Source organism: Anarrhichthys ocellatus, unplaced genomic scaffold (assembly GCF_004355925.1).
Source record: "Anarrhichthys ocellatus isolate YVR2014 unplaced genomic scaffold, GSC_Weel_1.0 scaffold57, whole genome shotgun sequence".
NCBI classification, from domain to species: domain Eukaryota; kingdom Metazoa; phylum Chordata; class Actinopteri; order Perciformes; family Anarhichadidae; genus Anarrhichthys; species Anarrhichthys ocellatus.
This window is the reverse complement of record NW_022280087.1, coordinates 2,258,308-2,329,738: the sequence shown is the minus strand read 5'-3', so window position 1 is coordinate 2,329,738 and position 71,431 is coordinate 2,258,308. Positions and strand designations below refer to the sequence as shown.

Here is a 71,431-nt window from a genome sequence, read left to right as displayed (position 1 = left end):
TCTGCATTTGGGAGGATGAAGCAGCTGTTGTTGGAGTGATTAGTGAGCAGCGTGTCCAGCAGCGTTATCAAACCTATGGAGCAGACGTCAGAAGTCACTGTTAGTGGCTTTGAGGAGGACGGACACAAAGCGGAGGACTTTCTTTTCTTATTAATGCTTGTTTTGTTCTGCACAACTAATGTGAAGTCTGCAGATAACATGTAAAGGGACAAAAGCAGTAATTGCTCTCCAGTAGGACAGAGACTTTAGTCACCAGCAGAGCTACGAGTGAGAACAGACAACAACGGAACCAAGGAAACGAGTGAGAGACGTGTGTTGACCACATTTATGGACCCATAATCTAGCAAACCTTTTTGTGTAAGTGTTGATTTTAAAGTAAATTTGATATGTGAGAGAGAGAGATAGAGCAAGACCCACAGCACTGTAACTAAGTCTGAAAAATAAAACTTCTAAAACTCTCCATGAAATGTGTCTATTTGAGTTCATAGAGGAAGATTTTAGAGAAGATCTTAAGTATCAAGCACGACCTTTCATTATTAAAGACTACTTTATTACTCTGTCGTATTTTTTAAACTTAGCCACCAATCTACTTCCTGTTTAGACCGGCACCATCATACCCAGTTTACGTGAATAGTCACGTGATGTTTGTTTTCAGGCGTTTTAGTCTAGACGGAGATCATTTCTAAAACGATCCTGATGCGCCGTGTGGACTGAGATCGCTTTTGTTTGTTAAAACTCTGTTTTAAAACTAAAACGTATTAATGTGGATGTAGCCCCAGGGAGCCGCAACAGAGGGGTTGAAGAGCCGCATGCGGCTCCGGAGCCGCAGGTTGCCGACCCCTGGGCTAGGAGGAGACCTTGCAGCAGACCCATAACACAAGGGATACATATAACCATCTAATATGGGAACACCTCTGTATCCCCATAGACAGGCTTATAGGGTACGTCTGATGGGAAGAAGGATGTCTGGGATACCTTGCTTTAGGTCAAACATGTAGACCTATTTGAAATTGGTTTGAGTGACAGAAAGCATTATAACTTAAATGTTAAAAAGGATCCCTATCCCAACTCGTCAAATAGCCACGCTTGGTCAGCCCCCCTCCGCGTCTGATACAGACGCACAGAGGTTTTTGCATCTGTATGAGACACACTGGGCTTTAAAGTAACTTCACTGTTAATCCATTCTCCTCATTATTAGACAGTCATTGCAACTGACTTATTATAAACAGTGAGAAAGTCCACTTAGGAGGTGATGAGGGGAGGTTGGATGGGTGAAACAAACACAAATCTGTCACCCAGGAGATGGTTGTTTGACCTGTGTGAACCTAAGTCAATATGGATTTATTCAACCTTACTTTTGGTAAGTAACGTCCATACTTTACCAACCCTAATTCGGTAACATGCACAGTCATGTTATACGTATTTTAACCCAAGCCACGACCTTTTCCGAAACCTAACCAAGTACTTTTGGTGTGGAAGTAAACATAAAAACTAAATAAGCCTATGTTGGAAGGTTATTTTAAAAAGAGATTGTGTGCATGTAATGAGCGGAAACTCTTTGTTTCCTGTGAACACAGAATTTATTTTAAAAAGACACTATTCTCATTGAATTCATAAGAGCAGATGATGACATATACTTGAATTCTTCAGTAAGATGGTTTGGAATTTCAAGCGTCCTCATATTGACCTGTGATCTGCATATGTTATCTGCATAATGGCATTGGATCACAGGCATTTGCACCTGTTATCAATAAACATTCTTATGTTGAGTCCTGATAACTGAAGGGCTCACTCTAAGTTAATGAGAACACGATTCTTAGTTTTAGGTGACACACTATGGAAAACATAGTTACTAATATTACATTTCAGCCAATAGATCCCCCTAAATGTTACTTTTAAGGTATAAGTTAAGTCACATTGCTTGTGAACACATCATTCAAAATGTGCTCCTCCTCTCCAGCTGAGAGCGAGCGAGCAAGCGAGAGAGAGATTTTTTCAAATATCTTTATTTCTAAATCAATTTCGTTTACAGAGTTTTACTGTTTATCAAAACAACCTTAATTCATGCAAAAAAAAAACAACCAAAAACCAACAAAAACTAAAGAAAAATTTAAGAAAAAACACAAATCATAAGTTGAGAACCAGAGCATTGTCTCTGACTGAACACAGAACGTCGTTCAGAGCCCAAATGTTCACAAAGAGTTCAGTTTTCTTTGTCAGTCTGTGGAAACCAAACTCCACCCTGAGCCGAGCAGCCAGCAGTCCGGTCAGCATCAAGCTCACGTCCTCTGACCCTACACCCTTCACACGGTTTTTCCTTGTTTTCCAAATTGCTAGTTTGGCCAGTCCTGAAAGGAAATTCATTAGTGTATGGACAGATTTGTTTTTAGCAGAGTAGTTTGGATCATAGATAAAAAGACAGAAAGAAAGGTGTTCTCCTAAGCCCTGAAACCATGCCTTCAGGCGGCTGAAGAGTCTCACCAGTCTGGAGCACTCAACGAAACAGATGGTGGATGGTTTTTGTCTGCGAGCAAAAAGGACAGCTGTCCCCTGAGCCAGGATCGAGGTGCACCAGATACCTGTTTGTAGCTATGGCCCCATGTACAATCCTCCACTGGAGGTCTCCTGTCCGTTTGTCTACAGGGGGTTTGTACAGGGACTGCCAACAGCCCCTTGGGGAGGATCCCCTGCCAAAAAACTCGGTCCACCTCGACACCCTCACTCCTGCCAGAGAGCGCAAGTTAGAGACCTTCACACTGACCTGATATGCTGCTTTCCTCCCCAGAGTCTCAAAGTCCCCCAACTGGGGTGTCTTTAGAGACAGCAGGATGTCCTCCTCATCCTCCCTCTGTCCCACAGCAGGACAGACAGCCAGGGGTGGGAAGACATATTCACATTCATTGTCCCATTGGTCAGATATTGTACGGTCTCCAACAAACGCTCTGAGGACTGCTGGCAGGGAAGCACAGACCTCCTCCACCAGCCTGAGCAGCAGCCTGCTGGACCGGATGTTGATCAGCTCCGCAAGTTGAGGGATGGAGGTCTTCATCAGATGACCCAGCTTCACACAGCCGGCCTCTCTCAGTCTGGATCTCAGGCTGACGGACGTCAGGACCTGGGATGTGATGTAGCTGCTTCCAAAAAGCAGCTCCTCAAAGAGCCACATCCCTGGTGTCAACACAGCTCTCCGATGGACTGTAAAAACCTGCCACGCCTGTAAGACGGACTGATAGAACGGTGTCAGACCAGTTAAATCCACTGACTGGGGCTGGAGCAGGAACAGGTGTTTGACATAACCCAAGCGTCCGGCCCTCCTCAGCAGCACACAGGCAGTATCAGTCCATGGCAGGCCGAAGCTGTACAGCAGTCTCTGAGCTGTCTGCAGTCTGAAGGCTGTGATTCGTGATGAGATGTCCACCAGGCCCTGCCCTCCCTCCTGGACCGGCAGGTACAGCACCGCAGATCTCAGCCAGTGAAGCCCTGACCAGAAGAAGTCCACAACTGCCCTCTGGATGTCTTTAATCAGGCCCTGTGGTGGAGGTAGGACTACCAGTCTGTGCCAAAGGGTCGAGGCAACCAAGTTATTGACAATTAGGACCCTCCCCCTGTAAGAGAGCTGAGGTAGCAGCCATTTCCATTTAGACAATCTGGTACACACTCTCTCCATAGCACCCTCCCAGTTCTGTCTTTGAAACTCTTCTGTTCCCAAAAAAACACCCAAAACCTTCAAGCCCTGCCTTCCCCATCTGATGCTTCCTGGTAGCTTTGGTATTTCTTTGTCTGCCCACTGCCCAACCTGCAAAGCTTCACTTTTTTCCCAGTTTACCTTTGCTGAAGATGCCCTCTCAAACAAATCTAAACTGTTACCTAGGAACTGGATATCCCTCTGGTCTTTGACAAACACATAAATATCATCAGCATATGCTGACACCACCAGCGAGGGCCGTTGAGGCAGCCCAGGTGACGTTAGTCCTGATAGACGGGACCTCAACCTATTCAGAAGAGGCTCAATGGCAATGGAATATAGCTGTCCAGAGATAGGACATCCCTGTCTGATGCCTCTCTGGACCTGAACTGGACAGCTCAACGCACCCCCCACCTTCACCAGACAAGTAGCCTCCTTGTACATCAAACCCAACAGTGACACAAAACCTTCCCCAAAACCAAAAGCTCTTAAAGTGGAAAAAAAGAAAACTATGATCAACCCTATCAAAAGCCTTCTCCTGGTCTAATGATATAACCCCAACATCAATATTATACAGTTTACAAAGATCCAACAAGTCCCTTATGAGAAAAATGTTATCCATGATGGATCTGTCCGGTACGCAGTAAGACTGGTCTCTGTGAATTATAGACTCCAGAAAGTTCTTAAGCCGGTTGGCGAGCCCCTTGGAAAAAAGTTTATAGTCTGTGCATAACAACGCCACCGGTCTCCAATTCTTGAGTAAGGACAAATCTCCTTTTTTGGGTAACAGTGATAGTACTGCATGCCGACATGTCATCGGTAACAGGCCTGCCTGTGAACACTCCTGCAGCACCTGCCACAGGTCGGCTCCCAAACACTTCCAGAAGTGTTTATAGAAGTCCGCAGGCAGTCCGTCCAGTCCAGGAGCTCTCCCAGGAGCCATCTGACCCACAGCAGTGGTCAGCTCCTCCAGGGAGATGTTGGCGTCCAGGACAGCTCTGTCCTCGGGGCCCAGCTGAGGAAGGTCCTGAAGCAGCTCGTCAACACTCTCTCTGTGATTGTCCTCCTTCCTGAAGAGGGCGCTGTAGAAGCTTACGGCATGTTGTCTCATTTCAATCGGGTCAGTCGTCATCTTACCATCAGGGAGGCGGAGACGCACCATTTGTTTGGTTCGAGAGACGGACTTTTCTAGATTGAAGAAGTAGGAGGTAGGAGCATCCATGTCCCTAACACTGGTGAACCTTGACCTGACCAAAGCTCCTTTAGCTCGTTCCTGTAGAAAGGAACCTAGTTGCTGCTTCTTCTGTTGAAGCCTGTGAGTGTCTGTGCTGGTGTGAGTGAATAGACTGTGCTCTAAATCTCTGATTTCATTTTCTAGATCCTCAATGACCCTTTTGACTTTTACTGTGGAGTGACTTGTATATTGTTGAACAAACACATGTACAGTTGTGTGAAAAAGTGTATCTTATTTTTTTGCATGTTTGTCACACTTAAATGTTTCAGATCATCAAACAAATTTAAATATTAGACAAAGATAACACAAGTAAACACAAAATGCAGTTTTTAAATGAAGGTTTTTATTATTAAGGGGGAAAAAAAATCCAAACCTACATGGCCCTGTGTGAAAAAGTGATTGCCCCCCCCTGTTAAAACATAAATTTCTCTCCAGATTCCCCAGAAATTCTCAAACTTTTCACAGAAATCACTGTCCTGAAGCAACTTAATATTAAAGTGCCAGTAAGAGCTGCATTTGGTGGTTGGTGAGGTGTGAACATCTAAAGTGATGAGGTGATGGTCGGTGAAGCCTACTGGGTAAATGTGGCTATTCAATAACCAGTTACTAAAACTATGAGATAGGTAAACCCTGTCCAGCCTGGCTGCCCTAATGTTCCCATCCAACACCTTCACCCATGTGTACTGTCTAGCCCGGGGATGTTTCACCCTCCATACATCCACCACACTTGACTCTGCAATCACCTGTGATAAGATGGCAGATGACTGTGAATGAGGTTCCTCTCCTGTTCTATCCAATAAGGAGTTTATGGTATGACCTGGCCCTCTGGAGGGGCTGGTGTGTGTGACTGAGCTTGTCTGGCCGCGTTGAGCATCATGACGTCATCGACGTAGCGCCTGCTGCTGCACGGGGATCCCGGAAGTGCTCTGGTGGCTCGGCGATTGAAGGAGGTGTGGTGCTGAGCGTCCGTGAGTAGTTCGAAATGTTTTGCTTTTCTGTCAGACTGGTGGAAATGGATATTGTGCTGGGTGAGTGCGTTCTTCAGTCGAGCGACTGTCCACTCGGAAATGCTGGATGTATGGGGGGCATCGGAACTATATCATTTACCATTTAGTATTGGCAGGTCTAAGCGTCCCTCTGCTGGAATGCACTGACATCTAATTCACCTCTTCACTTTGTTTTCTGTGTTATGATTGAAAATGTATGTCATTAATTCAGTTATTAAAGACAAAAAGCTAAATTATTGTTCAGTCAACATGTTTGTCTTTTAATTATACGTCAATAGTAGGCACTGACTAAAGGCCTCAAGTTGACTCTTGCTGACCATCCTCAAGTAACAGACTAGTAATGTTGTGTTGTTCAAAGACTGTATGGTAGAGGAGGCAAGTATGCTGTGCCCTGTCAACAAAGGTCATTTCAAAAATACAATTTAAGTGGATTGTTTTAAGTAAGCTGTAAAACGTCTTTTGCAACAGAAAGTTGAACTCTGGCCCCTTTCCCACCTCCACTCAGCTGACTGATCATACACAAAGAGGGTGTGAATGTCAGATCGTGACATCTAAAACAAAAATGTGGGCTATGAATAATACAATTATCAATTATTTATGCCATGAGCTAATGGCATCCAACATGGTAGCCATGTTGATGTCATGAGATGAATAGTGAAGAGTCTTTGGCAATTGGACTTTATTGTGAAGTAGTATATCAAAAGGGGTACTGAGGCTGTGGTTAGATCAGTAATATTCCCCTCAAAAAGAGAAGAAATTATTTTATATAAAAATATAAAATAAATACCTTAACTACTGCAGGTGTGGATTTCTAAGACGGAAGAGAAAATTAGTCATGGGGATCGGTGGTTAGAATTAAAACATGTTATGGTGTGCTTGCATGCGCTGAAGTTAGACCAGAGCAAAGAATGGAATCATGTCAGTCAAGAGAAAAGATAGTGGGGTCACATAGGACTGGAGCAAAGAGGGGGGTCACGTTAGACTGGAGAAATGTGAGGGGTCATATTAGACCAGAAGCAGAGATTGGAACATTTAATTAGCATTAAAGGAACCGCACTAAGCTGGTATAAGTCCTATTTATCAGATCAATCACAGATTGTATGTGTAAACGATAAATCCTCCATACACACACAGTCACAGAGTTCCACAAGGTTCTGTGCCTGGACTTATTCACCTAATATATTATTCCTTTAGGCAGTATCATAACAAAACACTCTAAGCTTTCACTGTTATACAGATGATACCCAATCATATCCATCTTGCAAGCCAGACGAAACCAACCACTTCTCTAAACTCCAAGCATAATACTCCTGTATAAACTTTTCTGCACTGGCTCCCTGTAAAATCCAGAATATAATTTAAAATCCTTTTCCTGACCTAAAATGCCCTAAATGGTCAGGCCCTATTATATCTTAAAGAGCTCATAGTATCCTATTACCCCACAAGAACACTGCTCCCAGAATGCAGGGTTACTTGTAGTTCCAAGAGTCTCCAAAAGTAGAACGGGAACCAGAGCCTTTAGCTACAAAGTTCCTCTCCTGTGGAACCAGCTTCCAGTTTCAGTCCGAGGGGCAGACACACTAACCACATCTAAGAGTAGGCTTGTGATTTTCCTCTTTCATAACTCTTGTAGTTAGGGCTGGCTGAGGTTTGCCTTGGACTAGCCCCTAGATAAGCTGCTATAGGCCCAGAGGGGACTTCCTATTACTGTAACGGGTGTGGTAAGGACCCAGGAGCAGTACGACAGACACACTGGATAGTTGGAATCAAAGCTTAATTTCCCTCTGAACACACAACAGGTAACAGTCTTTGATAAGCACAGATGGATAATCCCACATGGTGGAACGACAAGCCATTAAGGGAGAAGGCAGACACAATCCCGAGGAAACAGCGGTAGGATCTCGTGCTCGGGGACAGAAGACTGAGTGAATTACCGGGGCAGAGGCAAGGCGGATAAGTCCAAAACAGGCAGGGTCGATAACGGGAAATCAGTTGGAGGGTATTCGCTGGAAGGTCTGGCATGAATGCGAAGGACGATCTGGCAGTGTGTGTGTGTGAGACTGGGGTCTAAATAGTGAGTGCAGCAGAGTGAGCAGGTGAGAGTGATGAACTGATGAGGTGGGTGTGACGAGCAGGTGCACTGAATGAGATGATTAGGTGAGCGAGAGATAGAAAAACAGGATAGTAGTGGCAGAGCTGTGACAATTATACACTGAACTCCTCTCTCCTCCTCTCCCTCCCCATCTGTATGCATAAATGTCTCTATAAACTAAATTGTATAACTTAGTTTGGGAAGGACCACAGCCCAAACACATCTCATTTCCTCCACACAAAGTATTTAAGCACCCATTCACTTCCCCTTTGACTCAGTTTCCACGTGACGTGTGACAGATGAGCAAAAACTCTGAAACCTCATACAACTGACCAGGAGCTCTTTCTCTCAACCCTTCTGATAACGACCTGTTTGAAGAAGACCAGCCAACTCCTGAAGTCCCGGAGATCTTTTCTTCTCCCACCATCTTTCGTTGCCAGAAAGCTCGGCTGCGTTCATCCATCCAAGTTCCCCATGGCTCTCGGCATCCATCCTCAGACAACTCTGAAGTCTTCGGTCCCTCACCTTCCATCAGGCTCAGGGGAGATCCCGACTTCGGCGTCCGAGGGATATCATCCCTCCCCGTCGGTGCTCTCCCACCCGCTTGAGATCCAGCTGCTCAAACGACGGGCAAAACCACCCCGACCCTCTTTCACCAGCTGACGCTCTGACTCTTCCCCCTCCCTCTAGCCCTAGCTTCTGCCTTAAAGAACCACCAAGACCGCCAGTTCGTTAGCTTCCTCATACAAGGTTTTACACACGGCTTGCACCCAGGTTTGCAGGTTACCAGATTCCTTCTCCACATGTCAAAATGTGTAATCAGCCTTCTCCGAACCAAACACAGTTGATAAACTCCTGGCTCAGGAAGGAAATATTCAGGGAAAAAGAGTCTCATCATTGACCTCTCATCCCAATACGGCTCCACCGTCCCAAGCATCAATAGCCTAATTCACTACTCCTTGCAGTACACTACAATTGATCACGCCACATCCACCTTGCAGGTCAAGGAGCCTGGTTGTCTAAGGCAGACATCACCAGTGCTTCCCATCCACCCTAACTACTGGCACCTTTTTGGTATCCTTTGGAAGAGTACAAATTACTTTGCCATGCATCTGACCTTCGGGTCCAAGAGCAGCCCACAAATTTTCAGTCGCTTATCCAAAGCACTGACAAACGTCCATAGACTCTCATAAATCATCCATCTCTTAGATAACTTCCTCATTGTCACGCCACCTTTCTCACCTCCTCATTCTGTGTTCCTCTTTCCGCAGGAAAGACTGTAGGTCCCAGCACATCCTTGGAATTCCTCGGCATCACCCTTGACTCCGTCTCACTCCAAGCATTCCTAAATTAAAGGTCAATATCAAACCTCCCATTTTTAAGTAAAATAATTGAAAAATCGGTTTTCCAACAGCTGAACAACTTCTTGGCCGTAAATAACTGCTTTGATGTCTTCCAGTCAGGCTTTCGACAGCACCACAGTACTGAAACTGCTCTTGTTAAGGTTTTCAACGACATCCACTTAAACACAGACAATGGCAGAATTTCACTCTTAGTATTACTAGATCTCAGTGCTGCATTCGACACGGTCGACCATGCCATACTCCTAGAAAGACTAAAAATCTGGGTGGGACTTTCTGACACAGCACTTAACTGGTTTGAATCCTACTTGAAGGACAGAGAATACTTTGTGTCTGTAGCTAATTACACATCAGAGCTGACTAAAATGGCATGTGGTGTTCCCCAAGGTTCAATACTGGGGCCTCTTCTGTTCAACATCTACATGCTTCCACTAACTCAGATTATGGAAAACAACAGTGTGTTATCATAATTATGCAGACGACACACAAATCTACATAACTTATGGATTGCATTTACCAATTTGTCACAGTCAGCTCTATCTTTCTAGTGGGAGTTGAAAGACTTTTCCTGTGCCGCTCAGCACAGCTCGACTCTTTTTATCAGAGCCGTGGTGGCCTTCCCTTGCCTTTTCCATGACAGCCTTACTAAACACCTGCTCCTCTTCAGTAGTAAAGACAGTCTTACCACGCACCTGCCTCTTCAGTAGTTTTTTCTACAAGATAATTTGATCCTTACTAAGGCAAACAGGCTGTATGTTAACCCATTCAGACACTATATTCACAGTAGTTCTCATTATGCATATGTCATATATGTGAGTTTCAAACATTTAGATATATTTAAACAAATAGATATAATCAATGGTGCTATTATGATAAACCAAACTTCAACAAGGGGATGGGCAGAAAGAATGAAACAATGTTACAGTTTGGACAAGCACCTTGAAACTAGTTAAATAGAAGCCTGACGCAAAATCGCGATTTGGGTGGTACAAATAGCCTGCTAAATTTGGGTAAGAAGACATTTCTGATGTATACGTTGAACATATGATATGTAAGGACGTTTCATCTGCTGACTTTTTGAACTGCACCGGTTTCTTGCCGTGAGAGATCCAGGTGAGTTCGTTGGATGTTGAAGCTACTGTAGCGTGAGCGGGTCCTGCCCAACGGAAAGAAGGGCAGGATCGCACCTAACACGGTGGTAACTCCATCAGTAGTCCGACTTTAGGGGATTAGTGTCCCTCTTATGAGTCGGGAGTGTACCTTTGGCCTTTTATCTCACCCCGTAGCTGAATCGTTAGGATTTCGGAATTATTGTCTTTCTGAGAGTCTTGTATGGCTACGTCCTAGGCGCTCTCCGTAGGATGTAACCCTAACACCCAGTATGAGTAGTTACGTAGAACATCTGTACCTTACTACTGCCTATTTTAGTTTTCTCACCATTTTTGACTAACACTGCCAAGTCTTCACCCAGGGAACTTACCTTAAGCTCCTCTGGTAGTCTGTTGTCACGTATCGCACGTTTCAGTTTGAGTCCCAGTCACTTACAAATGGTAAGGCTGTGTTTTTATTAAGGTTTTATCAAAACAGTTACATAAAACAATTTCAACTCAAGGAAAGTCTATGTGGTGCAAAATATATCAGTCACTGTAAGCTGTCTTCTGATAGCAGAAATGTCTCACAGGGTCTTCTATAAAAGAAGGGCATTCCAGTCTCTAAACTGGGAAAAAGCAGCTCTCCTTCTGAGGGTCTTCCAGTCACCCCTAAGGGTGAAGACTCCAGTCACCCCAAAGGGTGAAGACTCCAGTCACCCCTAGGGTGAAGACTCTAGTCACCCCTAAGGGTGGAGACTCCAGTCACCCCTAAGGGTGAAGCCTCTCTTCTCTCAGTTTTGCAGCTACTTTTTATACTGGTCTGAGGCTTGTACCTCCCTCAGGTTCATGCGTCACTCACACATGAGTCATCCTGTTTCTGGATCAACAACAGGATGTTTAACCGGTTTGATCTTGTTTGAACAGGATGGCTCCTCCGCGAATCGCCACCTTAACGTGGTGGAGGAGTTTGAGTGGCTCAGTGATCCTGGGAGCTATGTTGTCCAGGGCATTAGCCCCTGGTAGGGTCTCCCAAGGCAAACAGGTTTCAGGGGAGAGCCCAGACTAAGAGCGGTTAAAATTACCCTTATGATAAGTAGCCCACAGACTTCAGCCACCTCGCCCGGACCAGGGAAACCGGGGCACCCTCCCGGAGCCAGACCCAGGAGGGGAGCTCGTAGGCGAGCGTCTGGTGGCCGGGCCTTCGCCCATGGGGCCCGGTCGGGCTCAGCCCGAAGAAACACCATGGAGCAGCCACCCTGTGGACCCACCACCTGCAGGGACAAGCATCGGGGTCGGGTGCAATGCAGAGCAGACGGCGGGTCAGGCGGGAGGCCTGGGCATGCCGATCGCCGGCAGCATAGACTAGCTCTAGAAACGTGGAACCTCACCTTGCTAGCGGGAAAAGAGCCAGAGCTGGTGCAGGGGGTGGAGCGATACCAGCTACATATAGTTGGACTCACCTCCACACACAGCGTTGGCTTTGGAACCAAGCTCCTGGAGAGGGGTTGGACTTTGTCCTTTTCCGGAGTTGCCCAGGGTGAGAGGCGCCGGGCGGGAGTTGGGATACTCACGAGCCCACGGCTGAGCACCGCTGTGTTGGAGTTCTCCCCGGAGAACGAGAGGGTCGCCTCCATGCGCCTACGGGCTGCGGGGAGCAAGGCTCTGACTGTGGTTTGTGCTTATGCACCAAACAGCAGTTTGGAGTATCCGGCCTTCTTGGAGTCGGTGGGAGGGGTCCTGGAAAGGGCGCCGCCTACCAACTCCATAGTTCTCCTGGGGGACTTCAACACTCACGTGAGCAATGACGGAGAAACCTGGCGGGGGGTGATTGGGAGGAACGGCTTGCCCGATCTGAACCCGAATGGTGTTTCGTTATTGGACTTCTGTGCTTGCCACGGTTTGGCCATAACGAACACCATGTTCGAACATAAGGTGGCTCATAAGTGTACCTGGTATCAGAACACCTTAGGCTAGAGATCAATGATCGACTTTGGAATCGTATCATTTGATTTGCGGCCGTATGTCTTGGACACTCGGGTGAAGAGAGGAGCAGAGCTGTCAACTGATCACCACCTTGTGGTGAGTTGGATCAGATGGCAGGGGAAACGGTTTGAAAGACCCGGCAAGCCCAAACGTGTAGTGAGGGTGAACTGGGAACATCTGGCGGAGGACCCTGTCCGGGAGGTCTTTAACTCCCACCTCCGGAAGAATTTCTCACTCATCCCGAGGGAGGTTGGGGACATGGAATCCGAATGGACCATGTTCAAAGCCTCTATTGTGGACGCGGCCGCTAGGAGCTGTGGCCGGAAGGTCATCGGTGCCTGTCGTGGCGGCAACTCGAGAACCCGGTGGTGGACACCGGAGGTGTGGGAAGCCGTCAAGCTGAAGAAGGAGACCTTCAAGGCCTGGTTGGCCCAGGGGCCTCCTGAAGCAGCTGACAGGTACCGGCAGGCCAGAAGGGCTGCAGCTGCGGTGGTCGCGAATGCTAAAACTCGGGCATGGGAGGAGTTCGGGGAGGCCATGGAGAAGGACTTTCGGTTGGCCTCAAGGAGGTTCTGGCAAACCATCCGACGGCTCAGGAAGGGAAAGCAGGGCTTACCCCAGGCTGTTCTCAGCAGGGGGGGGAACTGCTAACCCGGATGGGGGACATCATTGGGCGGTGGAAAGAGCACTTTGAGGAACTCCTAAACCCGACCAACATGTCCTCTGCAGAGGAGGCAGTGCCTGAGGACCTAGGGGGAGGCTCACCCATATCCCTGGCAGAGGTCGCTGAGGTAGTTAAAAAGCTCCTTGGTGGCAAGGCGCCGGGGGTGGATGAGATCCGCCCTGAGATGCTGAAAGTGCTGGACATAGTTGGGCTGTCCTGGCTGACACACCTCTTCAATGTCGCATGGGTGTTGGGATCAGTGCCCATGGACTGGCAGCCCAGGGTGGTGGTTCCCATCTTCAAAAAGGGGGACGGGAGAGTGTGCTTGAATTACCGGGGTATCACACTACTCAGCCTCCCGGGGAAGGCTTATGCCAGGGTGCTGGAAAGGAGGCTCCGACCGCTTGTCGAACCTCAGATTCAAGAGGAGCAGTGCGGATTCCGTCCCGGCCGTGGAACAGTGGACCAGCTCTTTACCCTCGCAAGACTACTGGAGGGGTTCTGGGAGTTTGCCCAACCAGTCTACATGTGCTTTGTGGACTTGGAGAAGGCTTTCGACCGGGTCCCTCAGGGGTTCTTGTGGTGGGTGCTGCGGGAGTATGGGGTGCCGGACCCGTTACAACGGGCCATCCGGTCTCTGTACGACTGCAGTAGGAGCTGTGTCCGCATTCTCGGCAATAAGTCAGATACGTTCCCGGTGGGTGTTGGCCTCCGCCAGGGCTGCCCTTTGTCTCCGGTCCTGTTCGTGACTTTCACGGACAGGATATCTAGGCGCAGCCTGGGGGTGGAGAACGTCAGGTGCGGGGGAGGGAGGGAGCTTGGAGTCGAGCCGCTACTCCTTTGCATCGAAAGGAGTTAGCTGAGGTGGTTCAGGCATCTAATTGCCTCCTGGACACCTCCCACTGGAGGTTTTCCAGGCATGTCCAACTGGGAAGAGACCCCGGGGAACATCCAGAACACGCTGGAGAGATTACATCTCCCAGCTGGCCTGGGAACGCCTCGGGATCCCCCAGAATGAGCTGGAACATGTTGTCGGTAAGAGGGAGTTCTGGGTCAGCCTACTTGGCCTGCTGCCACCACGACCCGATCCCGGATAAGCGGAGGAAAATGGATGGATGGATGGATGAACAGGATGAATTTTATAAGGCTTGAGTGACATTCTTACATAAAAAGTCTAAAAAGTTATAAAAAGTGTAAACAAGTTATATGTGGTAATGGTTATACTTTTGTGCTTTCATATTTTTCTACAATCTCTTAACACTACCCAAACTTTGGTTTGGTTGTAACCTGCACAGGTAACCTGAGTAGCCTTATCACGGGAACGAGTGAAGAAGTTTCTCCTCTTGCTAAGGAATCGGTCATCGGCTTACTACAAGGAGACTGGAATAAAAAGGTAATGTGGTCATTTGCAACACCGTTCATACTGAAAAGAAAACTAACAGTAGCAGAGAGAACAGTTTTAGAATTTGACAGCAACATTGTGATTGGCTTAGGGAGATCATGGCTGAAGCTGGTTGGTTAACGTAAAAGTGAATGCTCATAATCAGCTGATAGGATAGAAGCTAAAGAGAGAGGGAGACAGAGAGATCATCTAAAGCACGACAGTTGAGCAGGTGAGAAGCTTAAAATAATAATAATAATAATAATACTTTCAATTTATATAGCGCTTTTCTAAGTACCCAAAGACGCTTTACATAGGGCAGAGACAAACAGAACAAACAAACAAACAAAAAAAAAAAGAAAAACAGAGGAGCAAACAAAACAAACAAACAGAACATTTTGGTAAAAAAGAAAACTGGAGAAGCTATGCGGAATGGGTCATGTAGTGGAGGGTAGGGTGCATGGGTTAGCAGGTGAAGGCGAGTTTAAAGAGGTGGGTTTTGAGGGCTTGTTTGAATGATGATAGGGAGGGAGCCTCATGGATGTGGATGGGGAGGGCGTTCCAGAGGGGAGGTGCAGCAGCTGAGAAGGCCCTGTCACCCTAGGTCTGGTCCTTGGTCCTGATGGTCTTCAGAGTGTTTCCACCGGCGGACCTGAGGCAACGGGTTGGGGCGTGGAGGAGGTCTGAAAGGTAGGGAAGGGCCAGGTTGTTTAGGGCTTTGTAGGTGGTGAGCAATATTTTAAAGTTTATTCTGTATTTGACCGGGAACCAGTGGTGGTTGTGAAGGACCAGGGTGATGTGTACATAGCGGCGGGTGGAAGTGAGCAGTCGAGCGGCAGAGTTCTGAACATATTGGAGTTTATAGAGGATGCTGTTGCAATAGTCGAGTCTGGAGGTTATGAGAGCATGGATGAGAATTTCGGTGGTGGCAGAGGACAGGGAGGGTTGGAGGCGTGCAATGTTCCTGAGGTGAAAGAAGGCAGTCTTGGTGATGTGGTTGGCATGGGGTAGGAAAGAGAGGGTGGGGTCGAGGATGATACCGAGGTTGCGGACCTGGGTGGAGGGGGTGACGATGGAGCCACCAATGTTGAGAGAGAAGGGCTGGGCTGAGCGGGTGAGGGAGTTAGTGCCGATGATGAGTATTTCAGATTTATTGCAGTTGAGTTTGAGAAAGTTCTGTTGCATCCATGATTTTATATCAGTGAGACAGGTGGTGAGAGTAGAGTGGGTGACTGAGGTGATGGTCTTGGAGGAGAAGTAGAGTTGGGTGTCGTCAGCGTAGCAGTGGAAATCGAGACCATGACGACGGATGATTTGTCCAAGGGGAAGGATGTAAATGATGAAGAGGAGGGGACCAAGCACGGAACCTTGGGGGACACCGTGGGTGACTGGGGAGGTAAAGGATTTACAGTTGTTTATTGCAATGAATTGATGTCGGTCGGAGAGATAAGAGGTGAACCAGGAGAGGGCAGTGCCAGTTATGCCAAGGGAGTACTGGAGATGTGAGAGGAGGATGGAGTGATTGATAGTGTCGAAGGCAGCGCTGAGGTCAAGGAGGATGAGGATGGTGAGGAAGCCAGAGTCAGCAGAGAGAAGTATGTCATTTGTGATTTTCAGTAGGGCGGTTTCTGTGCTGTGTTTTGAACGGAAGCCGGATTGGAAGGGTTCGTAGAGATTATGGAGATTTAGGTGGGTCTTGAGTTGTGACGCAACAGCTCTCTCAAGGACTTTGGACAGGTAGGGGAGGTTGGAGATGGGCCGGTAGTTGTTGGGGATGTCGGGGTCAAGACCAGGTTTTTTCAGCACGGGGGTGACAGCAGCGGTCTTGAGTGTGGGGGGTATGAGACCAGAGGACAGTGAGGAGTTGATGATGTTGGTGATGAGAGGGGATGAAGGATGAGAGTGAGTGGCTTGGAAGTAGGGGAGAGTCATGTTGAGGGCTGGGGGGGGAGGGGGCTGCCAGCTGGTTATGCATTGCGATGATTTTGTTGTTGAAGAAGGATAGAAATGAGTTGCATTTGCTGGTGGTAAAGGAGGTGGATATGGTGTCCATGGGCTTGAGGAGTTTGTTGATGGTGGAGAAAAGCGTTTTGGGGTTGTTGGAGCCAGATTGGATGATGGAGGAGTAGTGAGAGGAGCGAGCTGTGTTGAGGGCATCTTTATATTGTTGTTGGTGGAGTTTGAAGGCATCAAGGTGAACAGCAAGTCCAGTTTTTTTGGCAAGACGTTCCAGTTGACGGCCCTGCACTTTGAGGTGGCGAAGTCGGTCAGTGTACCAGGGGGCGGAGTGGGTGAAGGAGACAAGTTTGGATTTTTTGGGGGCAATGACGTCAAGACAGGAGGAGAGTGCATCATTATAGTAATTGACCAGGGCAGTGGGGGAGGCAGTCGAAATAGGGGCAGAGGCGGAGACGGTGGCAGTCAAGGTGGAGGAAAGCGAGGGGATGTTGATGGACTTGATGTTCCGGAATGTAATGGTGCGATTCTGCTTAACATGGGGGGTGGGGATGTCTATGTCCAAGGTGATAGCCAGGTGGTCAGAGATGGTGAGGTCGATGCTGGTTAGATTGCTGATGGTAATGCCGGAGGTGCAGACCAGGTCAAGTGTGTGTCTTTTGTTATGGGTGGGAAAGTCGACATGTTGGGTGATGTTGAAGTAGTTAAAGATGTCCAGGAGTTCTGTAGAAGTTGTGGAGTCAGATGAGTCGACGTGTATCAGAAGGGAAAGCAGGGTTAGGTTTTGGGGGGCGGTAAATGACTGCAGTAACCAGGGGTATGGGACCAGACAGGTGCTCAAATGAGGAGGGAGCCGGGATGATTATTGCACTTGTAGTGATGTCTTTGCGAAACATTGTGGCTATTCCACCACCACGCCCATGGTGGCGTCTCATACTCATCATTGACAATGATCTTGTTTTGATCAACACATCCATGACTTCCAGCAAAAACTTCATGTCATCCGTAAACTCGGAGCACTGCCTCTCGCCCCCCCTCCTGTTGTTACTTTACAAAAGCATAATACAACCCATCCTGCTGTACTGCTTCTTCACCATGTTAACCACCTCCAAAAAACACAAACTTACCACCATCACACGCATTGCCTCCAAAATCATCTGCCTGCCCACACCACCTGCCCAGCACTCACAGTATCACATGACACTCATCACTTCCTAAACCAACATTTCACCCCACGACCACGTGGTTGGAGATACAGAAGCGCTCACTTCAGCAGGAGGTTTGTTCCTTCTGCAAAAGCAGCCCTTATCAATCTGACTTGCTGACCCGGCTGTGAACTGGGATGAATGATACATAAAGACTTTGTGTACTCTTTATATCTACATGTTGCTATGTTGCTATAAAACAAATATATCTCTGGAAAATGCTGCATACCTTGAGAGCTGTGAAAAGATATTACCTGGTAAAATATGATCCAATGTTGAAATGTAAAATCCAAAATATTGTGAAAGTGGTTTGTTGGCTATTGTTGTAGTCCTACACTGTGACACTGACAGAGAGCGACAGAGAGCGTAGGGCTATGACACACATTAATCCAGAATTATTCAGAATCCCCTCGCTCTCCTCCACCTTGACTGCCACCGTCTCCGCCTCTGCCCCTATTTCGACTGCCTCCCCCACTGCCCTGGTCAATTACTATAATGATGCACTCTCCTCCTGTCTTGACGTCATCGCCCCCAAAAAATCCAAACTTGTCTTCTTAGTAAGTTTAAACCACAATTTAGTTTCTGTGCCAGCAGGTGGGGTCGCCTATCGCCTATATTTATATACATCTGCTGAAGTAGACTGTGAGATGCAGTTTTTCTTTTCTTTTGTCAGACTACCATTTCCAACTTCAAGAATGAACTTGTGAACACTTGTGAAAGTAATGTTGACATACAATACAAAAAACTCAATCCATCCCAAAATACTTGACAATAAAGCAAGTTATATAATGGACCATTTAATAATGAAGTTCCATAAAATAACATTTGCATGTTACATAAGGTACATGTCTGACACTCAGCAGTATTATAAATCTGTTATTCTTGACATTGTACATTCATTCTGAACAGTTAATACTGCTTTCTCTTGCAAAGTTGTAAACCAGGCGTTAGAATGACTTTATTAAATATGCTGAATACGAAGTAATCAAGTGCAGACACGCAGCAGTTTGGCAAACCCACTTTTCAAAAATGAAATCCCAGCAGTTTTACAAAACAAAGTATACACACAATACTGTTTGAATCATCAGTTCAAGTCATTCTGGTTCAGCTTTGCTTCTGCATGTAGTAGCCAATGTAAATGTGTGAAGTCAAATGAGAGAAACACACATTTTAAAATAATCCATTTGCCTTCCATTAGGTTACAACAAATATGACATTCTATTTAATCCTTACTGACCGCCAGAGGCAGTGCTTAACACTGGATATCTTCTGTCTCGCGCATGCACAGGTCGAATATTTATATCAACAAAGTCACCTGTGACCTCGGATGACCCCTGTCGTCTATAAGTTCTGGTGTCATCCTGAGTTCAGTCCTTTTTCATCTTCTCGCTACACAGGTTAGCTACCATGGTAGCATAAACAAAGATGTGTCTACGATCAAGACATATTAGAGCTTGTCGCTGTAGCCTTGTGACTACCGGTCAGAGTTGCGGATCTCTCGCCCTCCAAAGGCTGCGACAAGCTGTCCCTCTTCGGAGGGAGCGGTGTGTTTCGCCGTTCGGACCATCAAGCCCCGGACTGGTGGATGCCCCTATCATCGGTCATCACCAGTCTGATAAGGGCCACCTAAGTCGTGAAGACAGCAATCGGTGAGATCGATGAACATTGTTTTCTATAACCGTTGTTTGTTTTCCACGGTTGGCAGAGCGCTTCCGCTCTAGCTAATCGAGTGGCGCGCTAACGAGAGCATAGAATATATGCTGTCGGCCCGCCCTTCACAGTGAGCAGAGTGTCCCCGCTCAGGCAAACTTTGTGAGAGACTAGCTCGACTAGATCGACATTGGCATTGTGTCCATTGATATTTCATTTTTACATCTGACATATTTCACAGTTAGCAGTGTCCTCACTCAGGCTAACTTGGTGAGATGCTAGCTAGACAAAGCTGATACTGGGACTGTGTCCATCGACTTTGTAACCTTACGGCTGTCACAGTTAACAGAGCGTCCCCGCTCAGGCTAACTCAGTGGGAAGCTAGCTAGACAAAGCTGATACTGGGGCTGTGTCCATCGACTTTGTAGCATTACAACTATCCAGTGGCGGGCCGTGCATTTTATACCTAGGCCTTCACTGGTGTCCTGCAGCTGAAATACCACCTTATAACCACATGATGGTGCCACATATATTATCAGTTTCTAAGGCTGTAACTATGTACGTATTAAATGTACGTACCTATGTACGTATTAAATGTACGTAACGTTCGGTACGAGACTTGCAATACCTTTGAACAGTACTAGAGCATCTGGAAAATGCAGAAGCTTATATTCAGGAAAATATAATGTTTTCTGCACTCGTGGAGGACAGTGTTTCTCAGCTGGTCTGGCTGTGGGACCCACCATCACTCCTTAATGACAAGTCACGGCCCAAAGAGATCATCTTATGATATTACTTTCACAACTTGAGCATTGTACGTACTGCTCTGCAGTGTCTTTCCTCGTCTCAGCCCCCTGTGTCATGGTGCATCTCACTCAGTCAGAATGCCCATATTTAATTGGCTGAGCTGCATCACGTGATGTGATTCACTACCCGACATGCCTCTGCTGTTAAGCTTCGTTTCACGATAGTCACGTGCTCGCCCACTGACCAATCACAGCGCACTCTGCACCTCGCAGCAGACACTGAGCTGCACTAATGCTGACGTCATGATAGGCCGGCGAGCAGGCTCTGATAGTCAAAGAATACGCCCAACATGTCAAACTAAAGATGTGATTGGTTGAAGAATATGACAATCAACAATATCGTCCACGTTCACTTAAACTGCAAAAGGATGCAGGCCTCCGTCTGCAGGCCTGGGTCTCTGTTCTTACCTAGAGACACAGAGGTGAAATCTGATTGGATAAAAGCTCTACTTAAAACAAGCTGCACTGGAAGCAGAGCAACTGAGGAAGACAGTAGCTGTGCATTGAGAAAATAAGATAATGGGAAAAATATTTTTATAAATTATAATACATGTAGTGTATTTAAGAAAAATTATTAAATTATAAAATAGATATGGCTTTGTGATTCTGTTTCGGCCAGCAGAGAAGGCCTTGCAGGCCCTGACGGCCCGCCACTGCAACTATCACAGTTAACAGAGTGTTCTTGCTCAAGCTAACTCGGTGAATGCTAGTTATACTAAATCAACATTGATGTTGTGTCCATTGATGCTTTTTACGCATTACGGCTGACGCAGCTGGCGGTGTCCTCACTCAGACTAACCTGGTGGGACACTAACTAGACTAAGTTAATACTGGGATTGTGTCCATTGATTTTGTAACATTACGGCTATCACAGTTAGCTGAGTGTCTTCGCTTAGACTAACTGGTGGGACACCACTATTTACAAGCGACGGTCCTAGTGAAGGGAGTGTCCTTGCTCCCCTCTCACTATAAGGACTGTTTTTTTAGTCTGTTTCCACAGTGGCAGAGTGCTCTCGCTCAAGCTAACTAGTGGGACACCAATATCTGCAGCGACTGTCCAAGTGAAGAGAGTGTCCGAAAAGATCACTCTCCTCTGACTGCCCCCTGCCTGTTCTCTCAACATTCAGCAGAGCGCTCCTGCTCAGACTGATTTTGGATTCCGCATCAACTAGTGGGACAAGGGTTCCTCCAGAATCGCGGCCATGTTAAACTCTCCCGGCTGTAGGACCTGTATAGCTCCTCTTCAGCCTGAGGACGGCCCTGACCTCTTGCCTCGAGCATCTGAGGGAGGGCCTCTCGGAGAACCCAGGCAGGACCTGCGGCATCGCGCCTTGAGCAGTAAGGTCTGCTAGGCTGGCCGAAGTGGAACACCTGATGCGTGAGGTCTACCTCCCACTGTCAGGGCAGCTGAATCCAGCCCAACCTACCCTGATCATTTGCATGGCGCTGGCACGCCTGCAGTGGGATACACAACAGCTGGAACTTCCACCTGTGAGTGCCTTCTTCAGGCGCCTTCCCGCCCTCACCACCTTTTCTGTTCCTCCCTCCGAGGAATATCTGAGGGAGTTGCATGCATGCTGGAGAGACACCAGGGCTCTCTCGCGCCTTACATCAGATGGCCGAACCCTGACGGCCATACAGGAGGTGGCAAAATTTGGCCTTGCACGTATGCCAGCCATTTAGCCGACTATTGCGTCCATCATAGTTTCCCCTGAGGAGACTCTGAGGCCCGATGCCAGGTGCCCTCGACCCAACATCGGGTCAGAGATGACCTGCTATCCAGGGCTTATGACACAGCAGCGCTGTGCACCGTATCGACAACTCCCTCTCCCACCTCATGCTTGCCCTCGCAGCTTCTCTGCAGCAGGCTACTTTCGACGCTTCCGCCTCCAGCCTCAGTGATGCTTCATTGCAGGCGTTTGCGCTCATGTCGAGGGAACTTGGACGTATGATGTCCACCCTGGTCCAGACTCACCGCCAGGTTTGGCTGGCGCAGTCACCCGTGTCTGAGACATGTAGGAGGACCCTCCGTACTGTCCCAGTGGAACCTGGTGAGCTGTTCGGGTCAGCTGCTATACAGGCACTTCAGCGAACTGTTGAAGCTAGCCAGACCAGGCAGCAGTTCTCTGTTCTTTGCAGGGACATGCCTGCACCCCGCAGACCTAGGGGTTCCACTTTGGCCCCCCAAGGCCATTTTTCAGCCTCCAGCTTACCCTAGTAGCTGCCACAGGCCTCAGCGTCCCGCTGAGAGGCCAGACCGCTACCCATACAACCCTACCTACGTGCCCCCCAGACATCCTCTGAACTTGGGGGACTAACAGTGCCCCCCCCCCAAAGCCCCCCCAGGGGGCTTTTGAGATGTCTCCTGGCCGGCTGTCGGTTTTTTCTCCCAGCAGCGGCTTTCCAAGGGAGTGGTTCACGTCTACCGACGCCTATTCCCATGTTCCCATGGTGCATCACCACAGGTAGTTTCTTCGTTTCTCCTTTTAAGGCCGCCACTTTCAGTCCAGGGTGCTTCCATTCGGACTCTCCCATCTCCCCACGGGTGTTCACAAGGTGTGTTACTGCTGTCCTAAGTACTTAGACGACTGGCTGACCTGGGCGCCATCCCGGCTTCAGGCGCCACAGGACACTGCTCGCCTTCTCTCACGTGGCACCGGTGGGGCCTCAAGGTGAACATGGAGAGGAGCTACCTGAGCCCTTCTCAGAGCATAACCTTCATTAGTGTGGCCCTATGAGGGCCTGTCTGTCACCCCAGCATGTGGACAACAACCCCCACAACCTCCCCCTTCCGAGGGGGCAGACGGTTGCCCTACATCCTTTTCTCCGACTATTGGGTAGACTGACAGCTGCCTCAACTGTCGTTCCCTTGGGTTTGTAGATGGCTGAACAGCCTTCACTTGGATGCCAAGTGGCACAGATACAGGGCAATAATATTATCCAAACACTACTCACTCTATCCCCATGGAGGGAGAGTGCATATCTGGCAAACAGTATACTGCATACGGCAGTTGGAGCCTAAGAAGGGCTGTGCTCCTTCTGAAAAACAGCGCCTATCCCACTGGATAGTGGAGGCCATTGCCTATACATACAAGGCGAGCGACTGCGCTCAGCCATCCGGGGTGAAGGGTCACTCTACCAAGAGTGTCTCCACGTCAAGGGCAGCCCTGAGAGGTGTGCCTGTGGAGGATATATGTGCTACGGCCTCATGGGCATCACCGAGCACATTCACCAAACACTACAGAGTTAACGTTGCCACCCCTCACCCACTGGGGAGGGTTCTTTGGCCAATTTTCTCTGCCAGAGCTATACGAGGTAGTTACTGTGCTTCCTCGTGACTCTGTTGATATAAGTCTTCCAGTATGAAGCACTGCCTCTGGCGGTCAGTAAGGATGAAATAGATTATTATTATTAGAATAGTTACGAATGTAACTACGGTTCTATGAATCCTGGATGACCGCCAGAGTTCTTGGTCACTCGGAATCCCGTGAACTCACGAGAAGATTCCATTGGACTGAACTCAGGATGACACCGGAACTCATAGACAACGGGGGTCATCCGAGGTCGCAGGTGACTTTGTTGATATAAATATTCGACCTGCGCATGCGCGAGACAGACGATATCCAGTGTTAAGCACTGCCTCTGGCGGTCATCCAGGATTCATAGAACCGTAGTTACATTCGTAACTTTCGTTTTACCACTTATCACATTTTAAATTCAAATTTCACAGCATAAGTTATATCAAATTAGTATTAGACGGACATAACATGTCATGATATTGGACTTTTATTGAAAGTCAGATAGCCAGTCTGTTCTTATGGAGAATTCAAAACCTGCAGTGACATTACATTTGTACATATTAAAGTGTATAATCACCTGAAACTAAGAATCATTGTGTTTTCCGTAGCTTAGAATGAGCTCTTCAGCCACTCTGCAAGATGCCACCAGATCCTACACACTGGTCCCTTAAATAGGTCAACATGATGTTTAATCCATACACAAACCGAAATGTAATAACAACTGGTGGTTTTAAGGGGAAAGACATGATGGTAAAGTTCAGAAAGGATATTGTTATCAATCTTCACGTATAAACACTGAATAAACATGGACTAACCTGAGAACAATGAACACTCTACAACAAATCATTCGTGTCAAACATTACCTTTTAAGTCATACAGCTTGAATCTACCTCAACAATTAAAAAAATATATTTCTCACTCCAAATAATTTTATAATCTATTTCAATGTATCCGTAAATATATGGCATCCACCTCTTGGAGTTTATTAGGATTATTAGTGGCATCATTTCTGGCGAACCAAACCATTTTAGGACTCATAGGCACTTTACTTATCAAACATTTCCCTTGGCATTACAGAGAGAAAGAGAGAGAGAAAAAGAAAGAGAGACAGAGAGAGAGAGACAGAGAGAGAGACAGAGAGTGAGACAGAGAGAGAGACAGAGAGAGACAGAGAGTGAGAGACAGAGTGAGACAGAGAGAGAGACAGAGAGAGACAGAGAGTGAGACAGAGAGAGAGACAGGGAGAGAGAGAGAGAGTAAGAGAGAGAGAGAGAGAGAGACAGAGAGTGAGAGACAGAGAGAGAGAGAAAGAGAGAGAGAGCACGGTGTTGGCCAAGCAAGCTAGAGAGTGAATGAAGAGAGGGGCCGGCGTTAGTGGGAACAAAGCCGTGAATCAGAAGAATAAAACATTAGTTTGTGATTGTTTCACAGTTACGTCCTTTTAAATGAATGCAGCCCAAAGCACACTTGCTCCTGCTGTGGCCTGTCTGTGTCTCCGCTCGGTTACTGAGTCCAATATAGCAGCACACAGCAGAGACTGACGGGGGAAACACATAGAAGCATATAAAAACACAAAGCGATAACAACACGTTCTCCACCGCTTGTACGCTTAAGAGTGCCACATAGCTAGAGCCTCGGTACTCCGAGGGGTGTGACAAAGCAGTGGTGTTTGACCTGGAATGAGAACGGACTGCCAACCCTTCTCATTGGCTGGGGATAACACCAGATGTTGGCTTAAAGTAAATACAGGCAGAGGGCAGGGTTACTGCAGACACAAACACTAGCACACACTTCTAGTGGGTCACATGTGAATATTTTTGTATCATTCCATACATTTGTTTTTTAGGAAATTGTTGCATATTATATCTTTAAATAAAAATACATGTCTTGTGATAGAAGATGAGACCAGCACCTTTTTATTCCATTTGTAGGGTTTATCAAGACGATGCTCATAGGGGTCTTACTTTATCGTATTATTATACTGCTATATGTCATTTTTCTAGTTTTGGCCATCATTATTTACAGTTGATTGCTGAAATTTGGGATCATCACTAAAAAGTAGTTGGATCAGGGAACACAAGACATCAGATGAACAGCTCACGTTAGCCAGACTTATTTGGAAGAGAAGGCAAAGGTGAACAGTGACATGCAGGCCTGCAGGAAGTGCAATGAAAAAGGACACGGTTCAGAATCCAAAGCCATGAAGTGTTCCCATAAATCCAGTGTTATTATAACTGATGGCCAAAGTTCCAATAAAACGAATGTAATAACAAACTGGAGTACCGCTTTGAACAGGAGGCACATTTGTCCACCACTGAAGCCAAACACAAGTTGACACCATGTCAACACAAAACTTTTAGTTTTCTTCACCCTGCTGTTGGTTTCATGCAATTTGGTTCACGCTTCAGCGTGTGGAGCAACAGACCTGATGAGACACTGCACAGAACAAGAGTGAATGGAGGTCAGTGCTCTCTGCAGGACGGCTCTCTCTGTTTATTGCTGTCAGGTAGAGACTCAGGACTGTGGCCCATGTACCTGCTAACTGCAGTGTCCGGGCGGTGCTGTCAATCAGTGTCAGCAACTCCATTTCACGTCCCTTCCAGCTCGTCTACCTCTGTCAGAGTGTTTTTTGATTCCCCTCTAATGTCCTCTCTGATCCCTCATCATAAGCCATCACCATGATCCTCACTCCTCATCAGTCACCTGCTTCCTCCTGACTATCATAGACTAACACTTCTGTGATGCTGCTTGATGAAGCTCTCCTGCTTTTCTTTAGTAACCCCTCCCTTCTCCTGCGGGGCCTCCTTGGTCACTTCCTCCCTGCTGACTGGCTCCTGGTTAGGCTTCCTGCCGCGGTCCCACTCCTCACCAAGAACACTCCCAGCGTCGCTCATGTCTCCCAGGTGTTCCACCGAGTCACACTTCTGCAGGTCAGAGGCGATGGTCTGCAGGCTGATGACTGACATGCAGTCTGAGCCGGCCTGCTCCGCCTCCAGCCGCTCCCTCTGGCCCCAGCCACTCTCTCTGTGCCTCTCCACCCACAGCCTGGTTTTCTCTCCGTCCGCCCAGTTGCTCTCTACTACGCTGATTCCCGCAGAGCTACTCCCGATGCAACTCCCGATGCGAATCCCAACGGTGGCTCTGACCTCAGCCTCAGCACCTACAGGGGAGCTCCGCCCCCCGCAGACTGCAGGACGCCCCCTGCTGGCCCTTATTTGTCCCCTCTGTGCGTGGATCTGCTCGCTGATCTGCTCCAAGTTCCGCAGGGCCACAGAGTAACGTGTCTTTACCTTCGCCACCCGCTCCTCCAGCTGTACTACTCTAGCCTTATGTTCCTGAAAAAAGTGAATAGACACATGTCACTCGACAGTCATTTATATTTGTATCTAATTGTATTTTGGTTTTATCAATCAAGTAAAGGGAACATGACTTACAAAAAACTGTACAGTCAAATCATTAATGTCAGTCACTGGCTTTAACATCCCATTATTTACATCCAACTATCTTCACCATTAAACTTCCTTTTTTCAAGTTTTTTTTTTTTTTTTTTTTAAAGCTGCATGAATTGATTTTGTGGGCACTTGGGGCAATGTTACGAGCAACACAACATTGGTATCACTTTATAAAGTTGCTATGGTGAACATGTTAGCGTATCCACAAACACCATAAATCAAATAAAAGTAAGGATGCTATGATATGACAGAGGCAGTCTCAAGCTTATAGCTTTACTTAAAAACATGATCAGACAGGTTGGTGTCAGGAAACAACTGCTAATGACAGCAGGTTGCATCAATCACAGGCCTACGCAGCTCATCAGCTACAACTGAAGATATCAATATCACTTAGACAGCACGAAACATTCAAAGATCCACAAAATCAGAAATCAACTCTCTGTTTCCCACTCAACCCCTTAAATGTGTTCAAATCTCTCAACAAAGTGGGAGATTGTCAAAATTGCCATGAAAGTCACAGAAAGTTGAATTCTTTGACCAGCAGTTTGTATTGTCCCAGATCCACAAATGTCTGCGTGCAAGGTAAATCCCGTCCATTACCGCAAACACATACTGCTGACTCTGCATTAACATGGCAGCTGAAACTAAAGGTGAAGTACATCAGCGAAAAAGCTGCTAAATCATGTAGAGCATCATGCAGAGGACATCATCAGCTTGTGGCGTACAGTATGAACACATGGTGTGTAATAGTTATGATGTAAGAAAGGATTGCTGCTGGTACAAACCTCCAGAATGTGATTGAATTGAGCCTTGAGTTCAAAGTACGGCTTGGATTTGAGGATGACCTTCTTTAGGGCTTTCTGGAGGGTCTGGACTCGAGCCTCGGCTTCCTGGCAGAGCTGTGTGACTCGCTGGTGCTCCCGCTCACTGCGGAGGCGCTCCTCCTCCGCCTCGTTCACCTGACCAGCACAGGAACAATGACTGAGAGGAACACGGCATAACCACACAATCACACAAGAGCTTCTGTAAACCCCACCTTTACCACTGTTAGTAAAGTGTAAATGGACTGTACTTGTACAGCGCTTTTCTAGTCTTCCGACCACTCAAAGCTCTTTAACACTAACCCTTTCTAACCCTAACCCTAACAACAATGAATAGTTAAAACAGAGTATATGCACATTATCTCAATTTGGGGTTAAGTATCCTGCCCAAGGACTCATTGACATGAACCACTGAGCCACAGTCGCCCTATTCCTTTGCACGTTGGTTATATAGTCCAGAGGGCATGTATCCTCCTGAATGTACTGACTCTACGGTTACAGCTCTTTAATATATCGAGGTAGCTAGCAAAGGTTTTTTCTGTCAGGAACTGTCCTCCATATTACACCTCATAGGGATTTTATGAATGATCTTATGAAAGATGGAGACTCTACAGTTGGTATTGTTAGCATCCCCTCCACCATGTAACCGGCTACAAGCCAGTTATTTCCCTCGCAGTGACAGCTGAAAGCCGTTGCTGTTTCGGAGCTGTAGCACCGCCATCGTTCTCCTCGATGCTCCTCACCACCCTGCTGTGCAGATGAACCCCCTGGCACAAATTTCATTCCACTGCAACTGTGCAATATGGAGAATATCTAAAATCAGGATATTTTTTTACCAGATATTGACCTGGATATTGATATTGATATGATATTGTAGGGTTAAAAAAATTATTCCAAATGAGTTTGTTTTTTTAAAATATATAATCAATGTGGATTTCCCTGTGATGTTCTTGTAACGTAATGCTTATCTGAAAATGTAGCTAAACAACTGATTACTTGAATTGCAAACTAATGTAAACATGCCGCTCTGCCAGAAACATCTCTAAATGTACAGTAGGTCGCAGCTTTAAGAGATATTTTAATTACATCTTCGTTGTGAGAGATTATTAGTTCAAATCCCCCAGATGTTGGACTAGGAAAAAACAATTAGTGATCATCCTTCAATCCTCGATATACGGTCCGATCGCCAAATGCATTACCCCCAACACTGCTCATTAGAGAAATGAGACAAATAATTGTTAAGTACTGAACACAGGCATGTTTTATGAATAAATGTAGATACTATTGGGACATTTTATTAGATATTAAATTAGGAAAGTAACAATAAAATTGGTTAAATAAATTCCAAAATCAAACAGGAAAATGTTATTACAAAAGAAAAGGAATGTTTGTCCGATCAGGATTCACTTTGATTATCAGCACTGATAAAAATCGGTTCAGTAAATCAATGAGGAAAAGACCAGAGAGGCTTCGTTAAGTCAAGGCAGAAATGGACTGAAGAAGAGGAAATATAGACTGAACATTTCTTTCATGTGACTGAAAAAAGGCTCGGCACGATTATTGAAGAACAATCTGGATTCATGCAGGGAGACATATCATTATTAATGTCAGATTAGCACTAGATTCATCTGACTATGGTGACCTCATCACTAAGGATAGTTTCATTTTATAAATTATTTTCTAGAAGGTTTTTGATAGTTTCTTTTTTCTTGCAGACCTTATACACTGGATGTAACAACTATTTTTATACCCAGAGCGGAATAATTACACAGTTTAACCATCATAGTATGAAATAAAGTGTTATCGGACAATATTCAGTACAAATGTGCAATCGTGAGACCAGCGTTTACGTATTGTAGTCGCTGAACTGATCATGAACAATGTGAACAACAAATGTATGTTGGAATGAGGCGGAGGAGAGATAGTAACGTTGGCTGTGACAGCTAACGCACGGAGATTACATTCAATTACATTATGGTGCGTTCATGCTCAGTAGAGATTGGTATTGGCTAAAGTCCAAAATTTAACAACAACAAAAAATTATTTTGATATCCAATTCAATAATGGTTAAACAAGTATTAGTTTATAAGCATTCAGTGAACTAGAGCTCCCATTAAGCTTTCGACTGTAATACATCATCAGCCGTCTCAAACACATCGATGCTGTTCTCTGTACTGCTGCTGTTAAAGTTCTCTCTGCAGAGCCGTGGTTACTGGATCTGCCTCTGTTGTTGGAGATGTTAGTGACTCAAAGGTTCCAAACATCAAATAAACAATGGTACACAAAGCTATACCATCCCTGTCTAGATACATTGAGTGAACAACATAACATGTTGTTGTTGTTGGGCTAAATGTTTAGAAATCTGTATTCTTTTATTTATTATCACTTTCCTCTTTCCAGGTAAACCTGTAGATAAAGGTCTCACACATTGCCCTCCTTTTTTACCGTATAGAATGCATCAACATCCCAGGAGAAGCCTGGGTGTGTACCTTAGCGGTGGCATGGTTCAGCATCTCCTGCCAGGTTGGGTCCATGGTGTTCCTGTCAGCCAAGAGGCCCTGCTCTGCCACATACACCATCTCTCTGGCAGCAGTGTGCATGGACACGGCCCTCTCATATCTCAGAGCTGCCTTCTGGGTCTCCTGTTGGGCCTGGGGAGCAGACGGCAGCAGCTTCATAAACTTTCATCTACTGCAACAATGAAAAGGAGCATTCCTTTAAAGGATACCTCCCAGAGCTGCTACCAAATTAAACATATCTTATGTATATTCATTTTATGTATATTCATTTTGTGTTCTCTGTAATATTGTGAAATTGTAATATTATGTAAGTGGAGGTTTCAAATAAGCCCCGTGGGCTTTCTGCCTCATCCTGCACTGTGATATTATTTATCTTTAAATTGTGTTATAAAATACAACTAAACTAAACTACAATTTGTTAACCGTGTCAAGACATCAAAATTTAAAAAAACATATATAGACAAAAAACAATTTTTTTCTTTAAATATAGAATTTGAATTTACCACTATAATTGTCATTACTGTAGACGCGTCCTGATGCAGTTCAAAGCGCTTCACTGATTGCATTTCTCTGGTTGAACTTTCTGAGATGTATCCCCGTGAAGAGTCCATATGTGACTGATTGGTATTGCTTTCTGCCTCTCTTGTTCATATTTTTGTAACTACATTTTGTAAACTCAAGATGTTTGTGGAAGGCTCATAACTGGGTTCTCTGATGGCATTAGGTATCTCATGGGGGAAAAGCCACATAAGCTGAGCCTGGTGTACGGATATGACCTTTGCAGCACTACAAGCACACTGGTTCATTTACTGACATGGAAAAGCCTTCAATGCCTGAGTCACACTCTGCGCTTAAGTAATGCAGCATCTCAAAGCTTCAATTAGAGAAGCTCAGGTGTGTGCTTTGTGGATCTCCTGTATTCTATTACAATCCCACATTCACGCCCACTTCAGGCTATGAAAGGTCAGCTGTGTGCGGGTTAGAAAAGAGGGTTTGAACTTCTCTCTCTAGATTCAGAATTTGAATTTAGGCGACTTGAATAAAGATGTTTTTTTAGTTTTCTGAATTCATAATCCCTACAAAACAAATAGTGGACATTTGAGAGAGGGGGATTCAAACCACATATATAAATATATGTGGTTTGTAAAGTAAAACGTTTCAATGCTATAAGTTCAGTGGTATTGAATAACAATGTTAAGATTAGATAGATAGGTACTTGATATACAGCAGCATTTGTCGGTACAGGTAAAGCAAAGCAATACAAATAACGGAGTAAAAAATATGAAATATAAAAATGCACAATATATACAATAAAATAGGATAATATTAAATTAAAATAACCAAACAACAGTGCAAAGATAGTTAAGTTTAGTTGAGTTAATTGGCTTGTTTTTATTAACCCCTTAGTGTATTTGTGAATTGAGATTATTATTGTTTTATTACCAATGAAGTCAACTTTTTTTATTTGTGAGAGAAAGATTGTGATATTTCTCCTGTCAAAAGTTATGGAATCTCATATATCATATGTAAATGTACTCTAGGCCCTCCTTCAAAAGAAAAGCTCAATGTCACTGGGTTTGTCCTGATTAAAGAACACATTCCACATGCAGCTCAGTGGGCTCTAAAGCCTGTGTTAGTTTGGGGGAATAGTTAAAGTCAAGGTTACTGTGATCACATGGGAATGTCTGATCGACGTCTGCATGAGAGACCAGCAGGAAGGCTGGTGAAGGACACCAAGAAATGTAAAAATAATAACTGCATCACTGTTGGTGATGATGCTTTTGATGGTATGGAGTCTTTACATGATAGGCAAACATGTAGTGATTTAAGTAAGAACAAAGCAAAGGCTATTGAAATCTGCATATGAACATCATTGATGTGATACTAAAGACCTTTTCCTCATTTTATAATTTGCATTTTCATAACTGACAGTGGTAAACAGTTCAGATTGATGATCTATTATTTGCTTTATTGCTTTCGATTAGACCTCTGCTCTTAGTTCAATTACAGATGCAGATGAGTCCTCAGCATGTTGATTAATCCTGACTGCCACTCAGGCCCCAGTCCTTCAAAGGTTAAAAGCTTTACGTAATCAATTATTCTCCATTACAGACGAATCATTCAGTATCAGCTGTGGTTTACTGACATCAAAGAAACAACTTATTAATATTATCCAGTACGACTGTGTATTCTCGCAGCTCTCCATGGACCGTGGCTCTGCCTGACACTCCCTGCTGCTATTAATGCTATTATTATTATTAGTCACATTTCCATTTCTATGACTGTTAATATTACTGCTATTATTAGTGCTACTTCTACTAATGTTACTTTCATTATATTTATCATTTCTTTGCTATGGATTGACTGTTGTGTTGTTCATTCTGTACACATGACATCGATCACACGTCTGTCCTTCCTGAGAGAGGCCCCTCCTCTGTTGCTCTCCCTGAGGTTCGTTTTTGGGGTTTTTATTGGGGGAGTTTTTCCTTTCCAGATGTGAGGGTCCTGGGACAGAAGATGTTGTATTTTGTAAAGATTGTTAAGCCCTCGGAGGCAAATTTGTGATATTTGGCTATACAAATAAAATAACATTGAATTGGACATTGTTTTGTATAAATTGTGTGCTTTCTAACTACTTTGCTTGATGCTGCCGTACTCCCCTGACCTATTTATCCTGCTCAGCTGTTGACAGCCTGCTTTGCTTTGTTCGGTTCCAACAGTTAAAAATGAGCCTTTTGGCTAACACGAGTACATTAACAGTGATGTTGATCAATGCGCATTGTCCCCCAGAACAAATAAATAAAACAAATCATTAACACACATTTGTCACGTGTCCAACATTACTGAACATTGGATGGTGGCAATGTGTCTCCTAATGAATCCCTTAAAGGGGACCTAATATGCTTCTCCTTATTTCACTTAACGTAACTTTGACCTAACGGTACAATGTCAGATGTTCATATTAAACGTGGCCAAACTATCAGATAATGAAATAAAGATCAGAAACATCAGGCTTCAGACTGGCTTCTGACCAGCAATCTTTTCTTGGCTACAAGCTGACATCAGTTCCTGCTGGATTTCTTTAAATGGTCATCTACTCCAGGAAAAGGGCTCCCAAAAAATTGTAGATAATATTATATTACTGAGATGAATACAGTTTTAGTGCAGACAACAAGCGTTTACAATGTAGCTATTTAGGGAGCTAACGGTTGCACATAGCAATACAGCTGTGCACCAAGCAGCCTGAAGCCTTTATTTCATCCACTCAGAATCATGGTGCTGGCAGGGATAGTGGATACACGGTTCAAATAGTGAGCTTAAAGTTGCTGTGAGGAACTTTAACTGGTTATCAAACAGTCTCAATGAATCCTGATCCTCTATCAGAGAGAAGATGGTCTATTTCTATAGAGTTATTCTTAAAGCTTGTCATTGGTGCCTCCGGGTCAAAGTCAAATGTAAAGGAAACATTCAGTAAGTTGAAAATATTTTATTAAAAATAATACAGTATACAAATGTAAAAGATCCACCGTAACATTTGACTGTAACAACATCAAATTTTGATACTTGTTCTAATTTATATACAAAAATGCTGAATATCACAGATAATATCAGTAATAAACAGTAAACTTCCTCCTCCTTCAAACTTTAGCATTAGTCCTAAAACACAGGAAAACATGATATTTACATTGTAAACATCATATTTTGACCTGATGACGCCTCTTCTCGAGGCTGGTTTCCACATCCTGCCAGGTACAAAGAGGAGCTCAAACAACCCCGTCCCACAGGACCTGAGTGCATAGTCCAGGAGCCGCAGGAGCCTAATAGCTGCCAGCAGGATGAGCAAACTCCTGGAGCATCGGACCAACAACACACGCCGGGAAGACGACCCTGACGTGTATTTTAAGGTTACAGACTTTCTAAACTGTGGTGTAGAAGGTACCTGCACGTCTGAAAGAGAGAGAAGACTTCAGTACACAACAGAATCCCTGTTTGTCCTCTGTTGCCTGTTCTGTGTTGCATACATTCTGCTGGATCCACTGAAAAACATTTGTAAATGCAGAAAGTAATTACTTTTGTCCTGTGAATCCCAGGCAACAGGATACTACCTCAGATATTTCTTCTATAATATCATTATGAATACACTGTGCACTTTCTCTTTTAAATACAACGCTTTATTGCTTTATTTCTCTAAGTTGAGTCATTTATTGTTATAGAATAGGGGATCATCTGTTTGTACATATGGGTCAATGATTTGATGTTATGTTACACCGCTTTGAGAACAGAATGACTGAGAACAAACCGTCACACGCTGCTCTGTGGATATTGTTGGTGTTGGTTCAGGGTCTGACGGTCAGTCGTGCATGTTGGAGTGTTTGGCACTTGGGTAACATTCTTGTTACAACCTTATGTGGAAAAAATAAAACCAAAGTTAGAAAATGGAAAATTCATTCAGAAAGCAACACAGACATTTCATTATTTGTGTAACATGATTCATAATCAAACAGATACCATATTTCATATAGTAATAATCAGTTTATAACAGAATAGCAGCACATTTACAGACAAGTTGTAGAAAATACCAAAACAAGTTCACCTAGCTTCAAAATATATACATATACATATATATATGTGTGTATATATATATATATACATATATATATATATATATTAGTGACACTGTAAAATACATATTTATCTATTGATTCATTCAAAATAATGTTTCCAACATTGATAATTGGAAAATCCTTCAGTATATTGAGAAGAAGATGATGCATGCACATCTACACAATAAAATGTCAAAGCACGAGGAATCAACTCTTCACTTTCTCTAACAGTTTGCTCCACTGAAGGAGGAGCAGATGTGAAATGAATCTTTTTCCTGGCTACACCTGCAGGACAGTACAGCAGAGGGTAGAGTGAGTCCCACAAAACAAGACGGTGACAGAGTCACAAACTGTGAATGACACATATGAAAACGTTCTCGCTAGTCGAGCATCGTAGGAATGTAATGTACCTGAGCAAACAGCTAACCAGCGGTGAAGAAAGACGTTATTCAGTCGGTGGACGACAGCAGATAACATCTTACTGACTACCTGTTATTTGCTAGAGCACACCTTTTACACTTCAGGCAGCATTATTGTGCATTTCCCACCGACACAGCTATTAACAGTGGCATACATAGGAATACATGTACAGCTTGTGATTGAGACTAAATCCCCCGTTATGTCACACAATAAGCAGGTAATGAGCGTAACACTTACCAAGCACAGACCTGCTGTCATCTTCGTGCTGTTCACTCTCCTTTCTGGATCCCAATCGGGCCTCAAGCATGTGTGGTTGAATATTCCCTCTGCCTTGTGCAGATGTATGCGGGGACGCGCATGTAATCAGTGCTGAGGTGCTGCCATGGCGACCTCACCATCACTGTGAGCTGCTCTGGCCCGGCTTCTGGAACTTTGGCCAATGAGCCACCAGGGCTCGTTTCTGACAGAGGAGGAACTGAGGGTCTGCATGAGGAGCCAGTTTAAGATAAATAAGAATGAATCGTGCAAAGCTACTCTAGTGGAGTCCAAGAATGAAAATATGGAAATGGGGCCCAATAGATCACCTTCAACTTGTAGTAGAACTTGTAGTTTGTGCTGGTCTTTGTTCCCCTTTTGTGCCAGGGAACCAAATAGATAGATAGAGAGAGAGAGAGAGAGAGAGAGAGAGAGAGAGAGAGAGAGGGAGGGGGGGAGAGATAGATGGATAGAGAGAGAGAGAGATGGAGGGATAGATGGATAAATGGATAGAGAGAGAGAGGGAGGGATAGATGGATAGAGAGAGAGAGAGGGAGGGATAGATGGATAGAGAGAGAGAGAGAGAGAGGGAGGGATAGATGGATAGAGAGAGAGAGAGAGAGGGATAGATGAGAGAGAGAGAGAGGGAGGGATAGATGGATAGATGGATAGAGAGAGAGAGGGAGAGAGAGAGAGAGAGAGAGAGAGGGAGGGATAGATGGATAGATGGAGAGAGAGAGAGAGATGGAGGGATAGATGGATAGAGAGAGAGAGAGAGAGAGAGAGGGAGGGATAGATGGATAGAGAGAGAGAGGGGGGGGAGGGAGGGAGGGATAGATGGATAGATAGATCTATATATGTAATGTGACATGACAAAATCGTTCCATGTCATGTACTAATGGTGGAGTAGAGGATGAGTTGAGGAGAAAAGAAGCTGCTCCGTAGTCTGGTGGTACGACAGCTGATACTTCTGTATCTCTGCATTCAGATCAGCACCTTGGACAGTGACTGGTCTGGTGCTGGTCTACAAGATCCACGTGGGAAGCAGCAAGATTCTTCAGACTGCAGGCGATCTATTGATGCTAGTTTTTTCTTTTTTAAATTAAATAAAAACAATGATATGTACTGACTAACGACCACTGTTCATTTTGGCAACTGACTTTGAGTTAGGCTTAGTGTTATTCTTTTGAAATTGTATAAAGGGTTTCATATTTTAGTCATTTGATTTCTCTGAGTTTAAGTCTAGTTTTACTTAAAACCGACAGACAGTTAAGTCTTATTTTTAAGTGACGTCTTGTTTTTGGTCATTTATCTGTTGCTGTCTTTGTTGTGTACAGTTACAATTGAAATATGTGTCAGTTGTATATCGCGAGGCCAGCGGTCACACAGGTGTATATCTATATCTGAATATACTTAAAGGTAGACCAAAGGTTACCAACGCCCCTCAATATAACATAATACAATTCAAAAGCAACACAGTCTCCAGCCTCCTGCAGGACCAACATCCCTCTAAAACTGTTAGAACTAAAACCAGACATCAGAAACTGCATGAAGGGATCATTGCAGAACTAGTTCACTGAGTGTGTGTCTCTCCTACTAATCCATGCGCACGCACTAAATGTGCATCTACAAAACGCACCTCTTTGGCAAGTCTGCGAGCTTCATAGTAGGGCCTTGCTTTCTCAATGCATGCACCGAGCTGGGAGCCCTGAGCATTGAGCTTCCTCGCTGAGTCAGTGAGGATCCTCCTGTAGCTGGACCTGGCATCCTGAAGGAAACACACCACCAATCACATCTAGTGAGCCCTAGCCTGCATGGACACTGTGAAAGCTGAGGGTGTGATTACAGGGCTAACGTCGACACACAAACAACTTGCTCACATCCAGCTGCAGCTCGAGCTTGTTGATCTCGTCGCTGGCCTGGTTGAGCTGCTCCAGCTCCTCCTGGAAACACGGGGGACAGACAATGTATATGAAAGCACAATACGAACAGAGGGGCTGGAAATAAAGCCATGGCTGAGTGTTCAGTGCGGGGGCATTAGTAGCCAGAGATGCAGCGGTACCAGTCTGTGAGAGGAGCGGAGAGGAGCGGGTAGTGCCTGGACCGTGAACGCTACATGTTCATGATTTTATGCTTCTCTTAGTAAATATGCCATCGGTAACGTTACTCATATAAAACGGGACGTTTTGTGTAAAAGAAAAAGCAAATCCCGTCACTGCTCTGCCTGGCTAACGTTCCGTCGCTAATAATGATCATTTGGTATCGTACCTGAATTCTTGGGTCCAACTCTTCCTCGTGTTTGCCGGCATCCTCTTCCCCTTTGGTTTCCCCCGGGTTCTCTGCTTCATCCTCACATGGCGCTTTCACCTCCTCTTCGTCCCCTCCTTTCCGCTTCAACATGACGGTGCTCCACTCTCCGCCTTTCGCTTCTTCCCCCGGGGTCTCCTCCCGTGGAGCGGCCGGTTTGGGGAACCCCGAGCCGTTCGGGATTTCACGCGACGTCTCTGGCTCCATTGGCGGCCTGTAGGTCGGTTGCCGTTTTTGCTGCGCTAGCCTCCCGGCCACTGAACAACTGCTGAAACTCTAAAAACTATGAATACTTAGTGTTGAAATGTGTCGCAGAGCCTGCGTTACAAACACTGGCGGGCTAATGCTAGCCACTAGTAGCATGGCTGCTGTAGTCGTTGGACTGCACATGACACCAGTGGCTCTGTGCATTAATCCTCCTTGCTCTTGCTGTTTTTATTATCTTACTAATTTTGTGATTTATGTATTTAGTTATGTCCTGGTATTTGTATGTTCCTTTTTCAAAGTTATCCATTAATAAATGTGAACTGGACCCAGAGCTGGTCCAAGCTCTGGGTCCAAGGGCTCTCTAACAGTGTTTGTCCCCATGGTGGCCATGCCTGCTTAGGTGCTGTAATAAGTTTTATAATAATTAATAATACTGAATACTCACAATGTGATAATGCCTCACCATCCTACCTACTGACACCTTGTTATATATATATATATATATATATATATATATATATATAGCCATGTTCAGGTAACCTACCTTCTATCCGGGTTTATTCCTCTTTTTTTAGTTCAGGGTAAGGCCCAGCTGGCTCACATGACCAAGAGCATAGTTGTTTCTCTGACCGCCTGCTCCACAGTTGGGGAAAAAGTAAATCATCCAGGTATGGTAAGATAGGAAACATTGGAAATATGCATGGTGTGAGACCAGTGAGAGACCTAATGGCATCACTGTTAATTGGTAAGCCTGTCCTCAAACGGCAAACCTCAGGAACTGCCTGTGGCATGGTGGAATAGGCTCCTGAAAATAGGCATCCTTGAGATCTTTTGACACAAACCACTGATCGGAGAACATCGGCCATTCAGAATCTACAACCCCCACCCTCCTTCGAAATTCAAAAATACACTGAATAGCCTCAGGTGTACGAAAAACAAGCCAAATTGACATGCTATCAGTTTCCTCAATTGTGAGAAGATATAAGGAAGGAATGCATGATGAGGTTAGGTTAGAGCATGATCACAGACTTTATTGGCATAGCAACTCCACATGCGAGATAGATATCCAGTGCTAAAGCACCGGTCAGGAAGACTGAAATAAAACTGCCAAGTGATGTCACTTAATTACTCACTCAGTCATGCTATTTATCCTTTAGTATCTTTCATACAAAGTTTAAGAAACTACTTGTAAATTATTAAATGCATAACTAATCCTACCTATCTGAAAAATCCAGAATCTATAAATATGTAAATCTTGTTAATTTCATAAGTCTAACAACTGGACCCATGTCTCCTACTTCATAGAAACATCCATAATTAATAAAAACTGGAGGCTTTCACACATAGGCCGCATATTGGACCATATTTGGCTAAAAACTACTGGTGATGTCATAATGTCCTGCTGTCGTCCTGACATTCACAGGTTCACTACTGCGCATACATGCCACTACTAAGACCTCTGCCTCCTCATACAACTATGAATGCGAGGTCTGGACCTTGTAACCATCTCAAAGTATTTTGTCAGAGCTGCATTTTGATGGTTGATATAAAGAGTAAAACACCGCTAGTATTATATTCACATCAACCCCTCAATGAACACATTGTGTTGGAGTTCATGGTATTTATTAGGCCTTTATTATGGAATATAAAACTTATGATAAACTTACACAGTCAGGGCCATAAGTATTTGGACTGTTTTGAATTGTTTTTCAGACAATTGTCTAATTACTTTTGAGCCACTGAAAAATGTAAAAATGGCTGTAACTCCTAAACAGTAATGTGATAGTTTTGTTACATCACGGCTGAGAGTGTACACTTCAACCACATATGGACTGCTTCATTTGAAATCCATTACAGTCGTGTAAAGAACCAAAATTAGAAAAATGGTGTCACGGTCAAAATACTTATTGACTGTACATCAAAAATGAAAAAGCAACAACAGATGTGAGTGAAGTCTGCTCCCTAAGGGGTCTCTTTGAAAGTCCACAGGAAGTCAATTTGAGGCTCCTTGTGGACTCAACTAAGTTCTGTTTCTAGAAAGCCATTGGCCTCCAACTTCCCAGGAACCAGAACCCATTTAGTTTGGGTTTCAGCTCTATGCTTATGGTTGCCGCTTATGGTTCTTATTGTGGTTTGAAGTTAACGGGAATCCTCGGATACAAAAACTACAAACAGGAATCACAATTATATTGGTCAGATACTTAGCTCAGATATTGGTTGACTACAGTAGCCTTCTGGGTTTTCAACAACAAATGTGAATATGTACCCTTTGCTATGAAACCCCTAAATGAGATCTGGTGCAACCAATGTGTGTGATCTGACGGAGCACCATTGAATCCATCGTTACAAAATGGATAGAATATGACACCACAACAAACCTGCCAACAGAGGACCAATACTCAGGGACATTAATCAGAGAGACAACTAAGAGACCAGAGAGTGGAGGGGCCAGAAGGAAGATACTGCTTAACCAAAATAAGAAAACATGTTGTGAGTTCACCTAAAGGCAACAGCTGTATAATAAAACAATGATGCAGCTGTGCCATGTGTCATAAATGTCTCATTTGTTAAATGCTTGTTGCCTCGACTCCTCTCTCCTCACATCTCTTCCTTGCCTCCTCCGCTCGCATCTCTTGTGGGCGTGACTTAGACGTCAGGAGAGGAGGCCAGGAAAGGAATTGAGTTTGTACCAACGGGTTAATGAGTACTGGTCCACGTGCTCAATACTAATGAAATGGGGGACCCACGTTGTTCCACAGTGCTACTAGTGGTCAAAGACTCCACAGGGTACTGTGGAGGTATTTTATACCTCCTGTATACATGTTAGGATTGATAACATTGTATGTAATATTATAGTAGCTTATGATCAGGCCCAACACAACTTATTAGTATGTATTTCCACTTTGTTGTAAAATTACACACACACGCACTATTCACAAATGAGCTCTGTGTGACCGAACACTCTGGTGGAACAGGTGCATCTGGTCAACTCTTGTCTAAATGGGATCTATGTTCTGCATGCCTATTTTCTCCATAATCTCTCATAATATCTCCATAATGGACTTATGTATGGCCTGTGCTCAGCAGCTTTCCTTTGAAGAATAAATAGTTAGCTTCCAGGTTCGCACCACTGAGTTTAAACTGGCTAACATACGTGTGTGGTCATAAAACTGCCCCCCCCCCCCCCCCCCCCCCGTTCTGTGTGATGGGAGGGTATAAAGGTTTTACGGTTTCTTAACAGAGTTGAAGAAATTTTGCAGTCCAGCAAACTGTGCAGAGTTGAAGAAATTTTGCAGTCCAGCAAACTGTGCTTTTCTTCCCATGATTCATGTCCAATAAAGAATTCTACAAAAATTTATCTTCGACTCCAACCTCACCTGTGACCAGTCATTTCAAACCACAGTACCTTTAAATAAAATGGACAGATTATAACCCACATCCATATTTAGACAATTAGACATTGTGTACAGTATTAAAGACACTATTTCATCTGCAATTTACATAACTACTTCATAAGGAAGTTTACATTTATTGAAGAATGAGCAGAGGTGTACATTTTCTTCTTATCACCACTTAATCCACATTACATGGAAGTCATCATTTTATGAAACATAAAAAAATAATCATATCATCTCCACTTTCTTATAGCACTGATAGCAATGAACCAATGTGGCAGCAAGACAATCCTGATATCATGGGAGTGACTGTCATCAGGTGTGATGTCACAGTTACATGTTAGACTTCTGCCGTTTCCAGAACCTCTTGACCTCGCTGTGTCCGAGCGGCGACACCACCATCACCCTGTGAGCCACGTCCTGCCACACCAGACAGCCCAGACCCTGCACCACAGCAGCTTCATTAAACACACAGTATGAGCACTTACAGAGGTACAAAGGTCCTCTAACAGGAACCGCTGTACCTGTCACCTCATGTTCAATCATGTGCAATTACTTGCTGGTGAGTACAAAGTTATGACTGATAAAGCAATGGCCAGAGTTACCAAACCCAAGACCCAAATTATAATGAACCAAAGTGTTCCTTGAAGATTGCCCTTCAAATATACAAACATATACAGGTGCTGGTCATATAATTAGAATATCATCAAAAAGTTGATTTATTTCAATAATTCCATTCAAAAAGTGAAACTTGTCTATTATATTCATTCATTACACACAGACTGATATATTTCAAATGTTTATTTCTTTTAATTTTGATGATTATAACTGACAACTAAGGAAAATCCCAAATTCAGTATCTCAGAAAATTAGAATATTGTGAAACGGTTCAATATTGAAGACACCTGGTGCCACACTCTAATCAGCTAATTAACTCTAAACACCTGCAAAGGCCTTTAAATGGTCTCTCAGTCTAGTTCTGTAGGCCACACAATCATGGGGAAGACTGCTGACTTGACAGTTGTCCAAAAGACGACCATTGACACCTTGCACAAGGAGGGCAAGACACAAAAGGTCATTGCAAAAGAGGCTGGCTGTTCACAGAGCTCTGTGTCCAAGCACATTAATAGAGAGGCGAAGGGAAGGAAAAGATGTGGTAGAAAAAAGTGTACAAGCAATAGGGATAACCGCACCCTGGAGAGGATTGTGAAACAAAACCGATTCAAAAATGTGGGGGAGATTCAGAAAGAGTGGACTGCAGCTGGAGTCAGTGCTTCAAGAACCACTACGCACAGACGTATGCAAGACATGGATTTCAGCTGTCGCATTCCTTGTGTCAAGCCACTCTTGAACAACAGACAGCATCAGAAGCGTCTCGCCTGGGCTAAAGATAAAAAGGACTGGACTGCTGCTGAGTGGTCCAAAGTTATGTTCTCTGATGAAAGTAAATTTTGCATTTCCTTTGGAAATCAGGGTCCCAGAGTCTGGAGGAAGAGAGGAGAGACACACAATCCACGTTGCTTGAGGTCCAGTGTAAAGTTTCCACAGTCAGTGATGGTTTGGGGTGCCATGTCATCTGCTGGTGTTGGTCCACTGTGTTTTCTGAGGTCCAAGGTCAACGCAGCCGTATACCAGGAAGTTTTAGAGCACTTCATGCTTCCTGCTGCTGACCAACTTTATGGAGATGCAGATTTCATTTTCCAACAGGACTTGGCACCTGCACACAGTGCCAAAGCAACCAGTACCTGGTTTAAGGACCATGGTATCCCTGTTCTTAATTGGCCAGCAAACTCGCCTGACCTTAACCCCATAGAAAATCTATGGGGTATTGTGAAGAGGATGATGCGAAATGCCAGACCCAACAATGCAGAAGAGCTGAAGGCCACTATCAGAGCAACCTGGGCTCTCATAACACCTGAGCAGTGCCACAGACTGATCGACTCCATGCCACGCCGCATTGCTGCAGTAATTCAGGCAAAAGGAGCCCCAACTAAGTATTGAGTGCTGTACATGCTCATACTTTTCATGTTCATACTTTTCAGTTGGCCAAGATTTCTAAAAATCCTTTCTTTGTATTGGTCTTAAGTAATATTCTAATTTTCTGAGATACTGAATTTGGGATTTTCCTTAGTTGTCAGTTATAATCATCAAAATTAAAAGAAATAAACATTTGAAATATATCAGTCTGTGTGTAATGAATGAATATAATAGACAAGTTTCACTTTTTGAATGGAATTATTGAAATAAATCAACTTTTTGATGATATTCTAATTATATGACCAGCACCTGTAGAAACACAAATCTGAATATACTTTTATAGTGTATGTGTGATTTCATTACCGGAAAATTGCAAAAACATGGAAAATTGCTGTTGTTGACGGTAGAAATTCATGAATAAAATGTGCAATTGAAGCATAAACAGGGTGAAAAAGTGCAGTGATCAGTGACAGCAGAACACACAGAGACAAAAAACATCTAAACTGATGATTAAATCCATATAATGTTCATAATAAGATTTATATTATTCAGTCATGATGAGATGTGGAACAAAATCTCACCTGAGCTCTGTCTCGCAGCACCTCAAAGTCAGCCTGGGAGAGGAACTGGTTATAGAGCACTCCTGAAGACAGGTGAGGAATGAGGTTAAAGGCCAGCACAACGTTAGTACTCATCCTCTCTATACTGTGTGTCAGTCACAACCTCCACGCCTGAGAAATCAATCACACACATTCCCTTCTCCACTCAATTAACGGATTCTAAATTCAAAAAACTGTGTTTACAAGACAAATATTTTTTACAAATATAAAGAAATAATATTATTGATGCTGAAAGTACAATAAATTCTCAAATAAAAGCCAGATCTCAGATAAAGGTAAGTAGAAAGGTGCTCAGTAGAGTGCAAATCTTCAACAGGTGTGTTTGCAACACCCACTGCTGTAAAGTTTGATTGAATAAAATACAGCCCTCAACTGGCTAAGCCCCATCTAGGCTGACAGTGGATCAGATGTGGTTTTCACTCGCATGTCTCACACAACAGATACGCTCTCATTTCGATCTATGCAGATGTTTGCACCGGCTCTGTGCAGGCGCTTCGCCTCATGCCTTGTGCTGATGGTTGCTGCTTAGAATTAGTGCTGATGAAATGTTCATGATATTGAATTTATCATTACAACAGGTAAACATGGAGGAAGTGTGCAGATGAAAACAGGAGCAGATCAGAAATCTGAGATGTCACTAAAATATGACAAAATGTACTTATAAAAATAGAAATAAAGGCCTGTCATCCAGTCAAACATCTGTTGCCCAAGCTTGCACCCACTTTGAAAAATAAACTCACCCTCTGTGAACTGCAGTCGATCTCTCTCTAGCTCCCACAGTTGAATCTGATCGGTTATAGTTGGAGGCAGCACTGGAGTCTGAAGCACAGAGATGGAGGTGAAGCCACTGCAGACCTGCTAAAGGCCAAACATTAGAATGCAGTGGGAGTTGGATGTACCTGTTTGAGCATGACCGGGTGAGCTCTGGTCCTCAGAAAGTGGATAATCTGTGGGGTAAAAAAAGACTAACATAATCAGCTGGATGGAAGTGTGATCTACACATACAGCTGGGTAAGAATCATTTCCATAACATAGCATACAGACATGAAGACATCTTCTGTTAAACACATACTTTTCTGGTCCCAACACTTCAAAACGTATTTTTTTAACACGTTTGTATAAATTGTCAAAAAAGCTCAATGCAAATAGTGTACATTTAAAATATAGCCAAGAAACCGTTTATCATCTGAGATATGCTGGAGGCATAATAACAGGTCAGACCTGACACAATGTGAACCCATCCTTTATACTACCTGGACAATGATCTCACAGTACTGGCGCAGTTGTAGCTTTTAGCAGAAGTGTAAAAACAGCTTGGTGGCATCACATGTAAAGCAGAAGTAGATGATCCACAGTGCAAATACAGGCCAATGATGGATGGGGTCCAATCAGTTCTTTGAATTGAACATAGCTAGCAGTTCTTACTGGTCACCTCTCTTACATGCATTCATACTCTCTGAGCATTCACTCAGACTTCAGTAACTGAATATGTTCTTCGGTATCAGCTTCTCTGGCTCAGGCATACATTAAGTTGACAGGTATGCTTTACACAGTGTTTACATATTGTTAAAGTAGCTCCACATGCCCAATATCAACACATACACTGTTATGAGAAGAGACATTTGGGGGCCAGCTGGACAATATTATGGCAGCATATACTGTATATTCCTCCTATTTGTGTGTATAAATATAAAGGGTATTTACAATGGATTTATGGTATCATGCTACTGGCCCCTACACACCTGCGGAGTACATTGTGTGCAGTAGTTGAGTACCTGTTGTGCTGTGATGCCGTTGGCGATGGCCTGTTGCACTGACTCCCTTGTTACATGCGCCACCACTAAGTTGGGGAAGCGATACAGCATTTCACTGAAGAGAGCCACCAGAGCGATCTGAAGTTCTGAGTCTGGGAGGGACACGCAAACCCCAACCAGTCAGTGCAGGTTCTGTGAGCTCGTCCTTACAAACGCTGCCGTGTGTTACTCACAGAGACATGATCAAATGCATTCAGAAACATTGAATAATTAGTGGAAAGCTTTAGATGCGTTGGTACATTTTATGAACACTGGGATGAGGCAGGATACCCCTGCATCCAGTCTATGCTAAGTATGCTAAGCTAACGATTTCCTGACTCCAGGTCTGTGCACATAGAGATGACACTGATATCCACCTGAACCCCTCACTCTCAGTAAGAGGGCTGAACTCTCCCTTCTTGTTGACTATACATCTGGATAGTCTGTGCTATTCACTGGTTGTAATGATTTAACTGTTGTGCAGTTCACACTTCTCTTGGATCAAGTTTTTTGGAAACACAGCCAGCTGGTGTTGCCAAAATCCAATCTATCTGGTCCCCCAGTCTTCTCAAAACTGGTCTCATCTGAATAGGGACTTGTGTAAATGTATTTATTTCATTTATTAGTGTTAGCATGTGTAATGGTAAAATATGTATTTGAACTTTGTGTCCTCGATGTGAACTCGCAGTGAACTCGAAAACTTACGTGTCATCTATTAAGGAAAATGGCTACTGAAAAAGTAGCAAAACTACTTGCAGAGTGGTGGAACAACTTGTTGCTTACATGGAGTAAAGAAAGTGCAGACTAAGCAGTAATTAGAACTGGTGGTTGAAAACACCTCATGTTACCTTGAATGTATCGAAGCTGTGGAAAGTCAGCTGGATACAGCAGACAAGCCCTGGTGGGGGCTGCACTTTGAATCTAACTTGTTGCTGTATAAATAAAGGAGCCTGTGTGTTACATATTTTGAAGCTTTTACAACATGCTGCTGAATACGTATTGTGTTGTGCACTCTTCCCTTGCAAGCAAATAAATGGAGAAAAAGACAACTTTGAATCTTTTGAAGACTTTGTTATTGATTTGTGAACAAAACTCTCTTCTCCCGATTAACATAGAAATCTTCCCCAACACATGCAGCTCAGAAAGCGTCCAGTGTTCATACATACCTGTGTAGGCGTAGATACGATAATTGGTTTCTACCACGATGAAGCCTGCGTCTCCAGTACCAGGGATGGACATGGAGGAGGAGGTAGTGACTCCTGCAGCCAGGGTGATGGCTAGTCTGGTTGGGTAGTACCGCCTCGACTTCCTCTGATGATAATAGACAGAAGAATTACAGAATATTAACATACCATAAATATACATACTTGTCATGAATATAAGCATTATATCTAAACTAATTTCACTCACTTCATATTTAGTTTTATAAATTAGTCTTTTCTTTGTCTCAGCAAATTCTGCTTGTAGATTTTACAAAATGACAGCCATTCTTCAGTCACTTGATGGTTGCAGGAGCGTTTCTAGGATTCAAAGAAAGGGGGGGCTTAGCCCCAAGGGGAGGCATGATTTGCTTTGAGCTAATCTCCTCGTCTATAATCCTGGCTGTCGTTGATGAGAGACACTACTTGGCAGAGTGAGAAAGCCAGCGCAGCTGCCTCCCAAAGGTCCTAGTGCCCGGGGTTTATATCGTTAAGTATGATGATGGCTATTGGATAGTAATTTGAAGGGGGAGAAAACATACAAACCAGAACGCACGCACATATGTAGCATGTTATGTTATAAATAACTTGAGAAACAATAGTTAAATTTAATGACACCACCAAAATAAAAAAAATAAAAAATATATATATATTTTTTAAAGCCAATAATGCCAAATTATTTGGGGGGGCTGAAGAACATTTTAGGCCTAACGACGCCCCTGGTTGCTGCGTCTGGAAAGTCATAAATCAGATGTCTTTTTCACCTGTTTGAGCTATTAGTGCCAAAATCAATAGCAACCAACCAGAGGATCAGTAGATTTGTGCATATTGTGTGCTGTGAATTCAATGAATCCCTGAAGACAGTCAAATGGTAACAATGCTTTAACTGTTCACTGCTCACTACACCATCCGGTATGAAGGGATCCATTTCAGAACCAGGATACATTCCCTGTGAGAAATAAAATCAACTCATTTAATAAAAACACATTTAGGCCTGATTCAGCAGTCATTGTTCTTAATCTGTTTGCTGCAAGTCTCCATACTTTATAGAAACACAATACCAAACCGCAGGAGTACCCCTTTAACATGTATTCTTGTTTATACTTTCATTACTGTATGTGCATACTTGGTATTTTTTCACATGGCACTAAACCCTTTACAGTCTGTAAACAATGGTGCCCTACATAAGTGTGAACACGCAGATTGGCGACAGAAGTACAGCGGCGTTCAACAGCTTGTCAGCTATGAAGGACATTAACCACCAAAGATGGAGAATGCAACCTAAACAGAGGGACTTTCCGGATCCGTGTTCTATCAGTGAGTGGGTAGAATACGTTAGCTAATGTCAGATATAAACATGTATTTGGTGAGTCCTAGCGTGTAACGTTCCACCAGAGACATTACGAGTTACAAGTCACTAGATGATCCACTCTGTTATCTGTTCATGAACGTCAAACACCAGGACAGACTCAGAGCTTTCCCTTTACCGAGTCTTAAAATGGACAGTGGTAGTCAACACGTTAAATAGCTTGCAGTCACAGATGCCACCGGTGTTTCAGTCTAACCAGTGACCGTGTTAACTGGTGACTCTCAGCCAAATTCTGTTTACATACATTACATCATCTGTGTTTATTATTTATCAACCGTTAAGTAAGTCACTACGAGCAACCACTGACGTATTCGGCTGAGAGTCAGCAGTTAACACGGTCACTGGTTCAACTGAAACACCTGTTGCTCTGAAACGGTCGTGATCCGGTCTGAATTCTGTAGAACTCGAGTCTGACGTTGGAATAATGATTCTGATAACTGAACATACAAGCAGACATGTATGATGCTGGTAACAGTTTTAATTCAACGTTTAAAGCTTGCTAACTCGTCTGGATGTCTGAGGCTAATCCACACTTCTTTTAACAACATGCACGAGCATATTTTGGATGATGTCGGCTGTAACAGGGTCTATTGCCTCAGTCATTTCTGCTGCCACTATGCTGTGTGAGCCGCTTGTATTTTGAACATGTTCTAGAGCTAGATGTTGCTTACATATAATCACATAAACCATTTGCTCCCTTTTTATTTCAATTGAGTGTACTTTTTGTATTCATTGTCTAGTTGCGGTGCAAGTACAGGTGTATCCCATCGTTGTGTTACTGCTGCAGTGTCCCAGCTTCCCCATGAGGATCATGTGAAGGAGATGGTAAAGGAGTGGTGCTGACACTAGTTTGTGTGTTAGTGGATCCTCCCTCTCCTTCTCAGTGCCTCACCTTTCTCTGGAAGACAAGTCCAAACTCTCGCAGGTGCTGCAGGAAGGTGAGTAATGACTCGCTCATGCCCTCCACTGAGTAATCCTGAAGAACACAGGCAACACATGATCAATAACGACAAACTATCTCTAACTAAGCAGGACTTTTCAGACCGCTGACATCGTCATGTTGCTTTACAGCACACACACACACACACACACACACACTGCTGTGCACTCACTCTGCCAAGAGTAGAGAAACTGAGCTGGAACAAGAAAGACAAGATCTCCACCAGGTCCATCGCTCTGGACTGCAAGAGACAAGTTATGAAATGTATATCAGTAGATATTCTCAGAGAAATGCAGGTTATGAAATAAAAGCCGGCATGAACAAATGAATGTCAGCCTTCAACAAACACCATTGACTGATTAGAAGCCACTCGTATAGTTCACATGGTAAATTCCATGTACATTACCACGGCCCTGATTCGTGTCGTACACACTCTTTCACATACTGTTAAACCACCATCATTGAAACACTTCTGCAGATATTTGACATTAAGAGTCTACAAGCAATCATTTTTCTTCATTTCCCTTAACAATTAATGTATTTAATCAACTGTTCACTTACATTGTGTGTAAATATAAATATGTCAACATGGAGGTCTCAGTGCTGTTTCCTCCACACTGCCAGAGACACACATACTGATGGGGCAGTAATGAAGCCTTTATTTGAAAACATTGTTTCTGTATTAGGCTAGTTTCCTTTCCTGCTTCACTGGGACATGATTGATTCTTCAGAAGGGACAGAACAAAAAGAACTGAGCTGAATCCACCTGCGGCTGATGAATGTATGAACATTCCTCAGTCAGATGACTTCATCCATGCTGCAGTTCGTGGTTAGTGAGGCCCACCTTGTCCTCCTCTATTTTGTATTCGTTCCACACACTAGTAGGGCATTGATCAGGCTCATGCAGGAAGTAGAAAGCCTAGAAATGGATCACTGTGACCCAAGAGTCTGCAGCTTTGAATTCTCTGCAGCAACTCATGTTACTGATGAGCGTTCTCTGCTTTGAGCAGTGTGAATCAGAGTAATGACGATGAGCTACAGAGACTCTAGAGCACACGTGTCAAACTCAAGGCCCGCCACGTCATTTTATGTGGCAAAGTTGAAATTATGAGATAGCATGTTGTCTGTGTACCGACATTAAAACTATCACAACAGGTGGACATGAGAGGGAACAGCCCGTAAAGAGGTTTCCCAAAAAGTGATTGAGTTGAAAAAGATCGACAAATAATCCCAAAATGTCCACGAAGAGAAAAACTGATGCAGACGGGAGAAAATGTAATGAAAGATGGGAAAGCGAATACATGTCTGTGCTTGAAGGAGAAAAACGGGTCTGTCTTCTGTGTTATGAGGCGTGTCGGTGATGAAGGATACAACTCACGTCGGCATTTTGACACCAAACACGGAGCTAAATTTAGCCTCCAAGAAAAACATAAAATTGTCCAAGAATTAAAATGCAGAGTGCAATCACAGCAGAATATATTTACAAAAGCTACAGCCCAGTGCATGCTAAAGGTATGTGAGCAGGTGAGCTCCGACCAGATACAGACTTTTACAAATGTCAGTTTGTGAAGAAACACCATCGCAGACCGAGTTCAGGAACTGGCAGCAATCTAACAACACAGCTAGCTAAGAGATGAGCAGGTACTCGTCTTCTTCATTAGCTGTTGATGAAAGCACAGACAACACGGACACAGAGCATCTATCCATGTTTATAAGACCTGATCTCAGTGAGGAGCTCTTGTATGTAGCTGCCATGCACGGGACGACGGCGGGGACATTAGTGATGCAGAGAGGTGACAAAAATAGCTTTGAACAAAGTCAATGTAATAACTGGTGTTTGATGATATTTGTCTTTGTTATTTTCTTTAAAAGTTTGATCTTTGATAGAGTAATGTGGGTTTCTTAACCCTAAATTAAAATTATTTATTATTTATTTATAATAACAGAAATGTGCTTAAATATATTTTTACATTTATATAACTGCATGTACAATATGTTTACACTTGAATAAACAATAATCAAATGCAGAGAGTAACAATATGTTAGGGAGTAGTTACATTTATACAGTCTTAGAGTTACAACCGGCCCTTTGAGGGAAACCATGATGCTGATGTGGCCCGGAGTAAAAATGAGTTTGACACCCCTGGTCTAGAGCCTTAAAGATGCACTGTGTAGTCTAGCAATGTGCTCCAAACAAATAAGGGTTAGCATTTCACCTCTACTACTGGGTCCATACAACCTTAATTTACAGTCATCAGTTATGAAAAAAATAACTAACAGCAGGGCAAGAATACACAATATTCAACCAACTGCTGCAACTGTGAGAGCCAGACAAAATAACACTACTATCTTATAATCTCCTGCGTGGTGTCGGCCTAGTTTACGTTAGCCATGTGTGTTTACATACGACACTAACCGGGGTTGTGCGGTCCGTGTAACCTCGCGCTTTGATACTTTGTTTTTTGGCTTGGGTCTGGGGGGGCAGAAACAAGACAACCACTTGTGTTTTTGTTTCGTTACTTCGCCAGAAGGGGAGCATGCAGCAGCTCCAGGGGACAGAGCCTCAGTTGACGGTTAAAGCAACTGGCTGGTGGAGCGCTGGGTGCAACCTGTTTAACGGCAGCAACAGAAAGTTTGTCCCCCAGGATCAGACCCTGCGGAGGTGGGGACCCACTGAAGTAGTCTCCTGGTGGCTGTGAGGACGAGGCGAGGGGACGAGTGCTCTTCTCATTTCTGTCACTTTGTATTTTATCCAAACGTACACAGACCATGGATGTACTGTTGACAAGCCTCTCATGTTGGACTAAGGACAGACTGGAAGCAACAGTGACTCACTAACACCTCTCGAGGTGAAAGAGGTATTAGAAGACAGGACGGGCTGAGGCCTGACATCTTTGATATAACAACAATGTAACCGCTTCACATTCTGTTGATAATGTGAGCTCACTTTTGAATGTTTTAAACTTAAATTCTGGCCAGATCTTACACATTGCACCTTTAATGGTAAGTGGATGATAACCTCTGGTCCAACTTATTTAAAGCTAGTCAGGTCAAAGAAGCAGATGATCCCCAAATACCTGAGCAGTTTTGAGGTACTGCAGGGTGAAGTACCACAGCTGAGAGGTTGTGTCCAGTAGGAGGAACTGGAAACCAGCTGACGTGATGTAGGGCGCCTCTCCTGCCTCACTGACAAAGAGCAGATGACAGGAAGACATTTCTGTGTCACTAACACAACAATTATTCAACCTATAGTTCAGTGAGTTTATTCAGTTTCATTCTTCTGTTTGGATTTTCCATAATTCTACATAAATGGAGGAGGATGTGCTCTTCGGTGGAGTTCGTCATTACGAATGTAAGCCAAGTGCAGTTAATTCAACAAAGCTCGTTAATGTTTAGCCGACATCTTCATGTGATGAATCAGCGCCATTTGAAAAGGCCTTTCTGAACAGCCCTTTTCTATGATGTTAAGCTGCAGACAAATGATCAGATTCACTACGCATCTCCTCTGATCTGGGTTTGCATGGAGAGGTGGGTGGGGCATCACGGGCACATGGTGGAGCGCTGTGGACTGGGCTGTAGTAGGAGAGAGTTTAGAGTGTCCCAAAACCAAACACACAACTCAATGATTAAAGAGTGAGTTTACCTGCTCAAATCTAAGCTTCTAATGCTAGTGTGCTAACTAGCGTAATGCTTCCAAACACAGGAGTTAGCATGGCAGTCCTGGATGCTGCTTTCTATCAAGTTCAGGGAAACATTAGAAGCTCTGTCCTGCTTTCTATTTGATAAGAATTTGCCAAATTAATTTATTTGTCCTCATCCTCAAAGTCTTTTTTCACACAAAAGTGACACATATTGTTTGAAAATACTTACAATGAAGCATGAACCTAACCATGTCCTCCACATGGATCATCACCTGGTGAGCTGGCTGACTTTGTGCCTGGGACTTGTTAGTCTTCATTGCATCATCACAGTGCAGAGCCAGCATTATATTATGCCAGTTGGTCATCAAAAGCATATTCAAAATCACTTTGCAATCACTCATGGAGCTAATGTTAATTAGCTAGCTAGCTAGCTACAGCTGATGAAATCAGCTGGTTTCATTTCAGCTGCATCAGAAGGAGAAATGAGAAGCTGCTTTTGTCTTCTTATCTCTGAAGTCAGCGTTTTAGAACTATGAAGTTCTTCAGTGCTATTAACATCAACATTTAAGTTCAAACAAACATAGACAGAGACTAACAGAAGTGAGCCAGACATGTACTGAGTGGACATTTTACAGTCAGTGGTCTCCATTATTACGAGTGTGTACCTTTTCATGAGGCCTGCTTGAACCAGCAGCTGAGCCAGGTCCTGGCTGACAGCCGCACAGGGAGAACCCACCATGAACTGCAGGATGACCTCCCAGCGCTCCATGGCGTAGCGGTCCAGACTCTCAATGTCCCGTGCGTGGCGGTCAGGACCCAGACTGCTGCCCTCATCTGCCCATGCTTTGCCCCTGTGTGCCGACAGTCTTTACTGCAAACAACAGCTAGAGACTTGTTTCGTTACTGTGGGAGTGAGATGTCATTAACATTCCGAATCCTTGTCTATAACTGTAACAACATTTAACCTTGTTCAGACATTGAATAAGTGAACCTCAACCACATGTCCACTGACACAGCGCGACACAGCGAACATGCACATGGCTGAATGTTCATGTGGAGGGATCACAGGGAGCAGACCTACCCGCCCAGCAGAGCTATCCTCAGGTTGTCTTTGAACACTGGATTTAAAATGTATCCCTGCAGACCGCCCTGCAGCTGCTGACTGTGCCAAAGGCGGAGTCCGGCCAACACCGACACGCATTCATCATGATCCCTGCAGGGAGACGCCAAAGACAGAAAAAGTCACAGTGAAGTGCAGTGCTTGTTATCGGAAATGAGTCATCCACTGAATGTGATTAAAGAGCTCATGCACACCTCCTCTCACCTGAATGATGTCTCTGCCTATGAGAACACCACTGGTGGTGACACTATGTGACAGTCATCCTTCATTGGTTTACCATCAACAGTGAGTCATGCTGCTGCAAGACTGACTCCAGGTCCCATGCTGTAGTCTTGATCTCACTGTTGATGGCGTTGTCTATGCTCTAGTAGTCTTACAATGTATTTCAAACAACAGGTCCTACATCTCATTCACAGTTCATGATCAAGACCTTTTAGGGTAAAGTCCTTCTCACTTCAGTTATTGAGCCCATTAAGATCTTGTTTTCACAAAGAGTTAAATAGCTTTACAGGAGCAATGGGATACTAGAGGCAAAGAGACAACATGTCATTTGAACACTAACATGCATTAAATGTACCATACATACCAAATTCATGTAAATGGACTGAGATTATAATTTCTACTTATTTCATTTTAAATTGGAGTACGTTTATAAATTATAGGTAAATGATTTAAATCAGATTGAAACTGGCCACTAAAGCAAATCTGCACCATGAGAGACACAAAGAAACTGTGTTCAATGTGGATCGTTCATGTGACGGCCGATACCTGATAAAGAATCAGTGCGCTCTGTGTTACTGTTCTCACTGTGGTGTGACAGGTCCATGCATCCAAGCACTGAAAACCCTTGGAATGAACCACACAACACGGCTGATCTTTGTCAATGTCATTATTAAATTCTGTTTTTACATTCAATCAGTCACAGCAGGCGGCCGACTCAGTTTTCAGTCCCACAGAACTCCCTGGCTTCAGATGACCTGACATAAAATCACCCCCACAGTGAGGCAAGCAGAGATATCACATCTGTTCTCTGTATCTGAGGACACTCAAAGAGAGAAGCTGGATCGGTTCATCCCTCATTCAGGTCCCTATTATTGGGGGAATGACAGCTTCTGCTGCCTAACCCTGCAGGAGACTGTCTGGAAACAACAGCTGACACAGCATTCATTACAGAGCTTTGTAGAAAACTAACGTGAAAGTCAAAACCAATATCAGATATCAGCTAGCCTATTGGAACTCCTCTTTAGTTTTTTTGCAGGATATTGACATATCTGTAATGAGTGGAAATAGGAGCAGGCCATTTCTCTTTAGATAGAGATTCTTTTTTAAAAATCATAAACATGTGAACAAATGAATTCCATGCTTTCCAGTGTGCGTGACCCAAATACTGTATAAAGTTACCTGAAATCAATAAAACCATCTCACCACAAAGTCCCCCCCCAGCAGCGAGGGAAGGGAGCCCGCAATCATAACGCACATTTGAGATTGATATGAAAAGAAAAACTAGGCAAATTCCATCTGCTGAAGAAGATAGTGTCTCACAACTGAAGGCTCCAGAACAGACGAATGGACCTGCTGATGATGATGATTTGTTGAGACGGTTTCATCTCTGAGGCTGTGAGTTGGAATACACTAAATTGAAAATGTTGGGTCTCATATTTTTCCACCTGTCTTTAACCACGGTTAGTTTTCTCATAGCTTTTACTTATTGTCCCCACAGGGCCACTGAACATGCTGCAGGAAGTGGCAAAGAGTTGGTGTCATGATGTTTCCTTCAGGGAGCTGAACCTATGGTGTGTGACTGTTGTATAAATGTTAGTCAGTCCTGATGAGCAGGTGGTACCGTACATGGTCCCCTGTCATCAGTGTATGAATGATGACATGTAGCGTTAAAGCTTTGAGTGGTCAGAAGACCAGAAAAGAGAAATACAAGTACATCCATTCTTGTAGATTTACCATCAAATAATGATCCCATTCTCTTCCACACAATGAGGCTTACAGCTTAGTGATTAAACACTGGTGTGTGATCGGTGCTCGGTATCGGTTGGACTAGTGGAGCTGGGGATTGAACCATTTGATTTAATTTGGTTGACATATGTAGATATGAGTGACCTTAACAATTGTGGTGCTATTTGGCCAATAGATGGCGCTGTAGCAGCATTAACTACACAGCAAGGAGTCTCTGTCTAGGTGCTTGTGTCTTTAGCATATCTCAAAAAGCGTTCATTGGATCTAATTTCTATTTTTTACTTGGTGACTGGTTAAATATTAATAAGCTTTGAATAAACAAGCAAACAATGCAGCAGCAGCAGCAGGGTTTCAGGGCTCTGTGGACTGCACTTCACTTTTGCTGCTGGATATACTAAAGTTACAACCAACTCTTCTTCACTTCCCTGGAGTAACGAGCAATGAGTGGTTCTCTACAACCCTCAAGGAGCACGCCACTAATCCCTAAAAACAAGTCATCATAAATAAAACTCCCCAGTAACAGGTCAGTGGGGGAAATATTACAAAGAGCGGAATCTCCACACTTACAATGCTGCTAGAGGTGTAATGAAGACACAAGGTGAGTGACTTACTTCTGACTGTCTACTTTCACCCACAATGCCAGAGCTGCTTGTGGGAGAGGCTGATCCAGGAACAGCATACGCATCACATAATTCTTGGCCAGAGAGGGGAGTTCCCTGTAGAAGATCAGACACAATATAAAATGGTCCTGGGAACCATATGTCTGTGTAAACAGCGTGAGCATCATACCTGTAGACAGCCAGACATGTTGCTGGATGGTTGTAGAGTCGGTCCAAAATATCAGGGCTCAGCTCTCTCAGGTATTCATGCAAATTCTTACACTGCAGCTGGACACGTAGCTTCATTATCTACCGAGATAAAGAAGAATAGCATCAGGGCATAGTCACCGACAACAGCCGGACTCAGTCCTCCTGATTACGTCGTTCATTACAATGTATTGTGGCTTTGGTCATATCTCAAAGTACATAGTGATATAATAACGTATGACTGGGTTGGACCACCCTTTAATTCAGCACACGTATGTGATAGGTAACTTGAATTTAGTGAGGCAGTGTGTTAACAGCTTAATCTGAAATGATGTGTTACATTCAAAACAGACACAACCGAACAACTAACGTTTCAGCGGACAGAAGTCTGGAAATGAGCTTAGAAGCACATGTATGTCAAATGCATTATTTACCGTGAAGACGGAAATAAAATACCGACGAATTCCTGACAGCACATTTATTTTAAAGTACAAAATAACTGCATTGCTGTCATACGGCACTTCTCTTTCGTTGTGGGGCCATGTTTTCAGGTCACGTGGACATAATACCAGCGTCCTCATTGGCCGTGTTCTTCTTCAGCTATCTTCAATGCTAATGGTGGAACAACTTAAAGGGCGCAGTACCGCCACCTGCTGGACTGAGAATGAAGGATTCATGAACCCAGAATAAAGAAAAGTAAAAACGTCTTTCAGTTTGACCATTCAGACTCAATCACTATATTATATCCATAGAACTCAAACTATTAAAAATAACAGTACACACACACACACACACACACACACACACACACACACAGCTACACAGGATAATAAGACGCTTCTAAATTTGAATGTGAATTTGTGATGTGTAATACAGTCTGTGAGTCAGACCCCTAACATTTGTCCTTTGTGCCAATGTGGAGGTACCATGTCTCCTAGTGAATTGTTTTAAGGTCTATGTCTTGAAGATGCATGATAGCATTGCAGCAGTGGTAGCTGTCTATGTATTATCACTCCTTTTTGCATCCCTCCATCATTACAATGTTTCCATATTCTTTCACTATTTTACATGTAAAGTCAGTATAAAAGAGGGTTAATTCCACAGAATATCATGAAGTCATATGATTGTAAAGTTTAGATTATTATCTATCTACCAGTTGCACTTTCTTTACACCAAGGACAACAAAATTTGACATTTGACCTCTAACTCAATATGCAGCATTAGGGCAAATTCTGAATGCCTCTGCAATTACCCATAGATCTAACTTCATACTGATCTGCTGTGCCTACGGATAATTCCACCATAAAGAGCACAAAGGAGCTTTACAACAATAACAACTTTTCTCATCAGAACAAACTGTGCAGTTTGTTTCTGATAGAATCTTCAGAACCTTGCACTGGATTCTGTTAATGGGCAGTTTGTAAATAGCTTTCTCAGCAGCAGAAGCAAAGTCATACAAACACTTTCCGAAGAAATGAATTCTCTACCAGGTCTATCCATTATTTTATATTTCCCTACTCTTATCCCGTTGTCAACATGTTACAACTGATGAGGCTCCAGTAGCAATGGGTTATAGTCCAGGTGATGTGTTAAGCATTATAAAAGCATCAGACTTGGTATACTGGTGAAGTGTGGGGCCCTGAACATTTTCAGAAATTGAGCCATCACAAAAAAGTTTTATTTCCGCCATAACCAAATGATGTATGTTGCATCATATCTCCTGAACCAAACATGATAACACAGAACAAGTGACGTCTACCTCAGTGTTTTGTGGTGAAGATTTACAATAATACCATATACAACATCATGTTGTACTGTTCAGGTGAATTCAGTGATGTTGTCAGAAGCAATTCGCAGTATCTGAGAACCTAGTCTTCGTAATATCTGTTGTAGGTATGTTGTGTCGAGTTTTAAAAGCACAATGCATATATTCATCATGCATATATTATTCAAAATGACCATCACAACTTGAAATGTATTTCAGAAACACGCTTGTTTGTTTGATTTGTAGTTGTTGAATCTGTTTTGGCTCGCTCACATGCTCGGGAGTCCATTATGTCGAGGAAAATAACTCTGGATTAGGCTAAAATCTAATTTGACAACTTTTAGGACATCAAGATTGAAATAAAGACTGTCCAAGTGTTCGTACTGGAAAGTTTATTTCCCTCAAAGAAATTATTTGCTGATCTACAAATGTCCCTTTCCCAATGGAAGTTGTTTTGGGCCCCATGGCACCGAGTAAGGGACCCGGAAGTTGTAATTACATGATTTGGACACTTCCTGGGGGCTTGGTAGTAACTTCCACCGGCATCATTCAGCACACCTGGAACAAAGTCCATACACACATTGTTTGAAACAGTGAAACTTGTATATGTACACGTAACATACGTTACATGTAACATATGTACGTAACATACGTTACATGTAACATTTGTACGTTACATATGCACATATGTAAAAGAGCCGGACTCGTTCTAAGTCACTGACTGCACCTCTCTGATGACTGTGCTGCTTTACTGTATCTCACTGTTGCCACTAACACACACACACACAGCTGAAGCATGTGGCCGGTAACTCTTGCAGCTTATTCTCACACCCAAGTTACTTGATGCCTTGCTAATGAGCACGGGTTGGTCCCGTACACGCCTTTTCCCAGAGTTCTCTGGGTTAGCAGTCCAGACAATGCAGAGGAATGTTGTTTTTTGGCTAACCGACATCATTGTAAAACTTAAGCCATTTGGCCATTAAATGAAATAAGTTCAGCTGTGAACTGTCAGAAACAGACAGCGGTTCACTGCATTGCTCTCCTCAGTTGAACTGAGTTGGTGTTTCTTCTCCAGAAATGAACTGATCTTAACTGTAAAAGCATCATCTTTGGGGTTCTTCACATGTTATAGAGGACCATCATGATTCAACAGATCCACATTTAACCACCCGTCACTCACTGGAAATGTTCTGAGCTTTCAGGCACATATGAAATATCATGAATTATACAATGCATTAAATCTATGGAGGTCACAGAATTATAGCTCAGCACCTGAACACAGTGCAGACTCAACTAATGTATAAATTGGTGCACACTGATAAACTGTGAAAACACCCGTGTAGTTCATGAGCACAGTAGTGTAATGAATTAATGCTTCATGTGTTTTATGCCCATTGGATCTTTATTTCAGCCAATACATTAAAGACAACAGAGTTTATGAAGACTAGCTCACTCAATAATCATGTCATTCATCCATCACACACTTTATTCAGGAAACACTGATTAGGATGAAAGCTTAAGAGGCAAAATTACGTAGAAATTGAAATATATGGATCTTAAAAAGTTGATGACGGGTTTAGATTTGACATGCTCTACATCAGGCATCTTCTCTCAACATCTGTGGCCTGGCTTAGCAGAGAACAGTGCTGTGTGTCACTGGGAGGCCATCTAGTGCCCAGAACAAATGCTACACATTCTCTTTGAGCTCCTCTTGGTCTGCTGGGTCGCTCACTCAGCTCTCACCAACTACATGTCCACTCAGCATGTCGACCCTGCGTTAAGATTATGTTGTCAAACGTTATTCAAGGTGTGAATGCTAATAACTCAAGAACAGGAAGTGCACAGCGTCTTCAGATAAACCAAAGGTGAAGGGCCATGAGTTGGAAAAGAACCCGAACTTCTGACACCAACGCTGGTAGAAACATGGAGAGGGAGAGCTGGACTTCTACTCAGGAGTCTTCCTTCTCTTGATACCTGTAACACCCAAAACAAAATGATCAGCAAACAATCACACAGCAGCACCAAATGTTCAAATTAACTGCCACAGTATTGATTACCTGCAGTGTATACAGGTGAAGAAGACAGTCTGTCCTTCATCTGCAGATCTCATCTGCCTGGTGTGGTAAACCATCCCCTCTTTATTGCAACGAGAGCAGCGCCTGTCAATCTATAGGGAGCAGGTACCTCATGAATACAGAGTACAGTAGTGATGGTCACACACAGCAGGCAGTGAGCACCTGTTCTTACCACAGCGCCCTTCAGTTCTGAGCCCTCCTCATCCTTCAGAGCCACCGACGACTGCTCCTCTGGGTTGAATACGACAGTGGAGCGGATCTCCTGGCCTGAGAACTCTGGTGATCAAAGACATGCATGTAACGCAAATCTGTGCCCTCAACAAGGAAGACTGTACGAGAACAACAGCTTGAATATGGCTCTTTATTTTCACAGCTGTTCACAGGGAAGTGTGTGGATTATTTAGTGCAACAGTGTCATCGTTTCTAAAAGGCACTTTTCTGTTCAATCTTTTAAAACATTAGCTGAGGACACCACAAACCAAACAACATTCATCTCCACTGTGGAGGACGGAATCCAACACCTGGACAAACCAAACCATCTGCATACAAGCATGTAGGTGGGACTGTCCGAGTGGACTATGGAGGCTTCTACGTGGCTCCCGTGCTGAAGAGCTCTCTACGGGGTAGAGATGGACAGTAACACACAGAGAGCTGGTACCTGCTACCGGGAGGCAGAAGGAGCAGCGCGGGCAGAGGACCGTGTCCTGTATCCCAGGAAGAGGCAGCACGCTCCCACACTCTGAGCAGAAGTTGGGGTCACCAGCAAAACACGACATCTCTGAAGAACAGCAGCGTTCTTTAGTTAACAGTCCGCGAGACACAATTGCAATATTGGCCACAATTGAAACTTTTAAATAAATTAAGTTGTTGACTAGTTAGTCTTTTTGTTTTAAATATATGTGGATTCATATGTTTACAGTACTGCGCGTGGAGGGATTCTATTCACGGGTTGTGTCACGCTTTTTAAAAGTCCAGAAGATATTAAGGCTCACCTTCAGAATAACATTACATTATACATATACTCACATTGTTAAGAATTTAAAGCACAACATTGAAGAGAGCGCGTCACTTTAGCACGTGGCAGGAACTGGAGCAAATCTGCAACCTTTAGCTAAAGCTAACGTGATATTAACTTTAGCCACATCATCACTTATATAATGTAGATGACTTTACTCACCGCTTTCATGAATAAATGTCGTTGTTACCCACAAATAACACGCAGTTTCCCGCGAAAAGACCAAACGTTCACGTCGATAATGTTGCGGTGAGTTTGGCTTGTGCAGTCTCACATTGCGGGTCCTTCAGCTCCTCACCGTCGCATTCTGGGAAGTCATTGGGTGCTCTAGTGCCAACAGGCACGTTCCAGGTCACCTACGCCTCTGATTCAGAATCTCAATATCCATGCTGTCTAAACAGCTCAGCTACGTTAGCACATGGTACAACTCCTACATTTGATACTAGTCGTGAGAAAAGACAGGTTGTCCTCTTCCATTTATTCTCCTTACACCATGTATGGCTGTCCATATTACAAGAACCAATTTCAACCTATAGTGATCTAGAGAATTCAAATGATTCCACCTGGCAGATGGTGCAACATGAGTGTTATCATGAGGTGATCAAAGCAACTACATCTATTAAACAATGTTCTAATGTGTCTGGTTAGAGAATGAACTAGAACCAACCCCCGCTCTTTCAATGACACGTGTCAGAAGTGGAGCCCTGAGCAGTGTGGAAGCCATGGTGTAACCTCGTGAGGGCGCGCTCACGTGATTGGCTGAAAATGGAGGAGAGATAATTCCCTGTTGACAAAGATCATTGACTGTATATAACAGGCATGTCCAAAGTCCGCCCGCGGGCCAATCACGGCTCGAGGTCAGATTTTATATGGCCCGCACCTTCTGTCTTAAAATGCATTATTTATGGCCTGCCAGCACAGTCAAAACGGAATGAATAAATCATACAAATTCAACATGCAATTCCTCTTTTTACCTCATGGTGGCAGCACCTCTCTGTAACTGTCTGGCTGTTTGAAATGGGCTCTGACCCTTGACCTGTCATGTTACGGCAAGTAAAAAAAGGAAAGTCGATAATGAGGGCTGCGGCTTCCAGGAGAGGTGGAGATCGCAATATTTTTTTCACCGAAAACCGAAACAACTGTGTCTGCCTAATTAGTCATGAGACTGTTGCCTAGTTTAAGGAATATAATGTAAAGAGACACTACGAGACCAAACATGCTAATGCTACAACAAGCTATGAGAGCGACCGTGCTAGAAAAGTGAAGCAACTCCAAGATAACTTGGCCACACAGCAGCGGTCCTTTTCACATGAAAACATCATCAAAGTAAGCTACCAAGTGGCCATGCTAACTGCTAAACATGACAAACCTTTTACGGAAGGTGAGTTTATCAAAGACTGTTATGAAAATAGCAGAAAACATAATTGCCCCGAGAAGAAGACCGAACACTGAAGAGCTATCATCAGATACTAAGAGACAACTTGATTTATTTCGTTAGCCTGTTTCATGTGTGTTGAACTTAAATGTGAGACAACTTTTCATTACCCTCACCAAGTCATATTTAAGATTGTCTTGAGGTGAGAACATTGATCGGTTTCTATGTAATTAGCTTTTAGATGGCTTGTTCTTTGTGTTATCTGACTTTCAAGATGTGAAAGAAAGGCAGAATAGTTGTTGAGATGTGTTCACACATGAATGCTTACATTTGGTTACATTGCTATTTGCTGTCATTGAAAATAAAATGATTAAATAACAATGTATGTATAGGCTACTTGTATTGTTTAAAATAATGTCAGCAGGGACTGTTGGCCCTTGGGCATTTTCACATTATCAAATCTGGCCCTCTTTGAAAGAAGTTTGGACACCCCTGTGGTAAAACAACAATGTCAGGAAGTAAAGTGACATTTTTTTAATCAACCTGACAAAATTACGTTCTTGTGGGAAGAAAAGAAAGAAAACGCAACAATGTAACTTCTTTACATTCTAATAGAATGTAAAGAAGTTACATTGTATCAGAATGTAGCTTCTTTACATTCTAATAGAATGTAAAGAAGTTACATTGTATCAGAATGTAGCTTCTTTACATTCGAATAGAATGTAAAGAAGTTACATTGTATCAGAATGTAGCTTCTTTACATTCGAATAGAATGTAAAGAAGTTACATTGTATCAGAATGTAACTTCTTTACATTCGAATAGAATGTAAAGAAGTTACATTGTATCAGAATGTAGCTTCTTTACATTCTAATAGAATGTAAAGAAGTTACATTGTATTAGAATGTAAAGAAGCTACATTGTATCAGAATATAGCTTCTTGACATTCGAATAGAATGTAAAGAAGCTACAGTGTATAGAATGATTCTATTGAAGTTATTCTTTTTTTAAATGTTTTAAACGAGTCACTAATCACTTTAACCTCTCTCTGACGGCCCGCCCGCGTAACTGCATATTTGTGTTATGCACACAACTGCCCTGTAACGATGAGTATTAATGTGATATCTCATTAGAAAGCTACGGTTCTTGTAATTCGATTTCTGCAAACCATTTCAAGATACAATAACAGCAGGTACAGTTAACGTCTCTGTCAAACAAGCACTCCAAAAATAGCCGATAAAATATCGCCGTGACTCACCGATTATGATCCATAACGTCCCCCTTGTGCATGCTAGTCCAGCAAAAACGGTCTTGCTAGGTGGCTAAGGGTCCACTCGATCGAATCCAGTAAAAGATTTAGTCCAAAACACATTAGTACGTCCATAAAGACCCACGGGGGGCTGTTGCATCATTTCAAATTAGCCAGCAGATATGATAACTCGCGATCATATTTCGGGCATAACTTCACGTTCTGTGTCAACAGAGCGAAGATTTTCATCGCAAAATGGATGCTGCATTCCGCCGGTTAGATTGACACCTCATTTGACCCAATAGGAGCTTCTATAGCCCGGCCACAGTCTGGAACAGCCAACGAGAGTCCGCTTTGAAAGACAATGCCTCTCTTCTTTGGGTATAGCTCGAGCCAATCGCAACAGATCCTGTTCAAACTCAGGCTCCACATAGCCAATGAAATTACGAAGCCAAGGATATGCAGATTTATCAGATTGAATGCTGGGAAAGTTTTCTAACCTGAACTGGAAACCATGAGTCAAGTTCCTGGGACAGAGTGTGAAGACTAAAGTCTGGTTCATGACAATTTTCAAGATTCTTGGAAAATTAATAATGGTTAAATATGATATAGTTAACCATACATCAACATAAATAAACTATAGTTCGAATTTCGAACAAGTAGTTTTTCGTAGTATATACATTTTGACTGGTGACGCGGGCCTCCAAATGCGTTTTTGCTCCAAATGCGTTTTTGCTCGGCTGCAGTCTTAGTAAACCATGTGTAAAATATTAATTTTCTGTCATATTGTTATCATATTTTAATTGTCCTTGGTGTCATGACTGTTAGCTGTCGAATGAGTCTTTTCAAGACTGTAAGTCCCAGCCATAGATAGCTGCTGCCATCTGTTGGCCAAAACAAATCTAGGCGGAAGTAAAATGCTTCTCTTTCACTGTGCTGAAAACGCATTAGCTCAATGCTAGTAGCACTTACAGTGATTCTGACTGATTGTGAAGAAACTTCAGAGTGTTGCCGTTCAATAAAGACTAAAACCATACACGTACTCCCAATGGTTCAATAAGAGCTGTCAGTTTACTTTGGGTACGTGGTTGATGGGTGTTTTAGGCAAATTATGCAGGAATGAAAATAGGATAAAATAGTGATTATAGCTGATTTAACTTACAGACATGAGATTGATCTTCTCATGTCACTCTCTTTATACAATGATATAAATTCATCCCTGTTTTATCTACAAGGCTACTTGTATTGTTTAAAATAATGTCAGCAGGGACTGTTGGCCCTTGGGCATTTTCACATTATCAAATCTGGCCCTCTTTGAAAAAAGTTTGGACACCCCTGGTATATAAGAAATAACAAAATGCAGAGAAGTTCACACCTGATAAGCAGTTTGTAAATGCAAGTTCAAAAGTTAGTATATGAATGTAACAACATCCACTTATTTGATGAAACATGTATTTAAAATAAGAGCTGTGTGCACAATTTATGAATCACATTTTTGTATATATGGATTTTATTTACACTTGTATATAATGATTACTATTTTTGTTTGTAAATCACAAAATACATTTGTGAATCCTTCTTGACATCGAGGCTGATCTGACCCCATGGGTTCCAGACTAGTTTGCATTCGGGACAAAGAAGAGACTGTTGGGGTTCCTAGGATCCGTTGCATTTTTCAAGACAAATGCAACAGCTGTTATTTCTGTAAGTCCACGTCCAACAACCTACAGCTGCAATCTCATACATTCTTGTGGCCATTTTTGGTTGCCATTTTTCATGGATGTAGCTAGCTAGCCATGACTGAGGAGGATGAAATCAGGAATCCTGAAACGGAGCTAAAAGACAGGATCCACAGTTTAAAGCTTTGGAAAAAGCAAGTAATATTCCAACCTGTTCACATGAACTACAGAACCTAACTTTTCACTGCAGACCTGTGAGCCTTTGTGGTCCGTAGCCTACATACTCCAGCAGCAGTACTCTGAGCTAGCCTGGTACAGCAGTTCCTCTGACTGCTGTAGTTTCTTTTTTGAAATTCAAACCAGGAATTGAATGTGGGGGAAAAAAAAAAAAAAAATCATGATTTGATCTGTAATGATCGATTCAAAATTGAGTGTGTAAGTGCGTCATACCATGTACTTTTGAGAGTCTGCACAGAATGGCTCGCTGCTTTCTGGAACAGTTTCATTTTACAAACACGACACCACACCATGGGAGAATTCATTTGAGAGACGGCACAGCTGTAGAAATGGTAAATGGTGAAAGTGGTAAATGGTGAAAGTGTTGGCAGGCTGAACAATGTTCCACGTCCTCCCTGGTTGGAACTTTCAGGCCCGTCTCACCTCTGACCACAGCCAGCATCAGACATATTTGGACTAAACTTTTATTTTTTACTTGTGATCCAAACTCCCTGTAAATTGCAAGTTATTATTAATATTATTGTTCACAATGGCAGGAGCCTCGGTTCAGGACTGAGGATCACACAGCTGAATGAGCGCTGTCAATCAAAGAGTAACTGCTTCAGCATGTGGGCAAATATTAAAATAGTTGATTTTATTTATATAGTAGTAAAGTTATAAACACATCAGGCAGTGGTTTTACACATCACCATACAGACATGAGAATCATTCGACCCTGTGGATAATCTCCCAAAGCTAATTACAGTACAGTGATAATCACTCTCCAGCCACTGCACAGCCTTCTTGTTGCAGCAACCAGACGTGTCGAACAATCAGTGGTTCTTTAACAAACCTAAGACGACCAAACATGGTTTGCATGTCACGTAATTACAACTCGCCCTGTATCAGGGCTTCAGGGGATCACCAGTAAAATCTCACAATCAGTCATCACTTTAGACCTCATTTGCAGCTTGGCAAACCTGTTAGAACTTCATGTTCAAGACAATGAAATCATTTCAAAATAGCTTAAACATTAAAGGTCCATCCTTCATATTTACTATGTCCTTCTACAAACCCTCTGAAAGTAGAAGGGAATTCTCTTCAACCATCACACTGATGGCGTTTAAGCTCAGAAACATTAAATACATTACCAAAAAAGAATAACAGGCCTTCTAAGACGAGCTTGAGCAGGACCATAAAGACCTCAGCATGCTTCTAACAAAGCAGTCTGACTGTGTGTTTCAATGAAGTCCCACCATCTGAGTCGGAGGCATGTGGAGGCCATCTCTCTGCTTTGACTTAGTGTTGTGCTCCGTCACCCATGAACTGATCTAAGAACATCAGCATCTAGAATTTAAGAAAGACTCCACCGTTGATCCTGCCATGCTCCTATACATCTGCTACGTACTGAAAACATTCTCAGGTTTTTGGTCTTCTTACTTTCTGGCAACTACAACTTCCTCTCATTATGTCCTAAGCTTCCGAAAACCCCTCGTCCTCAATGGTAAAACAGCAGTTGTGGTCGAGTGCAAGCGATGCCGCTTCCTGTAAATTGAGAGCAAACTAAAACCTTGTATGTGTACACATACTTGGTCAACAAGGCTGATTCTGATGAGCAGCTCATGAAATGTATCAAACAAAGAATGTTAAAAATACTAAGTCAGCTGATGAGTGTTCTGAAAGCGAGTGAAATAACAACAGATTTACTTTGACCAACAACGCTCTCTTCCTGTACAGGCAACACAGACCATGTAAAGCGTGTGCACTGGTAGGACCGCTATAATGTCTCCTGTCTACCTTTGTCCCTCCAGAGAGTGAGAAACAAATCCTACATGGTTTGTACCAATTCAACAGATGACACCATTCCTGGTCTGCCGGTCGGTCTGAGGAGTGTGTTGGTCCTGGATCAGGGCTACTGTAATCTGGGAGGATGATGGCTCTGCTTCTTCTGCACTTCCTTCTCTCTGATGTTTGTCTAAACTCTGCTGTTTTCCTTTCAGTCTGTTGTTTGCTGCCATCTTAAAAAAGAGATTTAAATCTCATTGGTTAAAATCCTGGTGAAATAATGTCGTTAATCTTTAATGTTTACCACCAGGCTGACTTCAGCCTTAGTTTGCTCTCAAACATTGGAGAAGCTTCTCATTTTGCCTCCGATTAGTTTATAGGCTTGAACAGTAACATCATCTGAAGAGTTGGATCAATTTTATCAGCTTTCATCAACTTTGCTGAAAGTAAAAAGATGAACCGGTTCTAGAGATGACCCCTCAGCTTGGTGTATTATTTTATCATGGACACTGAAACAGATTAAATGTTTCCTGCTACCCAACTCCATTAGAGCTGCTGCAGACATCTGAATGTGATGTTCCGTCTGCATTTGGCCAGTTATTCACAGGGATAAAACACACCAAACTAAATGGGCCCAGAGAGCAAGGCACGTTGCCAAGAGCTTTTTTGAAGCAGTGTTTAAGGTGGAATCTTCTTGCCCTGAAACTTTGAACTCTTTGTGAAGTATGTGTGGCCGTTGAACCGGCTGATCCTGTATCAGCATTACGTAACAAACAGGCCCGGGTCAACTCTTGACCTCCCCGCCCATCGGTGCTGCTTTAGTTCCTTCATGAACCACTGTGTCTGCTGATATTCTTTGGTCTGAGAGGGTGTTCCTCTGAGTAAGGCTCTCTCCCCTCTTCAACACCATTCACATTGTAGTCTGTTCCTTCTCTCAGCTCCAGCTGACGTCATACTGCGTCCAGCCCTCTGGTGGAGCCAAGAACACCCTTCGACCCCGGTACAGGAAGTTCACTATGCCCCTGTAACCTGTACGAGGAATTCCAGACTTCAAGTCGTCCATCACCCCCAGATTTCGAGCAAAGACTTTAAAACTGTCCCGGCTTGAGTACTGCACCCTGTACGGTCCAGGGCCTCTTAGGCTGCCCCCTTGTTGCAGGTCCTCAATCTTCACCAGAGGGGTGCTGTAAATCTCTTTTATAAACTTTTCATCATACTTCTCTTTTAGCAAATAAGACAAATCCTGTTTGGTAAAAGGCACAAATTCAGTGTTGAGCTTAATATAGCGAAGGTACTGGTCAAAGAATTGACCTAAACTGACGCCTTTCCGGCCAAAGGTGATAGTTCGAGAGATTTCGGGTCGGATGCAGGAGCGGTCTTTGCGTTGCTCCGGATGGCGCATCCAGTCATCCCAGAAGGCCGAGGGCCATTTGGGTTCCAGTTCATCCCACATCTCCTTCAGCAGCATCCAGCCCAGACCGGGGAAGAAGTCTGTTCTGTAGAGGAGCCCGGCTTTGGATGGATCCACCAAGGCGTCTCTGCCGTTATCGTTCCACGCAGAAGCACACCACAGGGTGGGGTCATCGCGCAAGATCGGGTACAGGGCTCGGAAATACTCAAAGAAGTCCGGGGACACCTTAAATGAGGGGACACAGAAGCACAGTGGTGAGCTTCTGCTTCAGAGAACAAGTCCAACAGATCAGAGGTCAGTTCAACAGCAAAAACAATCTTCTAACTTTGGGCGGTTTGCTATCATTTAAAACATTTAATTACCGCAGAACAGCCTTGAAAGAATCACTGGGTCTGATTTTCAAAGCTTTTGCCCTCTTTTCTTTTAGGATTCACCATATTGTAATGAAATCTAGGAACACAGCAACATGCACAAATACAGCAAGCACAGTAGGTCAAAGTTGAAGAAGGAAGGTGAGGTGAAAGAGGGAGCTGTTTCCCCTACTTCCTTTTAGGGACGTCAGCAAGTTCCCAGCTGTCAACTTGCTGAGTACAATGTTTTTATAACTGATAGAAATGAGGAACAAAACTTCAAAAACTAACCCAACATGACATTAACTGGAGTTCTTTTAAACTGATGGATTTGTTGAAATGACTTTTGGAGAAGTAAACGGCAGCACAGTATTTATCAGGACGGAGCACATATTGCGTTCCAAAGGGAACACTATTGTACTGTTAACACTGATGCATCAATGTGCATTTGTGTAAGTAGCACGTTACTGTTGGAGCCACTTTAGTTTATTTTCCTGTGGTTCCTAACCTTAAGGTCACGGAATGAACCCGAGGAGAGTTTGTTTGTTTGGCTACATTCTACTCATCCTTTAGATCATTCTACTCTCTGGGCTTCCAACAGTTATTCAAATGAAACCATGTGAGAAGTTAGTGGACCTGCTAACAATCCATAGACATCTGGAAACTAAGACCCAAACTAGACCCTGCTCTTGATCAGGAGTCCCACTGCTTTACATCTGCATTGTTTTTAGATGCCGCGTATCTTTTTAATGTAAAATCTTAATCTGAAAAGTCATTGGTGACTACAGCTGTCAAATAAGTAAAGTGAGAGGAGGAATAAAAAGTGAAATATTTCCCTCTGAATTGTTGTGGGATGGATTTACATAGTAGGTTCAAATGGGAATAATTAAGTGAAGTAGGCTACAAGTAGCTCAACATTGTTGTACTTGATTTTAAATGAAACGCTAAACTCAGAGGAGGAAACACTTGTTAAAAGAGATTAGTGCTTTTAGTCATGGACCCTGTCACTGCAACATTCATCCTCATCTCTCCAAGTATCGCTCACTGTTTCTGCTGTGATCCAGAATACACACAGCCTCCATACTTCTATATGCGTGGAGGATGTGACTGGAATCCTGTCTGGGCTTTGTGACACACTAAAATGGGTACTGGTGAGAATGCAGAGTGATCACAAAGTCAAGCTGCTGTGGCCCATATTGAGCAGACCGTCCTCAGTGAATACTTGAGACCATCGTGGAACCAGCGGGACCAGCGTCATCATTAACCCACATTTGAATGAAAGCCATGTAATTACACTTTCACCATGGCCATCTAAGCTCTTCAAACCTGCCAAGAGCAGAATTACAAACTCATGGTGTGTCTACAGCACTGTGTAACCCTCAGACTCCTACTTCACCATTTCTCCTGCAGAGCCCAGCGTCACCAGACAGGCCGGGACTCTCTGCACGTTAGGAGCACAGTGAAAGCATGTGAAAGTAGCGATACTTCCATTTGATGGAATGGTGCAGTCATAAGCATGGGGTCTATTACTAATTGTAAACATCATACAGCTGCAGTGATATTATCACATATTATATTGTGTGTGTATGGATACAAATGTTTTTACCAACTTTAAACTGGTTTCATAGAGGTCCGGTAAACTGGTCTGAGGTGTCTAAGTGAGTCGGACTAAAATAAAGAAATAGT

At 43.6% G+C, this 71,431-nt stretch overlaps 4 protein-coding genes across 6 annotated transcripts in view; all 4 read right to left on the bottom strand.

The window, feature by feature from the left end:
* Positions 1-25,224: 25,224 nt before the first annotated feature.
* Positions 25,225-41,177, bottom strand: sh3bp5lb (SH3-binding domain protein 5-like, b). Of its 2 annotated transcripts, XM_031871262.1 has the most exons (7): positions 38,544-41,177; positions 37,754-38,075; positions 37,366-37,428; positions 37,125-37,253; positions 30,177-30,338; positions 27,652-27,825; positions 25,225-26,749 (listed from the first exon to the last, which is right to left on the bottom strand). In XM_031871262.1, the coding sequence occupies exons 2-7, from the start codon at positions 37,997-37,999 to the stop codon at positions 26,135-26,137; spliced, it is 1,389 nt and encodes a 462-aa protein (XP_031727122.1). In that variant the 5' UTR covers positions 38,000-38,075; positions 38,544-41,177; the 3' UTR covers positions 25,225-26,134. The 2 variants fall into 2 exon arrangements, with proteins under 2 accessions (XP_031727122.1, XP_031727121.1); XM_031871261.1 differs by lacking the exon at positions 38,544-41,177 and having other exon boundaries at positions 37,754-38,416.
* A 318-nt stretch (positions 41,178-41,495) lies between these two features.
* gtf2h4 (general transcription factor IIH, polypeptide 4) lies at positions 41,496-57,402 on the bottom strand. Its single transcript, XM_031871263.1, has 14 exons — positions 57,262-57,402; positions 56,811-56,929; positions 56,633-56,737; positions 54,015-54,146; positions 53,599-53,784; positions 52,370-52,478; positions 49,465-49,533; positions 49,245-49,328; positions 46,951-47,095; positions 45,767-45,897; positions 44,891-44,938; positions 44,732-44,810; positions 43,953-44,014; positions 41,496-41,838 (listed from the first exon to the last, which is right to left on the bottom strand). The coding sequence occupies exons 2-14, from the start codon at positions 56,924-56,926 to the stop codon at positions 41,728-41,730; spliced, it is 1,377 nt and encodes a 458-aa protein (XP_031727123.1). The 5' UTR covers positions 56,927-56,929; positions 57,262-57,402; the 3' UTR covers positions 41,496-41,727.
* Positions 57,403-59,972: 2,570 nt separating this feature from the next.
* Positions 59,973-62,096, bottom strand: polr1h (RNA polymerase I subunit H). Its single transcript, XM_031871322.1, has 5 exons — positions 61,845-62,096; positions 61,326-61,445; positions 60,840-60,943; positions 60,650-60,759; positions 59,973-60,566 (listed from the first exon to the last, which is right to left on the bottom strand). The coding sequence occupies exons 2-5, from the start codon at positions 61,441-61,443 to the stop codon at positions 60,542-60,544; spliced, it is 357 nt and encodes a 118-aa protein (XP_031727182.1). The 5' UTR covers positions 61,444-61,445; positions 61,845-62,096; the 3' UTR covers positions 59,973-60,541.
* Positions 62,097-66,839: 4,743 nt separating this feature from the next.
* mgat1b (alpha-1,3-mannosyl-glycoprotein 2-beta-N-acetylglucosaminyltransferase b) overlaps positions 66,840-71,431 on the bottom strand; it is an 11,790-nt gene continuing 7,198 nt past the window's right edge. For both annotated transcript variants that reach the window (XM_031871314.1, XM_031871315.1), the window contains exon 3: positions 66,840-69,620. In XM_031871314.1, the coding sequence (XP_031727174.1) occupies positions 68,919-69,620 (702 nt within the window). In that variant the 3' untranslated portion in view covers positions 66,840-68,918. The remainder of the gene's footprint in view (positions 69,621-71,431) is intronic.

What these genes read in the sequence shown, in the direction of transcription:
- sh3bp5lb (XM_031871262.1), bottom strand. Translation starts at nt 37,999, where the DNA reads ATGGAGCCAGAGACGTCGCGTGAAATCCCGAACGGCTCGGGGTTCCCC. An exon ending in AGTTGGACCCAAGAATTCAG is followed by an intron (nt 37,429 to 37,753) that starts GTACGATACCAA and finishes CCGTGTTTCCAG; the next exon opens with GAGGAGCTGGAGCAGCTCAA. An exon ending in AATTCAATCACATTCTGGAG is followed by an intron (nt 26,750 to 27,651) that starts GTTTGTACCAGC and finishes CACTTTTTTCAG; the next exon opens with GAACATAAGGCTAGAGTAGT.
- gtf2h4 (XM_031871263.1), bottom strand. Translation starts at nt 56,926, where the DNA reads ATGAAGCTACGTGTCCAGCTGCAGTGTAAGAATTTGCATGAATACCTG. An exon ending in TCGTATCTACGCCTACACAG is followed by an intron (nt 45,898 to 46,950) that starts GTATGTATGAAC and finishes TGTCCCTCCCAG; the next exon opens with ACTCAGAACTTCAGATCGCT. An exon ending in TCGACTGCAGTTCACAGAGG is followed by an intron (nt 44,015 to 44,731) that starts GTGAGTTTATTT and finishes ACCTGTCTTCAG; the next exon opens with GAGTGCTCTATAACCAGTTC.
- polr1h (XM_031871322.1), bottom strand. Translation starts at nt 61,443, where the DNA reads ATGTCGTGTTTTGCTGGTGACCCCAACTTCTGCTCAGAGTGTGGGAGC. An exon ending in CTTCTGCCTCCCGGTAGCAG is followed by an intron (nt 60,944 to 61,325) that starts GTACCAGCTCTC and finishes TTTGATCACCAG; the next exon opens with AGTTCTCAGGCCAGGAGATC. An exon ending in CAGAACTGAAGGGCGCTGTG is followed by an intron (nt 60,760 to 60,839) that starts GTAAGAACAGGT and finishes TGCTCCCTATAG; the next exon opens with ATTGACAGGCGCTGCTCTCG.